The sequence below is a fragment of the Medicago sativa genome, chromosome 8, assembly GCF_051527215.1.
Source record: "Medicago sativa cultivar Bolivia chromosome 8, Bolivia_mono, whole genome shotgun sequence".
Taxonomy (NCBI): domain Eukaryota; kingdom Viridiplantae; phylum Streptophyta; class Magnoliopsida; order Fabales; family Fabaceae; genus Medicago; species Medicago sativa.
The window spans coordinates 69,679,274-69,751,362 of NC_140756.1; the positions used below are offsets into that span (position 1 = coordinate 69,679,274).

General features: G+C 33.4%; 3 protein-coding genes and 2 long non-coding RNA genes across 21 annotated transcripts; 3 read left to right on the forward strand and 2 right to left on the reverse strand.

Moving 5' to 3' along the window:
- The first annotated feature begins 1,548 nt into the window (after nt 1–1,548).
- Nucleotides 1,549–6,950, forward strand: LOC146900993 (uncharacterized). 2 transcript variants are annotated; one of them, XR_015021805.1, is made up of 8 exons: nt 1,549–2,202; nt 2,349–2,385; nt 2,527–2,578; nt 2,900–2,963; nt 3,824–3,956; nt 4,240–4,302; nt 5,971–6,066; nt 6,555–6,950. It is a non-coding gene; the product is annotated as an uncharacterized LOC146900993 (long non-coding RNA). The 2 variants fall into 2 exon arrangements; XR_015021804.1 differs by having other exon boundaries at nt 3,840–3,956.
- A 1,420-nt stretch (nt 6,951–8,370) lies between these two features.
- On the forward strand, nt 8,371–11,942 carry LOC146900994 (uncharacterized). Of its 12 annotated transcripts, XR_015021813.1 has the most exons (8): nt 8,384–8,780; nt 8,894–9,105; nt 9,191–9,260; nt 10,235–10,326; nt 10,685–10,716; nt 11,204–11,242; nt 11,400–11,481; nt 11,624–11,942. It is a non-coding gene; the product is annotated as an uncharacterized LOC146900994 (long non-coding RNA). The 12 variants fall into 12 exon arrangements; XR_015021817.1 differs by lacking the exon at nt 11,204–11,242 and having other exon boundaries at nt 8,381–8,780; nt 10,280–10,326; XR_015021811.1 differs by having other exon boundaries at nt 8,382–8,780; nt 10,685–11,242.
- Nucleotides 11,943–16,307: 4,365 nt separating this feature from the next.
- On the forward strand, nt 16,308–34,672 carry LOC146900995 (Transducin/WD40 repeat-like superfamily protein). The gene is made up of 24 exons (XM_085733375.1): nt 16,308–16,692; nt 18,274–18,383; nt 18,995–19,160; nt 19,262–19,362; nt 19,466–19,538; nt 19,643–19,778; nt 19,932–20,092; nt 21,020–21,144; nt 21,233–21,332; nt 22,358–22,454; nt 23,092–23,143; nt 24,077–24,178; nt 24,262–24,408; nt 24,542–24,704; nt 24,791–25,021; nt 25,141–25,301; nt 26,296–26,424; nt 26,533–26,650; nt 26,732–26,927; nt 29,767–29,878; nt 29,957–30,111; nt 31,268–32,687; nt 33,046–33,240; nt 33,784–34,672. Exons 1-24 carry the CDS (start codon nt 16,560–16,562, stop codon nt 34,252–34,254), a joined length of 4,854 nt encoding a protein of 1,617 aa, XP_085589501.1. The 5' UTR covers nt 16,308–16,559; the 3' UTR covers nt 34,255–34,672.
- A 1,121-nt stretch (nt 34,673–35,793) lies between these two features.
- Nucleotides 35,794–41,166, reverse strand: LOC146900996 (uncharacterized). Of its 5 annotated transcripts, none has more exons than XM_085733377.1 (11): nt 41,089–41,166; nt 40,583–40,668; nt 40,038–40,121; nt 39,834–39,950; nt 38,915–39,436; nt 38,398–38,765; nt 38,056–38,155; nt 37,636–37,695; nt 37,418–37,501; nt 37,200–37,316; nt 35,794–36,330 (listed from the first exon to the last, which is right to left on the reverse strand). In XM_085733377.1, the coding sequence occupies exons 2-11, from the start codon at nt 40,619–40,621 to the stop codon at nt 36,028–36,030; spliced, it is 1,794 nt and encodes a 597-aa protein (XP_085589503.1). In that variant the 5' UTR covers nt 40,622–40,668; nt 41,089–41,166; the 3' UTR covers nt 35,794–36,027. The 5 variants fall into 5 exon arrangements, with proteins under 5 accessions (XP_085589503.1, XP_085589507.1, XP_085589506.1 ...); XM_085733381.1 differs by having other exon boundaries at nt 40,915–41,108; XM_085733380.1 differs by having other exon boundaries at nt 40,868–41,108.
- A 21,191-nt stretch (nt 41,167–62,357) lies between these two features.
- LOC146900997 (uncharacterized) lies at nt 62,358–66,659 on the reverse strand. The gene is made up of 3 exons (XM_085737286.1): nt 66,535–66,659; nt 65,043–65,670; nt 62,358–64,361 (listed from the first exon to the last, which is right to left on the reverse strand). Exons 1-3 carry the CDS (start codon nt 66,612–66,614, stop codon nt 62,400–62,402), a joined length of 2,670 nt encoding a protein of 889 aa, XP_085593412.1. The 5' UTR covers nt 66,615–66,659; the 3' UTR covers nt 62,358–62,399.
- Between the last annotated feature and the right edge of the window lie 5,430 nt (nt 66,660–72,089).

Sequence of the window (72,089 nt, forward strand, 5' to 3'; positions counted from 1 at the left end):
TTCACCAAAAAAAGCAACTCAATTTAGAATACAATATTCTAAAATATGACGAATAGCTCTCTGGTATTTATGTGCTATTGATATTTATGATATGTATCAATCATGGCCGTATCTGAGGTTAGGGCGAAAGAGGGCAACCGTTCTAGGCCCGAAAAATAAGAACGAAATTTGGGATCCAAATTTTTTTTTAGGGGTAAAAAATTGCCTAATTTTGTGTATCAAGTTTGATGTTTATATATATATTTATTAGCTAAGACCCAATATGTAGGTTCGCCCTAGATCAAAAAATCTCAGAATCGGCCATGGTATCAATCCATCTACATATAAAAAGTAGCAAATAGTTCCTCAAAAAGAAGTAGCAAAAGGATGTGATTCCACACCTTTCCCAAAAAAATAAATGTGATTCCTAGCAAGAGTCTTCCTGAGTAACACTACAAAAATCTTCTTTAAGCATCATAACCTTTCAAGTTTTATAAGGTTAAAGGATCACCCCATTGACTTAAAAACTATAAGAGCTGCTAAAACAAGAGATATCTAGTCCCCACCCGAGATATCTAGAAAACCAATGGAAAAATAAGAAGTTGGACAATCTTCAAGCTGTCTCTGGTCAACCATTCAATACCAAAGCCACCAACTACAGAGGAGGCAGTAATTAATTAGGTTTTACTATGCATTTGTAGTTAAAAGTATAGTAGTTTTGCATTGAAAACGATTTTTAAACTTGTAAAAAGTTGAATTCATCATTTTTCAGCACAACATTTTTATATTTGTTTCTTTTCTTTAGCATTTTCTGTAATGTTTATAGACAAATGTTAATAAATTTAATTTTTATTTAACTTTTCGGATCGAACCCAAAATCTCCTTCATTGTCCTTTAACTTACTAACTAAACCTACCTACGCGAGACAATTTACATTTGTATATACTCTTTCTATGCTATGCTTTTATCCAATTATATAACAAAAAAAATGTAATGGTATCTCATGAAATGTCATTCTTTTGGTTGTCCTCCAATGTATCCCGATCAGAAACCAGAGACTAATCCTTTGACGTATGAAGATCTATTTAAGGAGTTGACATCTCCCAACATGTACTCTCATCCACACCAACCAAAGATCGAACATATGACCACATACCTAAAGGACTATGTTATCTTTGAATAGTGTCAAACCATATTCGTGAAACAGATGTTCTTTATCGATGTGTTTTTTACTTTTTGTTTTTGGTGATTTCTATAGTAATGTACTATGAATTGAATTGTGATATTTTTTTTTATGGGTACAATGTTAATTAGTGTCCACCTGTACATTATTCTAGATGTGTGTTGTTAACTTTACCATGTTTGATTTAGATAGTCACGAGGACTATAGTGTACTAGCCACTAGGTCTACTCAAAATTAGCATGCTTAAATTTGACACGGTGTTAGTTCATGATCATATAGAATCCCTTTTTTTTGACACAATCAATCATACAGAATCCATAATGTCTATATATGGGATATATATGAACTAGCCATAAAGCACTATTCAGAATCCAAGATGGTATGAATCTTAATCTTAATAATATACAAGCATGGAACAACAAATAGGAAAAAAATTTGCATCAATCCAATGTGTCACATCCTCAAGCCTCTTCATGTCACATCATCATTAAAAAATAATTTTATTATTGCCACTTTAAACATTCACACAATACAAATTATAAAATATCATTATCACACATTTTCCCTCTTCAATTCAAAATTCAAATTTCAAAATTTTTCAAATCATTCTTTCCCTCCTACTTTTTCTCTTATTCCAACAAACATCACTTTCTATATCCTTTCTTTCTCATTCACTCTAAACTTCTTTCCTTTTTTTCCCTCACTTTTTCTCTTCCTCCCACACCCACAAACTCATCACAACTCTCTCTCTCCTCCTCCCACTCTTTCACGTTTCGCTCACCCCCTCCATGAAAGCCTTTTTCCTACCTTCTTTCTTCATCCTCTCTTCATAATCCGTCTGCCAATACCCAAAAATAAAACCACCAAAATCTTCCTCTCTTCATTCTCTTCAAATCCCACTCATTCATTTACAGATCTATCAAGTTTACTTCTGAGATAATTTATAAACCATATTCTTCCATCATTCTCAACCCTCTCACAAAATCACCACACCATTCTACAGAAAAGGAAGATGAAATCAAGGAAGAAGAATAAGCAAGGTAAAATTTTAATATGGAAATCCTAACCCATTTTTTTCCTCAAATCCGAAAATAAACATGTTGGTGACCAGAATTTTAATAGATAGTTTTTCTTCTTTGTTTTTTGCATTTAATTTCTGATTTTGAGTTAATTCCTTTGTGTATAGGCTTTGTCAAGAAGAAATTGATGAAGAAATAAGCAAGGTGAAGTTTGAATTTTAAAACCCTAACCCGTTTTTGTATCAGATCCGAAAATACCCATCTTTGGGGTGAAATTTTCTTCCAGTTGTTTTTAATTATCATATCATTCATCTCTATGAGTATTGATATTGTTTGGTTTTGCAGTTTGAATTTTGGATATGTTGCTAAGTAATGGATGATATTGTTTCTGGTGGAGGTAATGATTCCTCCCTTTTTATTTTTAGATTTACCGATCCATTATGTTTTGAATTTTGTCAAAAAAAAAATTCAAGTAAAATTTTATTTATAGTTGAAGAAAACTACTCACATCATGTTTTAATTTCCATTGCAGTCAGAACATGTAACAGCTGCAGATTTTATTTTCCATTTGAACTGTAAAACTTTAATTAATTATTGTTTTGTTTTGTAAATTACAATGAGCATTTATCTAGCTATTTTAGCTTCAAATATCATAGGTTGTTAGCATCAGTAATTCAGTTTTGATATTGATATAGAACCATTTTCGTTTTGATTTTAGGTGTAGTAAAAGGTGGACAAATTATGAAGATCTCGGGATTTGGAGCAATTGCAATTTGCAACAGGTTGTTAATATTAATCTCTATTGTCTTCTTCATTGTTTGCTTGCTAGGATAGATTATAGCTTCTTCATTGTTGGCTCACATGTGAAACATGTAATAAAGCATATCATATAATGGACAGTGATTATCACTCTTCCACTTTTACCAATTAGACTTATTTTTTCAATATTTAATCCAGAAATTTCCACTTTTTCAGTTATATGCCTATCAAACTTGCAAAGTTCCAACTATGTCACTTTCAAATTAAAAGTATTAGCAATGATTCAGGATTAGCATTGATTCCATTTCTTTAATTAGTTCTTTAGGGGAAAGTAAACTAATAGCTCTGTTTGGATAATACAAATTATGACCCTCATTAGATTATTTGGAAAAGAAAATGTCCTCCAATTCATGTTTTGGTTATGAATTATCATTTTTGTTTTGGTAATGGTATTGTCAAATGGAAATTTAATATCAATATACGACATGCTTCTTCATGCTCTTGAAAGACTTTTTAACTACCAATAACATGTAAGTACTAGCCTCATTTTCAAAGTTTTGGTTGCTGCAAGTCTGTATTTTTAAATGAATATGAATGATGGCTTTAATCATGTTGTATTGTATACTGTAGAAGAAAAAAAATCTGTGATGATTCATATTTCTTATGAAGCATGAAGTAGTATTACTTTGTTACATGTGTTACTTTGAATTTGCTATTTTTTGTGCCCAATGATTTGCTTCTTTATGATATTTGGGATTTTGGATTTTAATCATGTTTAACTTTCATTAGAAGCAACTCAGACTAATTTGAATTCTTAATAGTGACTTTTAAGTTGAAGCGTCATACTTTCACATCCTTAATTACATTAACTTTAATTTTTTAGTATTATTTCATGGCAGATTGCAAATTAAAAATGTTGGAGTTATGTGATATAAATTATAATAATTCACTATAGGAGTTTCTTGGGAGAACAAGCAACTCAAATGATAGTTGGAGGACTTTGATGCATCTGATTGGTATGACTCAATTCTTTCTATGCGTATTGACCTTTATAACTGAATTAGAAAGGATCCTATTTAGGATGCATTAATATGTAAGTTTTTGTTTGGAATAAATGATAAGGGAATTCTATTTTAGTGCCACCTATGTATTTCCCATTTTTGAGTGACCTCAATATGAATTAAGTTATGTTCAACGTCAGGAGAGAACAAAGTGTTTGAGAAAATGTCTAAATAAAAAAAAATGATGATTTTTTTAGTTTTGATATTAATATATGAATCATTTTCGTTTTGATTTTAGGTTAGTTAAAGGTGGACAAATTAGGAAGATCTCAAGATTTGGAGCAATTGCAATTTGCAACAGGTTGTTAATATTAAACTCCTTTGTCTTAATATTAATTTTGTCTTAAATAAAAGTTTCATGAAGTCTTAAGTATGATAATGACAAGAGATTGTTAGTGAGTAACTATTTGTTAACATGAGCTGCATTCAATTGCTATTATCTGTAGATGTTTGAATTTTCAACATCATTCACCATTAGCATATGTGTGAATCTCTATTCCTTCTTCTTTCACTTTTACTAATTAAAGTTTGTCTTTTTTGATTGGTTCTTTTGGAAGAACTTCATGGTAACTCTGTTTTTAGGCTAAAGTTTGATTGGCTCTTGATTTTTTTGAAAGTAGCATACCACACACACATTCAAATTAAAAATAAGAGTTAGTATTTTATTTCATCATCTTTTGATGCTAGAATTAGTACCTATTTTTTCAGTTTTGTTACTAGAGTTATTTAGAATACTAAAATTATATGAATACTTAAATTATATTTCATCAGGATACCACACACACATCTTTTGTTACTAGAGTTATTTAGAATACTAAAATTATATTTACTGGTTCAACGAATATGAGTGCCCTGTTTTCAACTCTTTAAATTTGGCAATGATTGAGATTATTTAACTTTTACTTTAGCGATTTTTTTGTACAAGTTGTACTATGTGTTGATGTTATAAATGAAAAGATTTTAAAGAATGCATCAATAAAATAGTAGAAGTAAAAGTTATCATCTTTACTAGGTTGTCAAAGTTGGCACAAGTTTTTTAATCTATGAGATTTCTTCAATAAAATTATTACATCATTGCATAAACACCACCTTTTTTTTCTTTTACATTTCATTTATTTTATAAAGTGAAGTTTACTTTAATTTGAGCCGATGCATAATGGATGAATGATTTGGAAAATCTAAAAAAGGTTAACGTGTATAATAGTTCAAATGTTTGCTAGCTTATTTCGGTTCTACTTTACTTGATCTCTCTTGATGAAATAAATTTGTGTCATGTTTTGTGTATATCAATAAGTCTCACTCTATGTCTTAGTCTTATGAACTAGAAATTTTCCTATGTTGAATAGTTGCCAGCTCTTTGTTCTTTTTTTGTTTATCCTACTTTGATTTCCTAGCCATGTTATAAAAACCTTAATTCATGTCAGTTTTTTCAAATTGTATCTATAAAATTGAACAACTTTGGGGACTCTTCAGAGGAAGCATGTTCCTTCACATGATTCTTCATGGTCTTCATCTTTTATGGGTTGATTTTGACTAGGATGGATATCTACCGCAATCACCACATCGTCAATAGAGTATATCAAACACCTCACCACCAGTTTCAACTCATGTGATTTTTTGAGTTATATTTTGATGCCCAATTTTGTTTATAGTGATGTAATAGTTGTGATGTAACTATATGCTGTGTATTTTAATGATTTCTCTTTAAACTTATTTGCAGAATCGAGTGAAATGAGTATGTTTACGATTCACTCGGGTTAATTATATATTTGCAGAATCGAGCTTACTTATTTAATTATATACTCTTTTCTTAATGATTTCATCTTTGATGTGTTTAAAATGAGTATGTCTGCGATTCACTTGGGTGTCTACTAATTAATAGTGATGAACAAGACATGTCAATTGACAATCATGTGTAATTGAGTATATTCACATGTTGAATAATTTTTTTTGTCTCTCTTTACTGTAGGGTATAACAAGACATTGTGTGGCAAACTTGCGATGAAATGAGATTTTACTATTTTTCATTCGGGCTCTTCTTTTCTGTAAGAGATGGCTTCATTTGGTAAGCTTCTTTTCCAATTCAACATGAAAGACATCCGTTTTGTATTGTTGATTGTTGATTCATTTTGAGAGATAAAGACAATGAGGTAACTTTATTTCCTATTCGAGATAAAGACCATGGCGTAAAAATACTGGAGATAATTTGTGGGAATAAGATTAGGACAATACTTACCTACCGTGCCTTAGGCACAATTCATCAGGTCCCTCACATAATTTTCAAAAACACAGTCGTTTATTTTATTTTCTTGGATGCAGCGGTTGAATTTTTTTGTATGGTTTTCTTATATTCAAGTTAAAAACAGGATGAACAGTACCTATCGAACATCACATAAGTATTTTCGGATTAGATTAAGGGGTTTTATGACCCATAACACTCTCTCAATCTTTTTGGACATTTAAATTTAATTGTTATATAGAATTTCCTATTTGAATTGTGTCCTATCATTATAGATTCAAAGTTTGTAACTACATCAAATTTCATGGCTTTAGGTTTGGAGACTTTGGATTGAAAGCATGCCACAGGAACTACTAGATACACATTTATTTGAGACGTGCATTTCTTCTGAAGCCATACGATGCATACATGAGTTATTATGCGTACAACAAAAACCTGAAGACAGGCCTATATGTACTCTGTAATTCTTATGTTCAAAGTTGAGATGTTATTGCCTCAGGCGAAGGCTCCTGGATTTATTCTGGAAAAGGATTCAATTGAAACTACCTCTTTATCCTCAAATCAAATGTGTATCTTAATATAGCTTCCAGATTTAATGTTTTTAAGTAATTTAAAAGAAAGTAAACCTGTGAATATCTTTGTAGCTTCTACGTGAACCCCTATATTTATCCGGTTTATATTTTGTGGCAATGTCAACTACATTTTCTCTATCATTGTTTTAATGATTTCTTTCCAAACGGTATCAAAATAGCTGAATTTTGTGTTCAAAAACTCACTGTCATTTCAGTAAGTTGTAAAATCAAACAGTTAGTGCAATGTCACTTGCAATGTTATCATCTATCATTCATTAGAACTCCGATCCATTTAAGTTTGAAATGCAATATCTCACAGTTTAATTTAAGTCCGAAATTTTATTTTCCTCAAATGCAGAGGTTATAGTTATTGATTTAATTCATTAGAACTCCGATCCATTTAAGTTTGAAATGCAATATCTCACAGTTTAATTTAAGTCCGAAATTTTATTTTCCTCAAATGCAGAGGTTATAGTTATTGATTTAAGTCCAAAGTTTTATATTCTATAAACACGGGGGGCTATAAGTATTTAATTTATGTTCCATTATATTGGATATCCTCAAACATGGGGGGTTTTAGGTATTCAATATATATGTTTCAATATATTGGATATATTTAAATAATATATACAATAAATTTCATTTATCGAAAGAGATGTTGAATATATTGTTGAGAAATAATTTTTTGTAGTGATATTTGAAGTCATCAGGAGATGTTGAATTTGTTGTTGAGAAAGATTTTTTTTTTTATGTTTATCTTTTTTTGGTCACTTTTACTCATGTGTTTAAACTATAGTAATAATATTGAGATATCTTTCGTTTATTTTGGAGTTATAAAAGCAAATGCATTGAAAGACATTTTTTGATTGTTTTTTTTTTTTGCTATTTATGTACTTGGTATTTGTTTGTCATTAATGTGGTCATTTGATGACTAAAAGACATTATTGTGGAACCTAACTAAAATAGTATGATGGTTGTCATTCATTTGCTTTATGGTTGTAACAAGTTCATCATATTCATATAAATATATATATGAATGACAATATATATTAAGTATTTTGTTATTTAGCGTCAACATTCTAATGCACTACACTAATCCATTTTTTTCCCGTGCGTTGCACGGGTCGAATACTAGTAATATACAAATGGGGAACAACAAATAGCAAAAAATTTTGCACCAATCCAATGTGTCAAAATTCTAAGCCACTTCATGTCACATCATCATTAAAAAATAATTTTATTTTTGCCACTTTAAGCATTCACACAATGCAAATAATAAAATATCATTATCACACATTTTCCCTCTTCAATTCAAAATTCAAATCTCAAAATTTTTCAAATCCTTCTTTCCCTCCTACTTTTTCTCTTATCCCAACAAACATCACTTTCAAATTTGAACTCACCTTTCTCTCTAATTCATCTCAAATTTCTTTACTTTTTTTCCTCACTAACACACACCAACATTAAAATGTTATTTCCTCTCATTTTCCCTCTTCAATTCAAAATTCAAAATTCAAATTCATTTAAACCCTTTTTTTCCTCATACATTTTCTCCCTTATCCTATCCAACATTAATTTCCCTCATTCCATTTTTTTACTCTCTCTCATCCTGTTTTTCATCACTTTCTCTTTCATTCCCAAACATTCCACCACTCCCGCTCTTCTCTTACGTTACAACACAAACCTTTTTCTTCATCTTCTTCTTCAAAAAAATCACACCCGAACTCTTTCTCATCTTATTTCAAACGTTATTTCGAATCAATCCTTTTCTATGCATCCTTCACGAAAAGATTATGGGTTTCATGATTCTCAATCTTCTACTTTTGCTTTCTCTCAGTCGCTCATATCTTCGACCCTTTTCGAAAATCAGTTTATGGGTATCAGGATTTGAGTTTCACTGCTGAAAGTTTGTGGGTATGAAGAAGTATTCACTCAACATGTGAAAAAGGGATCAATTTTGAGTGTGAGGTAAATTTTTTTCTGTCTTTGTTAATCTCCTATCAATTTTAGTTAATCTCTTATCAATCTTCTTCCCTTTTCACATTTAGTCTCATGTTTTGAGTTATTTCGTTTTCGTACAGGTTCTTTCGGAGAAAACGAAGAAGAAATTAGGGAAGAATAATAATCAAGGTGAAATATGAATTTCGAAACCCTAATCCATTATTTTCCCATATCAGAAAATAGTCTATTAATTTATCTTTGGTTTTGAATGATTCTGTTTTGTGCATGTTGGAGAAATCTTCACTGATCCATCAAAATCACTTTTGAGAATGACTAATCGGATGGGAACAGGGTATTATTGCTAAAAACTCATTTGAGATTAATTTCTTTTAAATTGAATTTTGTATAATGTTTACAAAAATTCTCTTTTAATTCAGGTGAAGATTCTAGACAAGAAGGACTTTCTTGATTTAACTACATATGCGTGGGTATAATCACTACTTGAAGGTATATACAATTACTTTTATCTATTTTCTGTTGGATGTGTAATTTGATGATTTTTTTAGATTGGTCTTTTGTTGAATATGAGATTTGGTTTTTTTTTAGATTAGTCTTTTGATGAATGTGTACTTTTGAAAATCTATTTTCTGATGAACATGTACTTTGAAATGTGAATTGATTGAGATTAAGTTTATGCTATGTGAAATGTTACTATGATTTTTAGCTTTAATTATGTTACTCTCAACGCTTTTGAAGTAATACTAATAATGTTGCATAGAAACCTTTGTATAAGTTATGTGATTTGGCAATTTAGCTGTTGAACTTTACTAGATCATAGTTACAATACCAAGCAAGTGGGGGTTGGTCTTAGTATCAATTTAATGTTAGGAAATGACATAGCCCTTCAATTGAACTATTGTGCAACAGAAAATCAAGTCATATGCCATCCAAAATGGGTATTTGTATATAATGTTGTACATCTTGAGTTTGAGCACGTCGGTGCTTTAGTTTATAGTGATTTAGAACTATAAGTGATTGAATGAGTAACCTTTGCACGTCATTGAGTGGCCATTTTCTGCTGTTTTTTAGGCTTCTCTACTATAGGTGCAATATTTGTTTGTTCATAATGCATAATAATTTTCAAAACTATATGGATGCATCCTTCAAAATTTGAGATATTTTTGGTTCTATACATTGATATTTTGTTCTTTTGGGATTCTGATTTTTTGGTTGTTTGTAGAGTTTACATATCCTAAACTACTGTGTATCTTTTATAAGCTAATAAATTAATTTGGTATCAACATTGCTAATGCAAAATTATTTATTATGCAGAATTATTTTCTAGGATTATGAGTAGTTTTTTAAGAGAACAACATAGACATGTTCAAGTGAATTTTATATGATCATTTGAAATTTTCTCCAGTAATATAAGGCTATTGATTTTCGTATTTTGGTATTGATTTTATGCATTTTTTTTGCAGCAAATCCTGAAGTACACTGATTTTGTTAGTTACGTGAATGTGTAGATTTATTCAAAGGAATGGAAATGAAGGGTTTATTAGATATGACTCAGGTACGTGCAAATTTTTAGTACGTACATCTTGATCTCTGGTAATTTTGTTCCATAAGGTATGTTATTTTCATGAAAATGAAATTTGTTTTGTTCTCAATCATGTGATTTTATTTTAATTATTTCTTTATTTCGGAATTGTGCTTCTTCGATTATGGTGTTTGATGTAAAAAATGAATGGTTTGCATTTCATTTACATTTTGGATTTAATTTTTTCATTGTTATAGTGAGCGCTCACTAAATGTTTAAGGAAATGTCTCAATATGTATTAAGTAGGATTCGTCTTGCTTCAATTATATTCCTATTTGTATTTCATTAATTGAGATTCTAAATTACGTTTTTCTCTAATATTACTTGGCAGGCTCAGAGTTGTTGATGAAGGTTAGGAATGAGGTAAGTCTTTTGATCAGTTGCCTACAAAATGTCCGTCTATGTATAGTTCTAAGAGAATTCAGAACTAGGTTTTGCTTATTTGTTGCTTGATTGTATGTAAATTTGAAGGTTAAATTTGAAGTCTCTCTTTTTGAAAACTTAGATTATAATACTTAATTATGATCGAAGATTCACATGGTATAACATTAATAATGCCAAACATTTCAAACTGCTCATACAAGATTCTTCTTTCTAATGTCATGAGCTTAAGCTTTTGTAAAATTCTATTATTACATTTTTATAATGTGTTATATTATTAGCTCTTAATGGCAATCTCATATGACTTTTGATATTCCTTAAAGACTTATGCATCAAATTTTTAACCTGTTTACCATTAATATTTCAAGGCTTTTGGGTATAATAGCATTATTAGGTTATAGTCTTATAACTCTCTTCAAGGTTTTCATTAGACAAAGAGAGGTTATCATTAGTCTTATGTATGCAACAGAGAGATTGACATTATGAGCATAAAGTAGAATACATGCAAGTAAGTTTGGCCTCTAACTTGGTTTCTTTTTTAATTTGGTTCAACTATGAGCATATTGTTTTTGAATCCACTTTAAATTCCAAAGCATCTTTTTATCTCAAATTTCTTTTTATTTATTTATTGAAACGACTCATTTTCCACTTACCATGGGATATAGAAAAGCTATGAAAGACAAATATATAGTACAAGAGAACTAAAGTTTTTTGTTTTGCTCAAGGCCATCTGAAAGAGTAAGATAGGTATTGTAACCATCCATAGTTTTCCCTTTTGTTTAAAAAAAAAATGTTGTATGTTTTAGAATAACGTAGTACAAAGGTTACATACACTTAGTAGATTGTGGAGATATTAAGAAAAGTTCACAATTGAATTCCTATTTTGTAGTCTTTTTCTGAGATAAAGTTGGAGCTGAAGAACAAGCAGAGCGACCAAGAGATAAAGTTCAAGGGCAATGCCAAACAAAGACTTTTCTTGATTAATTCTATTGTAGGAGATAAAAAAAAAAACTTTTAGAGTTGATTCATATCATATTCATTTTATTTATTATTATTTTGACAAGAGGTTTGAATTAGACATTCAAGTTAACATTATTCAATTATTTATAGACTTTAGATAAAGTGATTGTGAGTATTTTGCTCATCTTTGTAAATAATTTTATGATTCATATTCATAATGGCATGGGATCTCATGTGGGAATAGATAACTTGATAGGTCAGAATTCATGCCGCCACACTCATAGGTCAGAATTGAGAATACCAATTTTGCAAAAGAAGGTTTTTAATGAACATAATATTTTGATTTTGAGTAATCAAGTAATATGTGTAAATATCTAAAGTGGATTGGCAGGGTCTCTATTATTAGTTACTAATTCTGCAGAAACCAACATTGAACCACTCATTTTAATTTAACACACATTTTGATCATTAGTTGAAATTAGTAATTACGTTTCTCTTCTATTCATTCTATACTCTATAAAAAATGTTGTTTATTATCACAAATTTTAAAATAGTGTCGTGATTTTTTTCCCGTTGCTATCGATAATTTTGATGGTCCTAACTAGAGAACATTGATTTGGAACACAAATGCTTTAGAGTTATATGTCAATGTCTGAATTTATGCTAGACATAAGTGAATGTATAAAAAAACATATATGCTTTAGTGTTTGAACATCTATTTTCTACTTTTATAAGTGGATTATTTTTGCTTATTGTCTCTTATTATAATGACAGATAATGAAAATAAGATCAAATGAATTTGTCTATCAATACCACCCAAGTTTCTCAAACAAGATACAAGCTCAAACCAAAACATTAACTAGACTGATTTTATTATTGAAACTGGTGGGACAAGGGAAATTTGACTACAATCACACTTATGACTTATGAGTATGACCAATTTATTTTTCTTTTGTTTAAGAGATTATGTTTGAGGATTAAAATAATAGGCATGCTAATTGTATTAGTATTGGATTACGACCATTTTTAGCTTCATTTCAAATGCTCTATCAAAATATACTGTAACATTCTATGAACTGATTCAAATTAATTCACATTTATTAAATTTAGAGTGGAAAGTGTCTATATAGGCATGTGTCTATATGTAAGTTCTTGACTAAATATAGATTCCATGTAAGTTCTTATATATATAAGAAAAAAGGTAATTTTTAAATGCCAAATTCATATGTCCTATATAGATTCCATGTACAACACTAACTGTTGTATTTGCTCTTCAAAGTGTCAACTACTTTTTTGTGTCAGTTATAACATATGTAGTCATTAATTATCATTGATCAGAGATATGTAATTGCTTTAGATTAAATTGAACTATATGTCAAACGATGACATCTTTAATATGATGATGACAACATAATCCGATTTGTCTAACAAATACATTGTATGTTTTTATTTTGGTGATACGTTCAGAGTAATAATTTGTTAACGCCACAAAAAATCTTTGTTCGCCCGTGCGTTGCACGGGTGGAAATACTAGTAGGTAAAAGACACGTCCCATTCATTATGCTTTTGTCCCCAAAAATATTCTTTAGTAGAATCAATGGTCATTCTCTCAACATCATTGCATTATTGTAAAGTGAGACTTTCAGATGATGAGTGTACACTGGAAGATATATGCAAATCTCAACTCAATCAAACTCACTAAAATGATTGTGTTCATATTGTTGGATACATAGTCTTTGTATGCAATTGAAGAATAGTAAAAATGACACATAAGAAATTAATAATCACTACAAATTCAACCTTCTAGTTTAACCAAAAATAAGAAGATTGAATTGGGAAATCATTAGTAAGTTTGTATAATTAAGAAATTCAAATATACCACTATCAATAAATAAGGTGCTTAATTTATACAATCTATTTTGCTAGTGAAATTCAAGCCACTTTAATCTTGTTAAATTGTATAAAACAAATTCATCGAACATTCAATAGTAGGAGTAAAGGTCATTCATTCTCTCTTTTTATGAGTTGTATTTAAACCCATTTGACTCTCTCCTTAGGTAATAACCTTGTGTTTGTCTTTGATGGATTTTGTTTGGATTTAGGTTAAGACAAGCCTTATGTACTCGCTGGAAACTAAAGTATTTGAAATGCTCTTGGCTCTTGTTAACACATACATCAGGTGGAACCTGTTAACAACACATGAATACAAAATAAAGAAAGAGAAAATAGGAAAAACAAAGACAGATAGGGTTTCATAGAATTCATGAATGGTCATATTGACTCTAACTTACTAATATAAAGATCCAATAACTTAAGCCTAATATTTTATTATCTAACAGAACTTTGGTAAAAAAAATTGTTAATAATTTGTTGTATATGGGAAGAGCACTCTGGTAATTCGAAGTTTGGTCGGGAGGTAAGTAAAATATAACCAAAATTTGTTTTATTCATGAATCGAAGTTAAGTTCTCCAGTCATTTGTAGAGAAAACTTGATAATTTTATCTACACATTGGTATCAAATTGAACTTTTTAATTTGTTACTGTTTGTTGATCATACTTTCGACCAATATCCTAAATCATGCCTTTGATGGTTATTGATGCATTGGTAGAATACCTATAATTTTTTTTCATACCAAATAAAATAAAAATAGTATTAAATCAACGTATCAGGACTATCTTTTCAACCAAAAACCATTGCCATGACGGATTTTGAATCTTGCCCACCACCTCAGAAACCGTTTGGGTTCTTGGAAGAAAAAATTAAATCATTTCTCCGCCATTCAAATGGACCATGAAGTTGTTTGGCAAACCAACATCATACCTTCTGAGAGTGCATAACAAGCACGACGGTTCTTGGTCGATATGCTCCTCCGACTCCCTCACCCCTATACATAACAAGCACGACAGTTCTTCAACACCAATAAAAACTCATCTTCTAGTTAAATTCCTCCTCGTAAATAATCGACCAATAAACATTTACAGTGCAAACTCAACACTTATCTATATGGACTTGAACAAACCCCTAGGGTTTGGTCATGATTTTCACTTCTAAAGAATATCATCCACCGTCATTGAAATTTTTGATGATTTTGAAGCATTTGTTTACCGAGACCACTAATGAATGTGGCCCATAACTCACCCTCTAATGTATTGCAATTGATAATATAAAATGTCTACAAAGTTTCAAAACACACTTTGTTGATTTTGATATTTCCTTATTGATAAAGTGTTTACTCAATATGGACTCATGGAAGGTTCACAGCTCCTGGAATGCATGTCACATGATAATTGAAATTGAAAATTAATATTACAATAATTTGTAAGTCATCCTCATGCTTGTTCACCTAGAGTTCTTCTATAAGGTAAAGTTTAGTTTAGACCACCAAATGCATTGCTCCAACTTACACAACTTCAATATAAACTATGGATTTTCCTCAAAAAAAATAATATAAACTATTGATATATTTTAAATTTATTCTAACGGGTTAGATCTCTTGATGACTACCTTTGATACATTGTGCGGCATGATGAAAGAATCATTGGTTTGGTTGGTGAAAGCAAAATCTTAAAACTCATTAATGTTTTTTTAACCTACTTCTTAATAAATAATTATTGTTTTTTAATAAAAACTTGATACTTTTAGTTGCTTTAACATGTGCAATGTTGCACATGTTAGACAAACCTTATAATAAATATTTATATTGCTTCACGTTTGACATGGTTTGATTAGAAATAGTTCAATTATAATTATGACTCTTTCTAAATTTGACACCATATTTGTTACGGAGGTAAAAAAATTGAGGAACACAATCTATGCATATTTGTTATGGAGTAAAAAAATTGAGGAACCCAATCTCTTGATGATTGAGGTCAAGCAATTTTATGTTTCAAAAGGGGACCCCATGATTAGCCACAAGAAAAATGAAAACAAAATCTCTCCAATTGTCCAACAAGTGGCTTCATCTTCTAAAGACTCGCCGTGCTTTCCACAAGATGATGGATTTGAGAAATATTTTACAAAATTAGAGACTAAATTCCAATGTTCATATTATCGAAGACCACAATTGGATCCCTTACAAAGTCAAAGACCATTTAATAAACTGCCTGCAACATACTCAACAAGCACATCATCACCATCCACAACGTTTAGGAACGAACATTCACAAAAACATAAATTTGTTAAACATTTTTTAAAGTCATGGACTAAATTAGAACAGTCATATTCTCACAAACAAAATCAATATTACACTACAAAGTCGCATACCATTTTTGTTTACAAATAATACACTAAACGAACACACATTTTTTTTTAAGAAGTCAATCCCCATACACGACTTTTAGTAACAAACATTCATTAAATGATTAATTTGAGAAACATTTTTTTTACGGAATAATTCAAGAAACGTTATACACAATGAAAAATTAAATTAAAATATTCATATTTTCACGGATCAAATTGAGAGTACGATATAAAGTCAGAGACAAATTAAAAAATAAATAATCATAATTTAAGCAAAATTGTCATTGATCAAACTAAATATCATTGGGCTTATTACAAACTAAGTCCAATATAGAAATTTCTTACAAACAAAAATTACAGTCTTCATTTCTCATTCTATTCAACTCAACAGAAAATCAAATTCATCGCACTTTCTTCTCTGTTACTCTCTTAGTTCTTCATTGCACTTCGCGATCTCACAATTCTCTTCTCTTTCAATTCCATAACCGAATTCATTCTTCTTCGCATCGTCAAAACTGCGTGCAAGATCTGAATTCTGCATTTCCGCTTCATCATTTTGCGATTTTCGTGATTCGATGAAGTTGTAGATTGAGAATTTAGGTTGAAATTGATTAACGTGATTCGATGGAGTGGAGTACGTTGCAGCATCTAGATCTACGCCATATAGGGCGTGGTGTTAGGCCGTTGCAGCCTCACGCTGCTTCGTTTCATCCTCATCAAGCTCTTGTTGCTGTTGCCATTGGAACTTACATCGTTGGTGAGTGAATAACTTCACTCTCTTTCTTTTTCAATCTATTGTGTTTTCGTTTCAGCGAGTTAAGTTCACTGTGTTATGCTAATTATGCTAATTTGAAATTTGATCATGGTAATTGATTCTTCTGGGTTGTGCTATTTGTTGCGGTTTTGAAATGTTTCTTAAGTTATTGTTTCAGACATAATTTATGAAGCATGTTTAGAAAATAAAATAAATTTTCTTTGTTGATTTGATCTGTGACATTGGAACTGGTTGTAATTAACTTAATTTATGTTGCTATATATATATATATATATATATATATATATATATATATATATATATATATATATATTCACTAATTATAACACAAGCGGATATCATGATAAGCACTTATGGATAAGCTATTTCTACAGCAAAAGATAAAATACAGTTAAACTGTTTTGTATGCGTTATAAGCTGTTTTCGTAAATTATCTTGGATAACTTATGAAAATAAATAAGCTGAAAATGGATTGTGAAACAATGCCATAAGCTGTTTTCATAAGTTCTACAATCCAAAACAAGATGGATGGAATGGAGGAACGTTTGTGGTGTAATATGTGGATATGTGATATAAGAGTACTGCTCACACCTAAAGAAGCATTTTACTACACACAACACCACTTTACGACTTACCTTTATGGGACTAAATACCATGCGTTGAAAAGCTACCAAGAAAGTAAGTTTAGTATTATAGTCAAAGAAATGAGAATATTTGATAGATGAGTAGTAGTTGGAGAAGACAAGATCGGAGTGAAAATAAACATTAAAGAGAAAGTTAGGTTAATACCTATTGTAGAAAATATGGTAAAGCCTGTCCGTAAGGCCTAGCTCAACTGACAGTGCCAATATTGTTAGGTTAGACGTCTTCACCCGGGACCTCACAGCTGTGTGTGAGTTTCAGATGGTGGACCACTTCATCTACAAAAAAAATAAATAAAAAATGAAACGGTTCTTAAAAATCGCGGTTGTGAGGTCAGGATTGCCCCCACTTATAAACACATTGTCAGGCCATATCTTATCCGATGTGGCACTCTTTAACAACCGTAAAGTCTCGTTAAAGTGATTTGGGCATGCGCTAAGAAGACCTGTAAAAGCACTGGTTAGGAGCTTAGATTAGACAATGGATAATCCAATAGCTAGAGTTGGAGAAAGACCATGGAAAGTTGTAAGCCAAACCATTAAGAGAGATTTCGATTATAATAGCCAGTCATTGGACATGATCACATGATTCATGATAGGACATGATGGCGTTGTTTGATTCATGTAGCCAACTTCATCTATTGAGAGATAGCTTTTGGTTGTTGTTGTAACAGTAGCGAGCTTGTCAACTACTGATAGCATATATTGGTTTAGTAATCTATGTTATTTTTTGTGTGAATTTGGTAAGGCTTCTTATATGGAACTATAGCAGTATTTTATAAATAAAATAGTTTCACACATTTTCAAATCACGTGAGTTGCTATGTCAGGTGGACTTATCATTGTTGCATGGTGCATTTTGTTGCTTGCTGACTTGATTTGGCACAATTATTTTACTTATTGGTTTGTTTCCATGCATGCAGAATTTGATGCATTAACTGGAAGCAAGATTTCCGCTCTTGACATTGGTGCGCCTGCTGTTCGAATGTCTTACAGTCCAACAAGTGGACACACTGTGATTGCAATCCTCCAGGTTGGCCCTGCTTGAACTTTTCATCATGTAATCTTTTACTATATGTTAAATCCTAAATGCAAGGTTTAAATGAAAAAGTAATAACTATAGAAGGACCCGGTGCTGCAAAAGATTGTGATTCAATCAGAAATATAATTAAAGGGTTTGTACTTTGTAGTTTAGTTGTTCTCATGATGCCCATAAATGATATCCAGAAATGTAATATGTACTTTTTGGCTAGAGTTAATAATATGCAAACAAAACACCGATGGATGTATTATTTGAGATGGTGGGGACAAACATTGTGATTTGCTGAAGTGTATTTTTAATGAAGTACAGAAAAAGAAAACCATGTAACATTAGGAAGTTATATATTCACAAAATGCATACAACTTTTCTTTTATTCTTAGATGACTGGCACAGATATTGTTGTTCTGTTGAAATTTTGTGTTGCTTATTTATTTATTTTTGGTTACCCGTTTAGTTTAGGTTGCTCTGTGAATTTCATTGTTAACATTTATTCACTCTGGTACTTGTATTAACACCCCTTAATATGTTGTTAGTTTGTAACTTTGTATATTTTGATTAGAGCTCTTTTAAAATAACTGCACCTGTTGTTCTTACACTTGTAGGACTGTACAATACGTTCTTGTGATTTTGACTTGGAGCAAACTTGTGTTTTGCATTCACCTGAGAAAAAGTCCGAGCAAATTTCTTCTGATACAGAAGTTCATATGGCTTTAACCCCACTCCAACCTGTTGTGTTTTTTGGGTTCCATAAGAGAATGAGTGTTACAGGTCGGTTATGGTTTCTCATTTCTTTAGATTAATGCATTTGTCACGGTATGATTACTGATGGGCGTGATTTCTGTTCAATATCTGTTTTTCTGTAAATGAAGTTGTTGGAACTGTTGAAGGCGGTCGAACGCCTACCAAAATCAAACCAGACCTGAAGAAGGCTATCGTAAATCTTGCTTGTCATCCTCGACTCCCTGTACTGGTAATGTGTGCAGTAATACATGTCTAGTGTCGAGTCTCCTACGATGTTATGATAATGATACACTAATACTCTAACCGTTGACTTCATTGTTTTCCCATCACAGTATGTTGCTTATGCAGAAGGTTTGATTCGGGCATATAACATTCATACCTATGCTGTTCATTACACACTTCAACGTGAGATTTTCCCACATTATTTTCTTGTTGTTCATATGGTTTATATTTCTAATTTCATTGTCAATCCTATCTGCAGTATTATTTATATTACGTTTTCTATTCAGTTGACAATACCATTAAGCTTATTGGGGCTGGTGCATTTGCATTTCATCCAACTCTGGAGTGGATTTTTGTTGGGGATCGGCAGGGTACACTTCTGGCATGGGATGTATCAACAGAGAGACCAAGTATGATTGGAATGTGAGTGTAGTTACTTATTATCTAGTTTTCCTTATTCCCAACAGAGACCTGGTAGTTTTGTAATTTTTTATTTTGCGGTCATCTTTAAAATTTAGGGTTCAGAATGTTATTTTACTTTTAGCAAGATCTGACATTTTCTTATTCAAATTTCAGAAAACAAGTTGGCTCACAACCAATAAAATCAGTTGCGTTTCTCCCCACATTGCGTTTACTTGTGACTCTATCCAAGGATGGAAATCTACAAGTTTGGGAAACACGTGTTACAGTTAATCCTAATAGACCTTCTACACAGGCTAGTTTTTTTGAGCCTGCAGGTTAGATATATTGACCCTTTCTGCCTTTACGTCGAATACCTGATTACTACCAGTCATAGTAGTCAATAGCGGTCAATAGCGCCGCTATAGCGGCCGCGCGGTGCGGTGCGGTGCCGGAGCGCTACGCAACAAGCCATAGCGTTGCGGTGTGAGATAGCGCTGCTATAGCGGCGCAACGCTGCGTAGCGGTTTTGCGGGCGGGTTGCGGTTTAAAACCGCTATTAAATTTTAAGAGAAAATCACGAAATTGTCTTTGTTTTAAAAAAAAAGAGGGTATTTTTGACATTTTCTTCAAAACCTAAAAAGTTCAGCTTCTCTCTTCTTTTATTCTTGCGCAAAACGGCGTTTAACTGCAAAACACAAAACGCAAAAGGCCTTTTGTTATCCTCTTAGTTTTTTGTTTAACAATCTCAAACTTTGTTGTCCTGTTACTTTTTTGTTCTAGTTTTCTTTGTTATTATTGATTCCAAACTTCATTCTGCCCTCTCTGTTTCTGTTTGTACAAACAATCCTCTGTTTTGTTCATATAAAACTCTTTTCTGCTCTCTATGTTTCCATATTTTTGTTGTTTTTGTGGACAACATAGCCATGGCAGCATCAGGTTCTGGTGTACAAAAAGTTATGAAATAGCGGTCATAGCGCTATGCGCTATCCCGCTATAGCATTTTTGGGGTCGGCCGCTACGCGCCGCTATCCGCTATTAACTACTATGCTACCAGTTGGTATTTTTAGCTTGGTTATGTTAAGTAATAAGTATATTGTGGTCTGTGGATGATTTCTACTGCTGCATTTCCCCCCTCCCCACACTTCTAGAATCTTTTTGTATATACATATGATACACACACCCCAACCGTTGTCTTACTTCATTCTTTTACTATTATTTTGAGACTAAAAGTATTTGGCTAATATGTATACATTCTGATGCAGCAATTGAATCAATTGATATCCCTCGCATCCTTTCTCAACAGGGTGGAGAAGCAGTTTATCCATTGCCACGAATTAAAGCAATAGAATTTCATCCAAAATCGAATTTAGCTGCCCTAGTGTTTGCAGTTACGTGCTACCTTGCATTTTTATGCCTTACTTTTTAGTGGATAATATAATATGGAATATAAATAAACTTGGTGTTTATTTCGACAGAATGTGACAAGTGCTGAAACTTCAAAAAATAAGGCCTCATACAGTAGAGAAGGGAGAAAGCAACTTTTTGCTGTTTTACAAAGTGCAAGGGGATCTTCAGGTGACTGTTTTCATTTATCTAGAAACAAAGTTCAAAGAGTCCTTATAACATGTTTGCTAACAATTTATCTTGGAGAAAGAATCACTCTTCCTCAAAACCTCTTTGGTAACTGCCAAAACACTTCTTGGGGTTCCAAAATAAGATAATCCAAACATGCACATGATGTTTTCTATCTGAATAAGTGCCTTTTGGTTTGAGAAAATACCATGTTTTGAATTTTAATTTTCAATCACTTCTAACTGTAACAATGCCACTTGTTTTAGTTTGTTTTTTATTTCAAAGATTTGCATAGGAAATTGTGAATACAACTTTTTTTGTTATTACTACTTCCTATACAAATCTTTCAAACATGAGGTAAAATAAGATGATATATTTTGTAATTAAAAGTGAAATCAATAAAAATAGGAAACATTTTCTCAAACTAAAGAACCTCTAAACTAACTACTGATTGCGTCTGTTTTTACTTTGGCTGCCATACTTCCATCTATCAACATAGAACATTGTGTTGTATGAAACTTCTTCTGAGCTTCAATGCTTGTTTTCATGGGGTAACTGATTTACCTCTTCGCTCATTGTAGAAAGTTGAAGATAATAGATATACTTTCCCTCCCCCCTATTTTTTGTAATGTTTCATGTCATTCATTGAAAAATATAGGATAAGGATACAATACGTATATAACAAAAGAATAAAATTATTATTGTAATTTAAGAAAATTAAAATAAAAACATTTCTCTTAAACATTAATAAATATAAAATTGAATTTGCAAATCATTGGCTACCAAAAACCAAACTCAGTACACAATTTGTTACACATTACAAAATATTAAATAAAAGTTTCATATCTTTGTCTTCAAAAAAAAGAAGTGACTGGTCTGGATATCTCAGTCTTTGTCTCGGTCATTGTAGTTATATGTCATAGATGGTTAATTATTAGTTGAGTCATATTTGTATACTTTTGTATACTTCTCTTCTGTTTCCACCCATCTCTTTAATCAGATAAGCTGATGGTAAGAGTACTATGCAGCATCTGTTATAAAGGAAAAACTTTCAGCCTTGGGATCATCTGGGGTGTTAGCAGACCATCAGCTTCAAGCTCAACTCCAAGAGCATCATCTAAAAGGGTGAGTTAGAATCTGCAGTTAGATAGAGGAAGAGATATCAGTTATTATTCTATTATTGTGTTAGCATCCATCTAGTTAATTATATAATGTTGTTTAGACTCTAAACCCCTGCTATTCTTGTTCTGAGTGTTTTTTTTTGGTCTTGATTCTGTAGCACTGCCTATTATCTGAAATTGAACATGATACCTATATCTGTGTATATGGGGTTTATTTGCAGCATGTTGCAAGTTAATTATATGATGCTCTTTAGATTCTAAATCCACTGCTATTCTTGTTTTGAGATTTCGTTCTTGATTGTGTAGCACAGCTTATTATCTGAATTTGAACGTGATACCTATATCTGTATATGGGGTTTATTTGCAACACAATATTGTTAAAAGTTTCTGGGGCTGCATCTAATCCTGGGTACTAGGATCATTAGTAACACGGTGTTGGGGTGCTTGGTTCCCAAGGGGTCTGCATTTCATTTTGACGAAACATCTTTAAGTCACTAGTTTGAGATGTGAAACTAAACAGATTCCTCTGTAACTTGTGCTCAATTACTTTCTCCCGCACTTTACTATTTTCAGTACATATGATTTGTGGCATAAAGTGGTTTAAGTTTTTTAATTGTTGATATCTGATCTCTATCTTGCAGCCATAGTAATCTTACAATATCAGACATTGCAAGGAAGGCATTTCTTTACAGTGTACGTCTCTTGTTATTATAGAGAAGCTTATTCTCACATGAAAATCATCCTGTGCTAGTATAAACCGGAATGTCAGATAAAAGAAGCAATGGAACTCAAACCTTACTGCACTTCATTCAATTTCCTAGAAAAGCTTTTGAGAAGTTGCTAGTTATTTCCTTGAGCTAGTTTAGCATTCTAGAGTGCGTTTCCTTTTAAAAAAATCTGAATAGAGAAAATAATTTTGTGACGGAAGAAAAGAAAAACCTAGAAAATTCGCCAGAAAAGGGCCTATTTACTTTGAGAAGATGTTCTCTATTTCAATTTCTGTTTTACTTTTAGCCACAAAAATGTCACTTTGTTTTTTATTTTTAAATTTTTTACAGGAAAATATCATACTTTTTATTGTATTCACTGTTTCTCATATACACTTTGAAAAGGTGACATTTTGACAATAAAAGCAGATACCAAGAAAAACATTTTCTCAAACTAAATAGCTTCTGAGAGATTGAATCTCTCTGCATCTCTAACAAAGAAACACCTCCAAATAGTCATATTGAGCCATTCACAGCAGACAATCTGAGAAAATAACACTGTCCCACATGTAGTATAGAGATGGCAAAGTACCCTTGAAAATCCAAGCTTTCCTTTCCAGAATCAGACACCAGAGATCAGCAAAGACAGCTGTGCATAGAATTTTAGCTTCTTTACAAAAGCCAAAACCTCTAATTTTTTCAAGGAGAAACCAATTCAAGTCCTTTGGGCAGACAAAATTCTCTTCCCTTACAATTTATTCCAGAGAAGTTGCAGTAGAACAAAGCTGAAAAAAATGATTTTCATTTTCTATAGTATATCAGCACAAAACATATAAATATGGTAGAAAACAGAGCAGTGGAGTGAGAGGTCTTTGTTTTTCAATTGTTTCTGAATGGTATATTTGCATGAATCTTGTAGCATTTTATGGAAGGCCATATGAAAATCTCTCCAATATCACGCTTGCCCCTCATCACTGTTTTAGATACCAAGCATCATCTGAAGGACTTTCCAGTTTGTGAGGTATGATCGTGGTGACTTTGATTTAAGACATTTGTTTAGATTTTTTTTTTTTCAATCACCTGACACTGCATATCCTATGCCAGCCATATCATTTGGAGCTAAATTTTTTTAATAAAGCAAACCGAGTTCTTCATTATCCATCCAGGGCGTTCTATATGGATGGATTGAACCTTATGGCACATAGCCTTTCGTCTGGGTCAGATATTATCTACAGGAAGCTCTATAATTTGGTAATGTAGAGAGAATAGTATTTTTGACAAGTTCATGTATTTGTATTTCCATCAAATTTTCATTTTACATAACATAAATATGTTTATCAGTAGCCAACTCAACTGTGTATTATTGTTCATTAATTTTCTATAGATACCTGGAAATGTGGAGTACCGAGCTAAATATTTGATTCACAGTAAAAAGCAGCGCTTATTTCTTGTAGTTTATGAATTTAGTGGTTCTACAAATGAAGTTGTGCTTTACTGGGAAAATACTGATGTACAGACAGGAAACAGTAAAAGCAGTACAGTAAAAGGTATTTCTTCCCGTAATGCATTTATCTGTTTCTACTCAATTTAGTTCTTGCATAATGTTTAAATAATTCAAGTAACTATCTTGTAGGTCGAGATGCAGCATTTATTGGTTCCAATGAAAATCAGTTTGCTATACTTGATGAGGACAGGACAGGGTTAGCTCTATATACTCTGCCAGGAGGGACCTCCCAAGAAGTCAAGGACAATGATAAAGTTCTTGAAGAAAATCAACCTACAGAGACTAATGTTGGTTCAATTCGTGGCCCGACACCATTTATGTTTGAAACTGAAGTTGATCGTATCTTTTCTACGCCATTAGGTGCTTAAATATGTATACACATAATTTAAACTTAGCTAACATACCTATCTACTATCTATCTATTTTCACATTAGTTTATCAACAAAATAAAGTATTGAAAATGCTTTCTCTGGTTGTAGATTCTACTTTGATGTTTGCTTCTCATGGGAACCAAATTGGACTAGTAAAGCTCATTGAAGGGTACCGCTTATCAACTTCAACTGCCAATGGCCATTATATTTCCACCAAAAGTGATGGAAAAAAGTCAATTAAGTTAAAAAGAAACGAGATTGTACTTCAGGTATGACTGTTGAAGTTATGGGTCGTCAGACTTTGAATATCATAATGGTGTAATGTTATTGGTAATGATTTGATACTAGATTCAAAAGACTAAACACTAGTTCTTAAATGATTATTTCTAACCTAAATAAAAGGGAATTCAGGAAATAAATCATGACAATAACTAAGTAATATGGAAACTGATCATAGGAGATAATTTAAGATAATTTAAGGTACTCTGAGATTAGAAACTGATTCTACGAGATTAATTAAGATACTCTTAACATATTATCAAATATATTATTAAAATATTAATTTACAAAATATGAATTTATATGTAATTAAAAAAGATTAATTTTCTTTGAAAATAATTTAAAATTTATATCTCCAAAAAATTTACATCCAATGAAGTTGTAGCTCACCTTGAACTGGCTTGATGCCTAAGTCTCTAAGATGTGTAATCATGTTGCCAAAGATAGTATCCTCCAACCTTTTTCACTTTCGTTGGCTTTCTTTTTGTCATGAATCAACTATAGTGATAAGACTGTCTTGAATTTGATATCCGACTAGAATTTGTTTGTGCTTGTCTTTTATTATAAAAATAAACATACCAACAACTCAATCTCAAGTCATTCAGAACCAATTTCAGATCTCTTTGAACCAATCTCAAATAAAGTAGACCAAACTAAATAATTTTTCTCTTAGAGCTTTCCGAGGTGATTGTTAAGGTTCTGGGAATAGGAGATAGAAGGGCAATCATTAATTGTTTTAAATATTTTACAAGGAAATTTAATTAAAGTGCAACTTCTGTAGCACATGATGGTTATAATTATTGTACATGATCCTAAGACTTTAATCAGGGTGTTTCCAATAGGGACAACAGGGATAAAATATGTTAAGATCTTATTTCCTTCATCCTTTATTTCCTTGGCCAAAAAGACAATGATTATAAGATTCCTTGTTTGTGGAAGTATAGTAAATAACTTCATTCACTAACGCTTCTTCAAATTTGACAGGTGCACTGGCAAGAGACACTACGGGGAAATGTTGCTGGAATTTTAACGACACACAGAGTCCTTATTGTTTCGGCGGCACTCGATGTGCTAGCAGGAACTTCTACAAATTTTGACAAGGGACTTCCTTTAATATCCTTTGAATTTTTCTTTTCTTTTTGAAGCCAAGGAACCATTTATTCGCATTAAATTTCTTGCATCACATATATTATCTTTTTTGAAATCTTAACTTGAGCTCACTTTAGATCTCTTTTGTGGGTTGGGCCGGCCCTTCTTTTCTCTACTACTACTGCCGTCAGTATACTTGGTTGGGATGGAAAAGTGAGGCCTGTCCTATCAATCAGTATGCCATATGCAGGTAATTTTCTTTGCTGCATACTGATACGTTACTATCTTACCCATCCATTGTCCAGCTGATCTATATGATTTTGTTTTGTAGTCTTGGTTGGGGCTTTGAATGACAGATTGTTGCTCGCTAGCCCTACAGAAATAAATCCCAGACAGAAGAAGGGGGTAGAGATCAAAAGTTGCCTTGTTGGTCTTCTTGAGCCAATTCTTATTGGATTTGCCACAATGCAGCTAAGCTTTGAGCAGAAGCTTGATCTGTCAGAAATACTGTACCAAATAACGTCAAGGTTCCCTTTTTATATACTTTTGAAATTTGACCTCTTTTCTGAAAAATACAATTTTATTTCTGTATAGCTGAAGTTTTTATGCTCATTTTACCCAACAGATGCAATTTGATGTGAATATTACTAGTTTGGTGAAAGTTTAAAAAATTCCCATTATGGTGTACATGAACTGTGTTCAGTGCAGGTCTCATGACTGTATGACACAACTTATGTTAGTATCTTTTCCAAAAATATTTTATCGAATGGCTAAAGGCTTATGACTTAGGTTTGGATCACTATTTTTTGCTCACATAATTTCCTACTAATGCTGTGGCTCTAAGCAATAATTAAGGTAGATTTTCCCCCTAATTGAAGTCATGGCTCAAAGCAATGAAGAGTATGGTTTCTCTGTTTATAATACTTTTTTTAGTTGAAGCTTTCAATCGTTAGAAGAGTTAAGGTGTCATCTACCTATGCCATAAATGAGTAGAGTCAGCTCCAGGGTCCCAACTCTTTTCAGATTGAAAGTGAAATGGCGTGTGTTGCGCTTCCTCTGTTGGTTTGACATGATCCTTGTATTTTTCTGTTCTGACCTTCCCTCAAACTTTGACCCAAGGATAAATCATGTTCTGACCTTGCGAGACATGGCTCACTTTCATTACTCAGACCCATGTATTTTTCTGTTGGTATTATCCATTTTGATATTATCACATGGTCCTTTTTGATTGGGGTTTTTTTATGTTGTTATGTTGTTTTGTAATTGTGTCCTATGGCCGCAAGTCCTTTTTGCCCATATACTATGATAATCTTGTCTGTCTAATCACGTGCGTAGTTTTAAATTGGAAATATACGCTCTCATAAATCACAAATATATTGTCGCCCCTACCACTCCCTGTCACCCCATGCTGTCAACCTGCCAATCCACTTGTAAGTTTCTTGTTAATGTTTTGAAGGTCGTTGATTTAATTGGATCTCCTAGGATGCATTGTCGATATATACTAATTTGATTCTATGGAACTGATCTAACCTTGGTGAACTTCAATGCATTCACATGTTAGGCGAAGATAAGGTGTTTTGCCCAATGAACATCCTGAATGATTTTCCCTGTAGTTCCTGCTTCATCCATATGGCACTTGCATCACACCTAACAATATATATTGTCACTTAGTGAGGAGCATGGTTTGATGGTGCTTTAAGAAACATTGCTTCATCTACTTAAATAATGTTAAATGTTTTGTTATGTGAACCTTCCTATCATTATATTATATTGTGCACACGTTCAAGGACTACTTTGTCTCTCCTAACCACACACTAATTACTTCATACAAAGCATTGATTTTCCTTATTTGTATATGTTGTGCGGGGGGGATAAGCTTCACCTAGCAATATTCTTGTCAGTAAATAGGAAACTGCTCATACTTTGTATTTTGTTGTAAACAAATAGCTTGGAAGATGAAGTTGACATGTAGAATTACTTTCAAGGATAGATAATGACAAACACATAGGCATATTGAAGTTCGAAATAGAATATAAGTACATCATCGGGTGACTATCCACGATCATTTCAGTTTGTTCCCTCTACATCTTAATATGTGGGAACACAGTCATCATTTTATTGCCCAATATAACACCCCACTTCAACTTTTGTAGACGGACCATTGATTTCAGATTGTTGTCCTACCATACCTTCACAAGATAAGTAGGGAAGTGACTATAATATAGCATACTAATGATGAACAAGGATGATGACGACGAACATACACCACCAAGACAAATAGTGAGAATTAGAGCTGATGCAATTTGAACAGGAGCAGTGGCATGTTAGAACAAGGGGAGGAGGAGGAGCCATAACTTTTAGTAAAATAGTATTAAGAAACGAGCTCCAAACCTATGTCATGCCATTTGGCCTCCACTTAAATAAAAAACTACTAAACTAGATTTAATTTGTTATTTGTATTTTTAAGCTGTGGACCTGGAACTAAGTTTTGTTATGCAGCCACAGTTTACATCAAACTAGATTCAATTTACGCCATATTTAGATGGAGAAATGGTATATGAACAACCATTTTGGTACAACTTTTAAACAACTTTCTCTCTCATAGTCACATTGTATTCTTATTCTCTCTCTTCCTTTTTCTCTTTCTATTGTTTTGACCAATGAGAAGAGAGAACAAGGTTGTCCCAAAAGTTGTCTCAAAAGGGTTGTACAAATATCATTACTCATTTAGAAATAATATGCAACTTGCACCATACTTGTTGGAAATTCCGCCTTTATTGCGATCCGCCCTTAGTCGCCTAATTGCGACATTTGAGTTGCCTTGTGTTGGCTTTGAGGGGGTGGATTTAGTCCCACATCGGTTAGATAGGACTCTTGATAAGAGTTTATAAAGAGGAGGCACTCCTCACCTTACAAGCCGGTTTTGTAAGGATGTGTTAGGTCCTGAATTCTACATGGTATCAGAGCCTATCCAAGATCTACCGTTGGGATTCCGCATTGCCATGCTTCAGGCCCATTGAGCCCCCAAGTGTGAGGGGGTGTGTTGGAAATTCCGCCTTTATTGCGATCCCCCCTAGTCGCCTAATTGCGACATTTGAGTTGCCTGTGTTGGCTTTGAGGGGGTGGATTTAGTCCCACATTGGTTAGATAGGACTCTTGATAAGAGTTTATAAAGAGGAGGCACTCCTCACCTTACAAGCCGGTTTTGTAAGGATGAATTAGGCCCCAAATTTCTACAATACTCATCAAATTGTATCTTTTGGGCAAAAAAGCCAATTTTAGGCTTGGAGAGCACATTTTTTTTTTTAAATTAAATGTATATTGAGACTGATAAGATTGACACATCAAATTTGCATCTGATTGAAGGTTTGACAGTTTGCGCATAACACCAAGGTCTCTAGACATCCTTGCAAAAGGATCTCCGGTTTGTGGAGATTTAGCTGTCTCTTTATCACAATCAGGTCCGCAGTTCACGCAGGTAAGCATTTAAATTCTGTCTTATCAATTTATCATTGGTCTCTCTGAACTACTGAACATGATGAAAATCTGATCACAGGTGATGCGAGGTGTCTATGCTGTTAAAGCTCTTCGTTTTTCCACTGCTTTATCTGTTTTGAAAGATGAATTTCTACGTTCCAGAGATTATCCAAGATGTCCTCCCACATCTCATTTGTTTCATCGGTTCAGGCAGTTGGCTTATGCGTGTATCAGGTAGACAAACTTGGAAATTTCAGTATCCATATGATGCTGCTGTTGTACTTGTCAGGATTATTGAACTATGTGTTCCATTTACTACATATCTGCTTAAATAATTTCTTGTTCCAACTTCCAAGGCCTTAAATGTCTATATTAATTAATATGCTTTACTTTTATTTTCTAAGACCAACCATTAGCTAATCTATAAATGTGTTGATATTATAATAGGCAAGAAAATAGTAGTTTTTATTTATTAGTTTTTAAATGACTGTGCATCACAATAGATTCATAACTATAATTCGATGGTTGTGACCTATTCTTGGGTGAAGTGAGAATGCAACGATATGAGTGAGTGTGCAACCATAGTAAGCTTTCTGCCTACTTCGTTCCACTCTTGTTTCCCCTACCTATACCACAAACTTGGCCTCAATGGTTTGCAGAATGGGGGAGTAAGTAGAGGGAAGTTGCTTTTTATCTCCATTTCTTAGTATTTTTAGCTTTTGAGCTGGAAAGAAATCTCTCCTGAGGAGCATTGCTCTGATTATCTGCATTTTTCCTAATTTTTTTCTAATGAAAATACATTCAACTTCATATTTCTACTACAAAATCGTAATCTCTATTTGATATTATAAATTTCTGTTCATTTCTCATTTATAGCTTTATTTGTATTTCCATTATGTGAATGATTCTCGGCATGTGCAATGGTTCAAGTTAGCTTTGACAGACTATTTTCTTGTTGGGTTTGTCTAACATGTGCAATGTTGTACATGATAAGACAACTAAAAGTATTAATTTTTCATTGAAAAACACTAATTCTTTATTAAAAAAGTTATATATTTAATATAAAATACACAAGTTTCAAGACAAACTTACCATTTTAAATTTCTTAACATGTGCAAATTTGCACATGATAGAAAAACCCTTTCTTGTTTCTATGTGGATAATCTTATGAAGGCAAAGATCAGTGATAATAATACTATTTTCCCGGCATTGGTTTATTGCTCCTCATGTATCAACTGTATTCTATGACATTCATGTATCACCTATAGGGTTGGAACTTGGAGCTCATAGAATTGGTGATTTGTTGTGCGGTTTGTAGTGGTACTTTAGTTATTAGATGCATATTCAAGTTTGTAGTTACTTTTATAATTTAATGTGCTGTAACTTGCAGGTTTGGTCAATTTGATAGTGCAAAAGAAACATTTGAAACCATAGCAGACTATGAAGGCATGCTTGATCTGTTTATATGCCACCTTAATCCCAGCGCCATGCGGCGTCTTGCACAGAAATTGGAAGACGAAGGCCTTGATTCAGAATTGAGGCGGTATTGTGAAAGGATATTACGAGTTCGATCTACTGGATGGACACAAGGTATATTTGCCAACTTTGCTGCCGAGAGTATGGTTCCAAAAGGACCTGAATGGGGTGGTGGAAACTGGGAAATTAAAACCCCAACCACTGTGAAGGACATACCTCAGTGGGAACTTGCTGCAGAGGTGACGCCATACATGAAGACTGATGATGGTACGGTTCCATCCATTATTGTAGATCATATTGGTGTGTATTTAGGCTCAATTAAAGGAAGAGGTAATATTGTTGAGGTGAGGGAAGATAGTTTGGTCAAGGCCTTCATGCCAGCAGGCAATGACAATAAAGTAAATGGTCTTGAATTATCTTCAGTTAAATCCATATCTAATCAACCGAATGTGGTTGGTAATCCCAAAGGTGATTCATCGATGGGTCTGGAAAGCCTTAACAAACAGCTTGCCAATTCATCTGCTGATGAGCAGGCTAAAGCAGAAGAAGAATTTAAGAAATCTATGTACGGAGCTGCTGATGGTAGCAGTAGCGATGAAGAAGGAGCATCCAAAATTAAAAGAATACACATTAAAATACGAGACAAGCCAATTTCCTCTTCTACTGTGGATGTGAATAAGATTAAAGAAGCCACTAAACAGTTTAAACTTGGTGAAGGATTACCTCCACCAATGAGGACCAGGTCAAATAGCGGAAGCCAGGATCTTGGCCAGATTTTGTCCCTGCCACCAGCAACTACAGGAATTCCTACTGCTACTGTTTCAACTCCTGTTGACCTTTTTGGTACAGATGCCTCAACTCAACCAGAAATGATTTCACAGCCAACTACTGGGGCTGTGGGTGGGGGAGTTGCAACAGGGCCTATTCCAGAGGATTTCTTTCAGAATACAATTTCTTCTGTTCACGTTGCTGCATCACTGCCTCCTGCTGGAACTTTTCTCTCAAAATTCACTCCAGGGATTCAAACTAGCAATACTACAACTCCAAATCAAGCTAGTGCGACTGAAGCTGGTTTTGGTCTTCAAGGTGGTGTTTCCAATCAAGCCATTCAACAACCTGTTGTTCCGGTCGAGTCCATAGGACTTCCTGATGGTGGTGTCCCACCGCAGTCCATGCCTCAGGCTGCAGTCACGCCCCAACCTCAGTTGCAGCCTGCTCAGCCCCAAATTTCTAACCAGCCTCTTGATCTTAGCGTACTTGGAGTACCAAATTCAGCTGATTCAGGGAAGCTTCCACAAAGTGGTTCTGCACCAGTTTCCGTGCATCCTGGACAGGTATAAATACATACATGTATAGGATTTGCATACAAGTCAAATGGAGTACACTTCACTATTTCTTGGTTTGAGGTTTTATAGTTCTAAAACAGTTTTGCGGATTATTTTGTGTGTTGGGAAGAATATGGGGATAAATGCAGGAATTAGATTTTATGCATTGAGTTGGCATCTACAAGAAACAGAAATACACATTCTTTTCCTGTTTTTCCTATCCATATTCTGTGGTTTCTAGAGAAGTTAGGAAAGTTTGCTGAGAAAAATGTTTCGATTTAGCTATTGCACGTATGAGTAATACATGATACAGTTTTTTCAATGATAATGACACGTCTGCTGAATATAATGGATTTTCTAATGACAGGTTCCCCGTGGTGCTCCGGCTTCTGTATGTTTCAAGACTGGTCTTGCTCACTTGGAACTAAACCATCTTTCAGATGCGTTGTCTTGCTTTGATGAATCTTTTCTTGCATTGGCCAAGGATCAATCTCGTGGAAGTGATATAAAAGCTCAAGCGACAATTTGTGCTCAATATAAAATAGCAGTCACTCTTCTTCGGGTACTAATACAATTCTGTAATTTTAAAGAACATAGATAGAATTGAAATCTTGGCCAATAATAATAATCATAAATAGTAATGAATATAAATTAGACACATGAGCTGTTGTTTCTCTAGGCCATAAGCATATAGTATCACAGAAACTGTATCAAGATGTCCTATGTGATGTCAACCTCTGTTGCATGTTGTAAGGGATGTCGACTAATTCCTAAAATAGCCAGAACAACTCAACTACTTTTTAGTCCATCTGAATATATATGAAGAAAATACTTCACATTTCCTTGTTAATATGGAACACCCAGCCTCTTATTTTTTTTTCATTTCATTTGAGAAGTTATCATCCATGAACACTGGATTCTAGTTTGGGTCTAAGCTTGAAAATTGGAAACAGCCATTAATCACACTATAGATTGAGCTGAAACTATTGTTTATGCATGCCGGTCAGACATGGAAAGTTTCTCTGTTAGACATGAACCTCCATAATTGTTTTCACTTGTGAGTTTAGTAATACATTGGATTACTGAAAATATCTTGTTATTGCAGGAAATAGGACGTCTGCAGAGAGTCCATGGCCCAAGTGCAATCAGTGCAAAAGATGAGATGGCAAGACTTTCGCGTCATCTCGGTTCATTACCTCTTCTTGCCAAGCACAGAATAAATTGCATTCGAACTGCCATCAAAAGAAATATGGAGGTTCAAAATTATGCATATTCAAAGCAAATGCTGGAACTACTACTGTCCAAAGCACCTTCAAACAAGCAGGAGGAATTTAGGAGCCTGGTTGACCTATGTGTTCAGAGGGGTTTGACTAACAAGTCCATTGATCCCTTGGAAGATCCCTCGCAGTTCTGTTCTGCCACTTTAAGCAGACTGTCTACCATTGGATATGATGTATGTGATCTCTGTGGGGCCAAGTTTTCTGCCGTGACCGCTCCTGGATGCATCGTCTGTGGAATGGGAAGCATCAAAAGATCTGATGCTATTGCAGCATCAGTTCCTTCACCATTTGGTTGAGCCTCCAAGATGTATAACAATACTTGCTGTAACGTGTGTCACCTAGTGAAGTTGTTGTAAAGAACTACATTCTAGAGAAATATACAAGGGAGTGGGAAACAGAATTCTTGCACCAAATCTTGATTATAGTTTCTCCGCTATGTGCTCGGTGAGATTTTGATGTTTCCTCGGCTTTTTCCCTCCACTCCTGACGATGAATTTTGTGATTACATAATATGTTGTTTTCTTTTGATTGTAATTATGTTGTACATCTGCGAAGATGGAAATATGAATATGAAGTTATTGTGCGAGATTGTATATCTGTTGGGGTTTATTTTGAAGACTTGTGTGCATGCTTTATATTTGAGTTTTCTTCGGTATGAATATACTACCAAGTGTCTGTGTTCCCTTTATGTATCTTTATCATCTGATTTAACAAGCTCTTTTGTATTTTATTTTCTGCAAAATTGATCATATTAAGTGCAAGATCGTTAAGCCGGAATGTTGTGTATGCTCTGAAATACAATATGAAATTCTTTTACGTATTTTGTAAGATCTTCAACCTAATTAAACTCAAGAACATATTGGACATAAGCAATAACTCACATAGCCTCTGAAATGCAATAGAGAATTGTGGTGAAAACCTCAATTGAAAAATAGGTCAAATATCGCCCAAGATCCTTTATGCTAAATCTTTATAAAAAGTTGGTCCTTTAGGTTTTTTATTTTTTTATTTTTATTTTTTTTATAGAGTAGAGTGTTATAACACATTATTGTTTTGTTTGATACATTTATATTTGTATATAAATGAATGAGATACCAAGTTTTGATGCAACATGTTTCAAAAAATTTATAGAGTAGAGTTATAACACATTATTGTTTTTCCTTCAAAAAAAAAAAAACACATTATTGTTTTGTTTGATACATTTATATTTGTATATAAATGAGATACCTAGTTTTGATGCAACATGTTTAAAAAAAAAAGTTTTGATGCAACATTTTTTCTTTTAACTATCATTCATTTAAACTATATTATTTTTATTCTAAGAAATTTAACGTATATTATTTACAATCTCGTTGTTCTTTACTATTTTGATATACCAAAAGTTTCACATCGCTTATAATCAAGGTGGGTAGTTATCCAAGTTATACATATCCTTTATAGGTTGGTGATGATCAGTTAGTTATCTTTGGACACCAAAATCATTATTATCGATCATGCTGATACAATAAAACACTAAACTTTCAATTTCATATGCAACATATACAGAAAAAATAAAGTTGCAGATGAACTTCAGTACATGTTAATTAATTTGACCGTGTGCTCAGTTCCATGCTGAATTTGATTACTCTAAGTTTTTGACAACTAATTTCTTTATCTGTTTAAGGTTTTTTTGATAGACTTCGAATTTACTTAGATTACATCTGATGAAGGATTGAAAATGAAGGTCTCAGTCTGTAGGGTGTGACATCATAGGCTTTTTAGGGAACAATGTGCCAAACCCCAGTTAACTCATCTTAGTTTACCACTTGAACATCAATAGAGACCGACACCAATCATTGGAGAAAATGAATTTCATTCATGAATTTTATGTCGTCTAAAATTACACTTCTAAACAAATTATATCGTCCATATTCGAAGTACACTTCCAAAAATACATGTGATTTTTCAGAAATGTGTCATAGGGTTAAGTTGCTTCCAAACATTATTTAATGTTTTTTTGGCTTATATACTTTCTATGTAAACTATCCATTGTACAAAAAAAATATCCACCACACTAATAAATCACTTATTCATTGGTGTAAAAGCAACCTGAAACTAAAATCATAAGGCTTCATTTGTACCAACTTTGAAAGAGACTCACTTTCCCTTCCTTCAAGGCATTTAACTGCTTGGTTTCTTATTTCATCAGGTAATTGGAGACAAATCCAGTCCAATAAAGAATCAAGGTCCTTTGCAAAATCTAGTAAATACCAATCCAACAACTTGGGAATTAGTATCTTGTTTGTTTTTGTAATTCCAATTGAAGCTTGTAAATAATCTCTCTTTGCTGCTTCTAACTCCTTATCAACTTGTGATGCTGTATACACCCTCACCTTAATTAAACCAAAACAAAAAATTGCTCCTTCAGTGCAATATAATTTAATGAAATATATATATGTAGAATTAGTTTATATATCCACATGCAGAAAATAAATATGGATTTGTGTTAGGTATAGAAAGAAACCATTCATTAACCTAACTTCCTAAACTTTTGGCAGAGTTTGGTGATTGACAATGACAATATATTTACAGCTAAAACTGAAATTTGTCTTTGATCCTAAAACTAAAAGTAAAAAATGAAAAACTGTAAAGTTTACGAATTAAATTTTGAGTGAAATAGGCAATTTCGTCGCTGAAATTGTAACCGCTAGTCAAATCAAATCCATCCTTGAATTTTACGAATTAGCAATTTCGTAGTTGAAATTGTCACGCATCAATCAAAATGGATTCTGCGTTAAGTTTAGCTATTAGAAAACATGGCGTGCCACATTAAATGAAGATGTAGCAATCCGTGCAGACTCCACATCGCTACCACATCTCTAGTGACAAAATTGTGTGTGATAATTTTGTTGGGTAGGAGTTATTTTGACTTTACTTCGGAAATAAAAAGTAACTCCTAGGTTTTTTTACCAAACATAATTATACCAAAAGTTAATTTCGTCCATTGAGACGTGGCAGTGATGTGGAGTTCACGTGGACTATCACATTTTTATTTAACATGTCACATAACATTGTCTAACAGAAGGACTATTTTGATTGACCTATTACAATTTCAGGGACAAAGTTGTCTAAAAACTCTAAAATTTAATACTCGAGTGCTGTGCTAATTGTACCAAAAAAAAAAAAGAGTACTGTGCTAATTTAAACCATTGATTTAAGTAAAAGAAAATGCTTTATGCTGTTATAAAGTTGAGAAACATACTGCAGGTGAAGACCAACTTCCACAGGAAAGTGCAAATGTTACCAAGGGCTCAGACCATTCCAGTCCAAATATGCTTCTTGCTTTCACTTCATCATTTTTTGCAGCTTTTGGACATGTCTGTTGAAAGAAATAAAGATAGAAATTAAGGGACTAGTTAATTGCAACATGCTTTTAGGACAATATAGATAAAACACATCAAGATAAAATTGTGGACTTACAAACTTAAGGTGATAGGGGAGTCTCAAGATAAAATGCTCTATTGTGATTGCATTCAGCAACTGTCCTCCTACTACTATTGTTGCCTGAAACATGCATTGTCAGAAGAGAACAAATACATATTCAGATGAAAAAATCAGCAATGTTTCTACTGCTTTGAGTATTATAATTTTTAGAAAACAAATATATATTGCTGAGAATATTGCTCAGATTATCATACCTTTTGCATTAATGCTACAACCATTTCCGGACTTTCAGGTATGCCATGTTCTAAGTATGCCTACCATATGGAAACCAAAATCATTTAGTGTTGACTCGTGACTCCAAGAGTATTAGACAACTAAGATTTTATCCGGTGTTTAAAAAAACCGAACCAAATGGTTCAACCGATTGAACTTTGAACCTGCCTTTATTACCATTCAGTTAATTTGGCGGTTCAATAGTAGTTTCGTCCCAGATCGAGAAGTTTAAAACGGTTGAACTATGATCCAAAGGACTTACAGTTCAATGTCTGGTTCAGTTTTTAAAATTTAAAACATTATTTTCATCAAATTCAAATCTAGAACTTATAGACCAAACTCTTTAGTCCGGCATTGTAATTATAGGTGTGGTAAATCATTGTGACAGAAAGGTGTCTTACATTCAGAATAGAAGAATTGTAAGTATTTATCCAGAATGCAAGTTTTTCTTGATGGTTAAGTCCCTTCAAGTTCAAAGAAGCAAGTTTCCCAAGTAGGTACCTGAATTTTACACAAAAGATTATGTAAATATATCTATATTAGTATCATCAACCAACAGTTAGTAACTAACACGACACTTTAGATTGAAGGTGTGTCTGGTGTCCAACACCGACACGTCTGGTTATATTCAATTATTTCATTTTCTCAAATTATTACCGATGTCTGCGTGTCAGTGTCAGTATAATTACAATATTGGTCTCTTTGCTAGTGTTTCACAGGTTTAATATACATCGATGACTTACTTCAATCTGTGGATAAGAAACATTGCATTTGTTGTTCTGTTGAGATCAACATTGGAGCCTTTAATTTCACATAAATTCTTATATGGACCAACTTCTCTTGTTTTGGATTCTGAACAGATATCATAAGGATCACAAAACTGATCTTTTTCCTTGCTACATTGGCTGAAATAAGACCCAGAAGTTGAAGGTGTTTTTGATTCCACAAATTTTTCCTTGGATGTACCAATTCTCACAAATATGTTAGACAAACACTTGACAAGATCTTCTGAAACTCTATTTGGTGTGCTATGAACTTCTGACACTTTATTATCTGCTGGTGAATTTGAGGAACTATGTGCCCTTTCATGTTCTGATAATCTCCATTCCAGCTAAGGCAACCAAAACAAAAAGATTAAACAAAAAATTGTTGAGAAGATAGCATAATCAATCATATCATAGACTATTTTAAACTATGAAGCACGGACACTCCTTAGATTAGGCGTGTCCAGTGTCGACCCCGACACATAAGTGTAATTACCTGCAACTTTAATTGATCCATGGACTTCTGAGCTGATTCATGTTTGAGTGGAGATTTCTTTAAAGGAGTGATGAGTTTAGATATTTTCTGCACTGGAGACTGTTTATCTTTCAAAAAGTTACTAAACAGTAGATTCTCTTTTCCCCTTCCTTCTTCTTGTATAGATGAGAATGAATCTTGTTTTCTATGCAATTGTTTCCCATTATTCCCACTGTAATTATTGACAGTGTCAGGAGAGAATAATAGCTTTCTGCTAGAAGCACTTCTGGCAAGAGAATTCTGTGGTGGAAGCCTTGTTGTCATTGAATTAAATTCACTTTGTGAGTAAGATTTTGATCTTTGATGCTTTGAATTACTTCTCATGTGGTTTTGGTCAATAGGGTCATTCAAATTTTCGGCATTTCTCTTTGATGAAATATAAACAGCTTCTTGATATAAACCTTGTCTGAAATTCACAACTTGTTCTTCAAGCCTAACCACTTCTTCTTCCAACACTGCCACCTCAGCTAGAAGTTCCAATGTCTAAAACAATAACACACATTACATTCAATGAATCCAAAAATCAACTTCAAAAACAAAATTCACTAGCAATATAATTCAAATACAATACAATGAAATGAACTCATTGTCAGATGCATATTTGGATTCGCGACGAATTTGGCAAAACCACATAGATAAAAGCTACATTTTTTAGCTTCAATAAAATCACGGTGCCACTTTGGTTTTGTCAAACTCAACAAACTCATTGTCAGCGTGCATGTTTGAATTGACGGTATATTTGACAGAATTACAGTGTGTCACTGTGATTTTGACAAAAGAGTCAACGTCAACACAGTTACAGTGTCATCCTGATTTCGTCAAACTCACTGTGATTCCAAATATATACTAAATTCTTCGATTAGAAGAGAGTGAGACTAACATATGGAGGAAGATAAGGCGGAAGACGAGGCAAAGATCCCAAAGGTCTTGTAAATGCTCTTTCTAAAGCTCTGTGAACATTCTCTTCATGTCTTAGCTTCCTCTTCAACTTATCTACCTGAAACCAAACTTTGAAAACATCACTATTTTGTATGAAGAAAATAACTCAAAAATTCTTATTCATTAGAGTGAAGATTCAAAGTACATCTTGTAACAATGCAATCTTCTTTTCTCGATTAGATCGACGACCATTTTTCATTCCTTTGCTCCCTCCTCCTTCCATCTTCTCCTGCTTTCCACATTCAACAATAAACAAAACTTTGATTTTGTTTACAAAGAATAAAAAAAGCTAAAAGTAGAAGAATATAAAGAAAATAATATAAAATTATTCTTTTCTTGAGAGAAGTTAAAGAACAAGATTTTAGATTTGGATCAAAAGTGCATGACGCACCCTTTTGTCAGTTAACCATGAGGCTTCATAATTACTATACATAATTTCAAAATTTGAAGAAAAATTCCATGCTTGTACCTATTAAAGTAGCTCTTTTCTTTATTCTTTGAAATCAAGCTTTTTCTTTTTCAATTATTCATAAACATCGTTTTTCAAAATTTTAAATATGTAATTCAATTTAATTTCAATAAGATCTTCTATTCCACTTTCCAACAACATAGAAATATTAAAAAAAAAAATCATTTTTAAAATAAAAATGAAAAACTAGTCTAGAAGAAGAAGAAGAAAGAGAAAGTTACTTTGATTGAATGAAGGGTTGAGCGTGCTCTAGCATTCATTTTTTCTTCCACTTTTTCTCAGAAAACAATGCAATGTAGTAATAGCACTGATTCAGAATAAACAAAATGTGACAAGTTAGCATAAAACATTGATAAAGCAAATGCAATGATACGAAAAACAGAGTACTCTGTTTTGTGCTCTGTTTTGAGACAGAGTTACACATAAAAAGAGAAAAATGAAGAATTTCTTCATACACAAATGAAATGATTATTGTAGCGGGAAAACTGAATGTAAAACGGGAATACCCAGAAAAGAAAAATGCTAGGTTCTGCAAAAAGAAGAAAGTTTTTACATATTTATTAATATTATTAAGGGTGATGTTGGTTGCTACAATTCTTGAACAGAGTGAGAGACAGAGATTGAGTAAACAACAAAAGACTGAGAGAGTAGAAGAAGGAGGAAAAAGACGAGGTTGTTGGTTTCTCCAAGAAAAGAAAAGTGTTTCAGTTGTTTTTTGAGTACCTACCAGTACCACAAAACAGAGTTGAGTTGATGTTGTTTTGTTCAACCTAATTTAACCATTATAATAAAATAAGAATGACACAACACAACAAAATTTCATGCTGTTATTATATATTTTCCTGTCTCTATGCATTAGTACATGTATAGTTAGAAGGAATTGGATTCCCTACTCCTAGTTAGGGATGTTAGTTGTCCGATCTAGATTTGACGGTTGAGATTGTTTTACTGCGTGGAATTGATTGTGTGATGTCAACAACCTAGATGAATTGCTGCATGAAAATGTGTTGGACCATGACGAAGAGTCTCATTGGATTGAGTCATCACATTAGGTTAAGGGCAACCGCAAAAGTGAGTTGGACACCATATATTCATCCAAAACTTTTTGCTTGGTTTTCGACTTAGCGAGCTCTTCTTTTTTTGTTCTTTTTTGGATGAGGTAATTTGGAAATTTTAAAGAATTTAAAATTCTAGGCAATTTATCTCAAAGTATTTGAATTACCTCGTAACATTATATTTCCTCAACATTACATTACATTCCCTCATCCAAACAATGGAATTCACCTCAAAGTATTTGAATTACCTCATAACATTACATTCCCTCGAAACATTCCCCCATCCAAACATAAAACATTTGGTTTATGGGTCCTCATGTTGTTCAATTTCAATTCAATGTAAAATTTTAACTCACTTGACGTATCATGACATCTCTCCCACAAGTGTAAGATTGTCCACGCCGTCAGAAAAATCTCTCAAACTACCACAAAAATATTCAATACTTAATATACAATTTTTACAATGAGAAAATTGAAAATTCTCACACAATTATAAGTTTTACAATGACATAATGAGAAACTCTCTCAATTACAATATTTGCATCGAAAAATTGCAAAACCCTCTCAAGAGTCAAAACAAAACTACCCAAGTCCCAAACGCCAAAATTAGTAGAGTATGTGCGGTGAAGAAAACTCAATATAACCATCTACCTCTATTTTTTTGAACTAGTCAATGTGAGATTTGGATGAGTATCTAATTTGACACATAATACCTCTCCTTCATCCAAAGTCTCACATTTCTTTATTTTGAGTCAACTTCATCCCCACGTAGTAAAATATCATCTTCATACCTAACCACATTTATAAAAGGAGCACACTTCAACTTTTTTTGTCATCTCATTTATGCTCTGTAAATCCTCAATGAATTTTGGATGTTTAACTTGTATGTGACCAAACTCTTCACAGCAATTGCACTTGATAGTAATCATATCTCTTGGTTGAAATCTTCTACCATGTTGATCACCATAAGTCTTTCATTGCCCGCCTTTAGTTACTTGATTGTCTTCGAAGGATATATCAAGCACCCATTTTTTGTCGATCACTTGATTTTCATTTAGATTTTCAAGCCCCGGTTAGTGAACGATGAGATTGGTAAGTCGGTCCTCGGGCCAAATATAAGGATTTATTTTCAACACACTCTTTAACATACAATTTTCAATACGCTCTCTTTAATCAATTACAATTTTAGTACTTGGGTCGCACTAAATTCATAAAAGAGTCGAATGGTTTAGTAGGGCCTATATAAATTTTAACAAATAAAAATAAGTATGTTAAAAAGTGTATGTTAAAGAGTATTCTACTAACATTACTCTTATTTTGTATTTCTTTTTTATGTCAAATTAGAGAAAGTGCTATTTTCTTTTAACTATATTAAATCTAGTGATGGAAACTTGATGTATGCAATTATGCAATTAGTAAGTTATACACAAATTTCTTTATACATCAACACAAGTGTTGATGGTTCTCTAACGTTGCACAAGAGTATGTCTTCTCTAATCTATTTTTTATATTATAAAAAAAAAAAAATCAACTCCATTTGGTTGTCTTATGTGGCTTGTTAAGTGAAATTGTGTTAATTTTAGGAATCCATTTTGATTTCTTATCATTCTTTCATAATTTATTTGGTAATTTATCTTTTAAATGATTATTTTGTTCTTTGTCTCTAAAACCTATGGTGAATGCTTCAAAGAAACCCACTAACAATATTGGGAAACATCTTTCTTAATTATCCTCAGTAGGATATGCTATAGCTTTGTACCTATTGAATTCATTAAGGACTATTTTATGGGCTTAATTAGGAAATTTATTTAGTCCCCTAGCACGCTTTCAAAGTGGCATAGAATTAGATGCATTTGTGATGGTACATATACTCACTCATAGTCATAGAGAAGAGAATCATTGTATATATGTGCTTGACAGAGAGAGGGAGAGAAGGAGCTGGCATGGCAAATGGGGAGAGTGGAATGTGATTTTCTGTTGTTTATGAGTGTGCATGCACTTTTTGCCTTTGGCCTTGTGTGTGTGAAAGTGAGTGTGAGTGTGACAACCCTTTTTCATAATGAATAACGTGCGACCCACCTTGCTTTGCACCCTATCTCTCTCCTTGTCTTGCAACAATATCTCCCCCCTTTACTTGGTTTTTCATTGCATTCTTTCTACCTCACATTAAGTGGTAATGATAAGTTCTCAATATTAATAATTACATGCCCTCCAAACCCTTTCTCGGTGTACACCAGATATTTTCTGTGTGTGCAACTACAGAGACTAATTTTTCGATGCTTAAGATTGGATTCGAACTCATGATCTTGGTTAAATTAAAAGAGATTCGTGTCATCTCATCTAACGGTTCCTTATTTGACAGATTATAATATTTTTCTGACGGTTTAATTCTATGCGTAGAGTCATAAATAAAAGTTTAGTCATATCTTATCCATATAAAATATATTTCATATAATTTTCGCAAATAAAAACACAAAAGCCGCATCATTATGAAAACACGTTGAAGTGACCATTTGCCATAGGAATTCAATTTCACTAATCATTAATAATGTCAACATAATTAGAACTTAAACAAGTTTAATTTATTGATCTCCCTTAGAAAAAGTTTAATTAAGTGGCCACATTTTTTTGGCTCTTCGGGTTTTCAATTTTGGCCTTTTCTATTTTACACTTTTCTTACTGAAAGATGAAAATTCCCAACTTTTTACTTTAGCTTTGTTATTATAACAATAATTTAAAAGATAAAAAAGGGCCAACAAGTAAATGAATGAATTGAGCTTTGTCAGGGTCTGTTATAACAAACTAAATTTTTGTACCACCAGCCAAAAATCTAGAGGGACCCTCAAGATAAATTATTACTTATTGGATTAAATGTGCATATTAATTAATCATAAGCAGATCATTAAATTTTAATTTCCTTGTTTGCTAGCTTATTGAAAAGCATAAACTAAAATGGCTTTTGAAGCAAGCAAGCGAGTCAGCGTGCTACTCCCTCAGTCCCATTTCTGGCTGGATTTCCAACAAAAATTGTTTTTATAAGCATGAATCACACATTGAATCTGATTAGTTAATCACAAGATTAAGAAATCCTATAAGTAATTATCTTGGATTTTATACAACCTTTTTTTATAGTTTCTTGTTGTATCATTTACTATATGTTATATTTTCATATTTTTGAAAAAGAAAGAGGAAGCATATTGATCGAAAAATACATCATTAATAATAGTTAATGATATTTTTTTTTTGGTTACATAATAGTTAATGATATAATATAGAAAGCAAATAATGCTTCATTAATCCCCTCAAAAAAAGATTAATGTTTCATTAATATATAAAGACAATGAAAACGTGACAAAATATTTTACACATATAAAATAAACATGGAGTATTTGATAATGGAAAATCATAAGCCTTTGATTCTTGTAAGTTATTTTAAAACAAAAACTTGATTTGTTATACTCTTAAAAAGTCATGCTAACTTCTTTATGATATATTTTAACATTATTAACAATTCAAAAAAAATTGTTAAGAAACAAAAGAACATATTAAAATGTTGATCATTAATTACAAATTTTTTTTTTCAAAATGGGTACATGACTTTACCTTGACCAGCACCACCTATACAAGTATAGCCCCTCTTGAAGTCTAGCTTTGATCGGTTATGTGCCGTATCCATCTATTTTCATTTGGCTTAAATTGTTTTAGTCCCCATAGAAATATTTTTCATATAAAATATTTTTAATATTTCATTTTCTATCAAACAAATTGTGCAAGCCATAACTCTTGTGTGCACAACTTTTGAACCGGATAAGACTGCAATAGGTGGTAAATCTCTTCCTCAAAAGATTAACATTATTGCACTTCTGAATTTAATTTGAACTCATAACCTCTAGTTAAACTGAAAGATATCTCTTACTACCTCATTCAAGTGTTCTTGAGTATTTCATTCTCTATAATACCCCCTAGGAGTATACAATATTTTTCTTTGTTTTAGCCCATGTAATCAATATTTGCGCTCTCTCGCCGGTGACGGGTTCAGGTTTTGAGTACCAAAATCTAGGTTTTTCTTTTAAAATTTGGACCAATTATTTGTTTTTTGAAGACATCGTTGTCTCCTTCACGTCCATCTACGAAGGGCTTATCTTAGGTCCAGGTGCTTTTGCGATTTGGTTTGGTCTCAAAAAACCCTCAAGGGTATGATTCAAACTCTTTGGTAGTGGTTGTGCATCCTTGCTTTGATCTTTGTTCTTTCCAAGTCTGTTGAGATCTACAGTTTTTAACGTGTTTTGGCTACCGCCACTGCACCATTGGTATTGTCTGCTTCAAAACCTCGTTTCTCGTCGTATTTGCTTGGATATCACTCTAATGTGTCTCATATATGGTTTGTTGCAATTTTGGTTTGCTTGGCTCGGAAGGGATGTTTGCTTGCTGTGTTTTCCCAGAGGGCAGATAATAGGTGAATCTGTCAGTGTTGACGGTCGATTCATTCGTCATTCTTAGAATATGAGATTGATCTTTTCGGGATCATTTACGGTTCGATAAGATGCTTGTGGCCTTTTATACACCGCTTTCTTTTGCAATCTGATTTCGTGCACCGCATTGGGTTCGCTGGGTTGTTACTGTGTTTTTATCTGCTAAGCATTTGGGTTTTTTATATACCACTTTTATTACTTTTGGTTGTAATATCCTTTTAGGGATGATCATGTGGTTGACACGTTAGGTCTTCACCCCCTCAGCTTTTTGAATCTTTTTTATTTAATCTATTTTGCTTAAAAAAAATAAAGTAGTTAATATTTGATTGTTTTTCACGTATAATAGGACACAAATAATAAAAACTGGAAAAATAATAATATTACAATCCCATCAAAAAATAATAATAAAAAATACAATACATGGCCTAAAATATAGAGATTAAAAGAGAAAAATCGATATTTACAACGATTTAATTATATAAATGTCTTTCTAATTTCTTTCTCAAGATGAAGCTCCTTAGCTACTTGTAATTAGGGATGGCGAAAAAATCGAACCCGCGGATATCCGCCACGGACACGGAGCGGATACCTTAATGGATATCCATGGATAAAATGAACGGATATTTTAACTACCCGCTAATTAATGGATACGGATGCGGATTTAATGGTATCCACACCCGCGAATATCCATACCTGCTATTAAACCGAGTAAATTACATAAATAACCTTAATACCTTTCAACTTCCTAAGCAAAAATCCTGGGTACAATGAGTGTTATTAGTTATTACATGAATATCCAAATGTGTATTACGCTCCTTTAAAAGGAAGTGAAAGTGGTCGAAATTTTTGAAGTAAAAACCTTTGTTTTTGATGAATATGATGAGCTTTATTTATGCTTTTGTTAAATCAAAGAACTTTATATTTATTAAATGTAAGAAACTTTATTTATGTTTTTGTCGAGTCAACGATCTTTGTTGTTATTGTATATGTTTTGCTAAAAAGAAAAGAAAATGCATATGATGAACTTCTGTTTTTAATTTTCAGGTAAAAAACAGTTAACAATTTTTTTTTATAAATGTTATCCATAGATATCTGTATAAACCCGCGGATACCTCAAAATCCGTGGATTACCCGCTAAACGAATATCCGCGCGGCTATAGATAGGGTACAGATTTCATTTTTATTCAACGGAGTGGACACGGATATTACACTATCTACATCCATAGATATCCATTTACATCCCTACTTGCAATTTACCTTGTTAAAACAATAATTTCAAAGAAATAAAAAGAAGCAGCAAGTGGGTGAGAGAATTAAGTGGACTTTGTCTCTCATAAAAAATTAAGTGAAAACTTTGTCACTCGGGGCATATTGTTACAGCTAAACTTTGAAAGTTGTCCATCAGTGACCAAAATTCTAGAGGGACCATTGATTTGGAATGAATAATCTATTCAATTAAGTTTTTACATTAATGAAAGTGATACGTGCTTTTCCACTTTCTTATTGATGTCCAAGATCTGCTTGATTATTCAAAATGCATTAAACTAAAATGCCTTTTGTAGTAAGCCAGTCTTCGTACTTATTTAATAAGGGAACAAAAAATTGAGTACTCCTTCCAACCATAGTTTTTTTTATTAAAAATAAAGCAGTTAATGTTAGTACGTTGTTTGTTAATTTGTTGGTATTTGTTAGAATGTGGAAATTGAACTCAAATCTTGCTAGTATTTGTTAGATAACAATGGAAATTGTTAAAGTGGGAAAGTAATGGTCATCAATGAATTTTTTTGAGGAAATGGTCATCAATGGATTGTTGATTAAAATACGAGTTTGTTACTTTTGATACAATTTGATCAACTTACAATTACGGTATTAATGAATAAAACTGTCAACTAATTAACTACCACATAATTGGAACACTAACACTAAATTGATACAAAGCTCTCGTGTTTAACCCAATACATTGAATTGTATTCACAACACTCCCCTTCAATCCAATGTATATAACTGCACAATGATTAACATCATTCTTAATGTTAGGGATATCAGCGCAATGCGGAAGCACAGGATCGATGCAATTGGGAATTAAAGAGAAGTAAAATAACAAGAGAAATAACACACAAGATTTATATGGAAAACTCCTCAATATGAGAAGTAAAAAAACCACGGGCGATCACGAGCAAAGTTCCACTATGTAAAAGAAAAGAGTACAACAAGTCCTCTTATACTGATGAGGACAAAGGACAATATTTTCTCTCAATATCTCCTAAAATACTCTCTAAAATGGAACAAGAATTCTCACAAAAAAAAAAAAAGACACTCAAGTGTATGTTACAAAGTGTGTTAATTGTTATGTGATATCTCTATGTCTCAAGCCTTTTGTGTTGCTTACATATATATATATATATATATATATATATATATATATATATATATATATAGGCCTTAATCTCATACTTAAGAGTGAAGGAATCAAAGTTGGACCATCCACCTAAAGTAGGAGCTTGGAAGAAAATCATGATTTCTCTTGGTCAAAAATTGTAGGCACATGTTGGAAGGAAATTATGATTTCTCTTGGTCAAGATTGTAGGCACATGTTGGAAGCAAATTAGGATTTCTCTTGGTCAAGATTGTAGGCACATTAAATCCAAGAGTTACTTACCTCACAAGTAAGTCAAACATAATGGCTTGTAGAAGTCAAACATAATGGCTTGAAAAAATGGAGAATTAGAGCCACATAATCTAACAATCTCCACCTTGGTTCGAATTCGACAAGTGCTCATCGCCAAATAAAGCCCCGAAGGGCACTTAAGTGCTGTAGAGACCAACCAACTTCAGACAATGCTGAAACTTGGTATTTGGAAGTGGCTTGGTAAGCATATCTGCTGGATTCTCAGAAGTGTGAATCTTTTCAACTATAATTTCACCAGCAACAACAATATCTCGGATAAAGTGGTGTTTTACATCAATGTGTTTGGTCTTATCGTGATAACGATTATTCTTGGTCAAATGAATAGCACTCTGGTTGTCACAAAACACAGTAAGAACACCCTATGTAAGACCAAGTTCATTGACCAAACCTCGAAGCCAAATAGCCTCTTTTACACCCTCTGTTGCTGAAATATATTCTGCTTCAGTTGTAGATAATGCAGCAATAGATTGAAGTGTTGCTTTCCAGCTGATAGCACTATTACAGAGAGTAAAAATGTAACCAGAAAGAGATCTTCTTCGATCAAGATCACCACCATAGTCTGAGTCAACATAACCTATAACTTCATTGGTTGTAGCCATTTTTCTGTCAAATACCAAGCCAATATCAGAAGTACCTTTTAGATACCGAAAAATTCATTTTACAGCACTCCAGTGACTTTTGCTGGGATTATGCATATACCGGCTTACCACGCTAACATCATATGCTAGATCTGGTCTAGTACATACCATGGCATACATAAGACTGCCAACTGCGTTAGCATAAGGAACATGTGACATATGCTCCATCTCTTCCTTTGTGTCTGGGCAAAGTTCTGAAGATAACTTGAAATGTGCAGCAAGTGGAGTAGAAACAGGTTTGCAATTATTCATATTAAACCTATCAAGCACTCTCTCAATATAATTTTGTTGAGATAAGAACAATTTACCAGCTTGACGGTCCCTGCGAATCTCTATACCAAGAATTTTCTTTGCTGCACCTAACTCTTTCATATCAAACTCATTATTGAGTTGAGTTTTCAATTTCTGGATCAAGGACTTGTCACGTGATGCAATTAGCATATCATCAACATAAAGTAACAAGTATATGAAAGATCCATTTTGAAAATTTTGAAAATAAATGCAGTCATCATATTGACTTCTGCAATAACTTTGCCCAATCATGAAAGAGTCAAACCTTTTGTACCACTGCCTTAGAGCTTGCTTGAGGCCATATAAGGATTTCTTCAAACGACAAACAAGATGCTCCTTTCTTCTTATAGATCCATTTACACTTTAATGGTCGTTTGCCTTTAGGAAGCTCTGTCAAAACCCAAGTACCGTTTTTATGAAGGCTCTCAATTTCTTCATTCATAGCCACTAGCCACTGAGAAGATTCAACACAAGAAACAGCTTCAGTATAGCTGGCAGGTTCAACACCATCATTTACCTCATGTGCAACAGATAGTGCATAAGCAACTAAATTGTCACTATCAGTGTATCTGGCTGACTTTCTAATTTGTCTTCTAACTCTGTCTCGGGCAATAGAGTAATCATCTCCTTGTTGCTGAATAGGAGAAGTGGTACTATCTTCATGGTCATCATCAACAACATGATCATCAATGTTAGATTCATTTGTAGATGAAGATGGGACATCAACATTAGGAGTTGCAGACTTTAATACAAACTCCACCTTCTCGCTAGTACTCTGCAGATTACCTGTACTAGGAAAAGAAGACACAAAAGACTGTTTTCCAGGACATAATAATGCATCCTCATTAAAAGTCACATCTCTACTAAGAATTAATTTTTGAGATTTTGGATCAGAGCACAACAAACGATACCCCTTAGACTCAGATGCATAACCAAGAAATATGCACTCAACTGCTCTTGGAGCTAATTTGCCATCATTGACATGTGCATATGTAGGACATCCAAAAATTCTTAAATTAGAATAATCAACAGGATTACCTGACCAAATCTCTTCTGGAACTTTGAAGTCAAGTGCCGAATGTGGAGAACGGTTGACCAAGTAACATGCAGTAGATGTTGCCTCGGCCCAAAGGTCACGTCGATGCCATAACCCAGCATTTAAGAGCATACACCGTGCTCTTTCAAGTAGAGTCTTGTTCATACGTTCTGCAACACCGTTTTGCTGGGGATTCCTTGGAATGGTTTGTGTCTAGCAATACCATGATTTGTGCAGAACTCATTAAAGTCACCACTGCAGAACTCTAATCCATTATCTGTTCTGAGCTTCTTCACATTTTCCCTGTTTGGGTTTCAACAAGAATTTTCCACTTCTTGAATGTGGGAAAAGTCTCATTTTTATGCCGCAGAAAATAAACCCAAACCTTACGAGAAAAATCATCAATGATAGTCATCATATAGCGGAGTCCTCCATAGGAAGGAACTTTGGAAGGCTCCCAAAGGTCAGAATGAATATAATCAAGAATACCTTTGGTACGGTGAGTTGCAGTAGAGAAACTAACCTTTTTTTATTTCCCAAAAACACAATGTTTACAAAACTCCAACTTACTGATGCCTTGTTTACCAAGACGACCTTGTTTGCTCAGAAGATGCATGCCTTTTTCGCTCATATGGCCCAGGCGCATGTGCCATAATTTGGTGACATCATTTTCAGGCATAGAAGATGATACAGCTGCTGAACTTGTCACAACAGTCCCTTGCAGGATATATAAGCTACCAATTCGGTTAGCTTTCAATAAAACAAGAGAACCTTTTTATACCTTTAGAACTCCACCTTCAGCTGAGTACCTGCACCCGAGAGACTCGAGAGTGCCAAGAGAAATTAAATTCCACTTCAAATCAGGTATATAGCGGACGTTAGCCAAAGTCCTGACAACACCATCATTAGTCTTGATCTGAACTGTACCTATTCCTGCAACCTTGCATTGGGCATCATTACCCATCAAGACAACACCACAATCAACATGTTCAAAAGTGGTAAATAAATCCTTATAAGGACACATATGAAAAGTACATCCAGTATCAAGAATCCATTCTGTTTTACTCCTCTTATATTAGAGGTGACAACAGATAAAGTAATGTCATCGCCAGAATCAGCTTCAATATTGGCAGCTTCAGGAGATTGTGGAGATTTTCCTTTTTCTTGTTTTTCTTCAAGATAAAAGAATCAGAAATCTTGTGGCCAGATTTCTTGCAATAGCGACAGGTTTTGTTGGATTTGCGTCCTCTGGATTTGGATCTGGATTTTTTGTTACTGGTACTCCCTTTTTCTTGAGTTCTACCTCTAACACTTAAGCCCTCACCCTTGTCCACAGAATGAACTTCAAGATCAAATTTTTCTTTGGACAATAAATTAGATTTAACATCTTCAAAGGATAAGGTATCATTATTTCCATACAACATGATTTCTTTGAAGTGTTTATAGGTAGAAGGTAAAGAGACAACCAACAAAACAACTTTATCTTCATCATCAATTTTAACATCAATATTTTCCAGATCCAAAATGATAGAGTTAAATTCATCAAGATGAGATTGAATAGGAGTACCTTCAACCATTCTAATGGTATAAATACGTTCTTTGAGACAAAGCTTGTTTGCAAGGTTCTTGGTCATGTAGAGAGTTTCTAACTTCAGCCATAATCCCGCAACAGTTGTTTCATTGACTACTTCACGGAGAACCTCTTTAGACAAGCAAAGTTGGATTGATGAAAGCGCCTTTTCATCCAACTCGTCCCACTGATCGTCGGTCATGGAAGCCGGTTTCTTTGACTTTCCATCTAAAGTTTTCTTTAAACCGTTCTGAGTAAGAACGGCCCTCATCTGGACTCACCAAATAGAAAAGCTAATCTTGCCATCAAACTTCTCAATGTCAAATTTGGGAGACATTTTGAAATTCCCAACTTAGTGCTCTGATACCACTTGTTAGGGATATCAGCTCAATGCGGAAGCACATGATCGATGCAATTGGGAATTAAAGAGAAGTAAGTAAAATAACAAGAGAAATAACACACAAGATTTACGTGGAAAACTCCTCAATATGAGAAGTAAAAAAACCACGGGTGATCACAAGCAAAGTTCCACTATGTAAAAGAAAAGAGTACAACAAGTCCTCTTATACTGATGAGGACAAAGGACAATATTTTCTCTCAATATCTCCTAAAATACTCTCTAAAATGGAACAAGAATTCTCACAAAAAAAAGACACTCAAGTGTAAGTTACAAAGTGTGTTAATTGTTATGTGATATCTCTATGTCTCAAGCCTTTTGTGTTGCTTACATATATATAGGCCTTAATCTCATACTTAAGAGTGAAGGAATCAAAGTTGGACCATCCACCTAAAGTAGGAGCTTGGAAGAAAATCATGATTTCTCTTGGTCAAAAATTGTAGGCACATGTTGGAAGGAAATTATGATTTCTCTTGTTCAAGATTGTAGGCACATGTTGGAAGCAAATTAGGATTTCTCTTGGTCAAGATTGTAGGCACATTAAATCCAAGAGTTACTTACCTCACAAGTAAGTCAAACATAATGGCTTATAGAAGTCAAACATAATGGCTTGAAAAAATGGAGAATTAGAGCCACATAATCTAACACTTAATACTTTGAATGGATCAATTCTTAACGTCTTGGTAAAAATGTGAGCAATCTGTATATCCGTCTATAACATACATATAAATTCTTCCTTTTGTTATTTGGTCCCTAAGAAAAATAAATTTTTTCTTTACGTGCTTACTTCGTCCATGTGCAATAGGGTTCTTAGCCATAATTATGGATGACTTGTTGTCGACATTCAGTTACATCATTTTCTACATCAATCTTGAGCTTTTCAAGAAGTGATTCTAGCCAAATTGCTTGACAATTTCTTGTGGAGCAACCACATATTCTGCTTCACAACTTGAAAAAGTCATTATGCATCGTTTCGTTAAGGGTCATGAGATCGGTGAGCGTATGAACTTGAACAATAGTTTGATGTGCTTCTTCTGTTAGTTTTGTCTTCACACCAATCCGAGTCATATTCTAACTTCACTAGATCTCCATTATTGCAATTAGATGAGAGATCTTTTGATTGATCATGAGCCTATTCACTACCCCTACTGCATAATTAATGTCGGGATTTGTGTTGCATATGAATCTCAAACATCATACAATTTTCTTAATGAAATGCAATTTCAATTGGTTAGACCAGTCGATCCTGATTTTGGCACGTAAATCCTAAACTGCTAAGCCCAAACCTGATTTGTCCTCAGTTACTCATTATTTTAATTTTTTACCCTAATATATAAGTTCATAGTGTCGTTCCTCACTTGTTTATCTGTATTTTTTACCAACAAAATCTAGATTAATTCTATACTCTTCTCAAACCTGATCATCATCACACCACTCCATCATATTTGTTCACTTTCCTCTTTGTACGATTATCATCTCCATCACTCTTCAAACCTAATTCTAATATTTTTTTCTAAATCTCTACCCGCGACCAAGAGACTTAATGATTTAGTATTCTTCAAGTTGGATCCAATGATGATTCTCTCAACCCTAAAGTTCTTACCAAGAGAAAGTCTAAGAATTCTCTCTTAACCCTAATTTTAGTGTTGACTGCAAAACCCCTAGTCTCCCTCTCTGTTTTTGAAAAAAACAAACAGAAAAAATCAGATTTTATAGACCAGTCTGGTCTGCATCGCCTAGGCGCAAATTGCCCTGGCATGGGTGCAGACAAATTGAACTGAACACAGTTTTGGGCGCCAGTCTCCCCCACCTAGACGCACCAGACAAAATTGAACCTAACTTTGGTCATCTGGGCGCAACAGTCAAAACTGAACAAAAAAAAAAATCCTAATTTTCTAGTCAATCTTCATATTCCAAAATGGTAAAATTAGGATTTAGGGCTTGATTTTCTAGTTCAATGTTTCTGTAAAACGAATCTTATTATCTATTTATCTTTTCTTAGCATTTTTTTTCTTTTTCTTTTCCTTCAATCATACTTTATGTTTCTTCTTTAATTTTTTGATACACGTTAGGTAGTAGGATTGGGAGGAAGAAAAAGGAACTTTTTCCATTGTTTTTTTTTTGTTATAAATTGAGGGTTCAATTTTTTTCTATTTCTTTCTGACCTATTTAGTGTAGCAAATAGTCGGCCCAACCCATGCTTTTGGCTTACTCGAGACCCTCCTAAATTGAGTCCAGTTACGTTCGAAATCGGGCCTCCCAAACGAGCCTGATGTTCTGCCCTAGAAAAATCACTAGTAAAAGCCACAAAACACTTGAAACCACCCATAGAGGGCTCTCTCGTAGGCCCCACACATCAAAATGCACCTTTATAGACACCGTGTCATTGCTGCATCATCTCGAATTACATTTTACAATTTTAGGAATCTACATATTTGTTGATTTGTAAAAATGAGAGACAATTTTGACCATTATTTTACGATTTTGAAGACCAATTTATGTATACACTCGTTTTTTAGATAAACAAAATTATAAAATGTTAGTGTTAGTTTATTAGGGATGGAGAGAATTTGTTAAAGGTCAAACCCTGAACTTCTTTTTTAGTACTACTTCAACGTCTCAAACCATACCCTAATCAGACTACACTACACTCATTGGCATGGACATGCATGCAAAGTTTTGGAATTTGAAACATTAGCTTGGATTTGTTATGGGGTTTTGCTAAACCTGCCTACGTGAAATGAACGTGGCATGTTCTTCTTTTCAACTATATTGGAACACATGCATGCAGAAGAACCAGCTTTCTTCCGGCACCGGTGGTCACGGCTCTGCCCAATATATATCTTTATCTAAAGTCATATTTCCACTTTTATGTGTGTACACTGGATTATTAGTCCTAATCAACCAACAATCTTAATTAACAAAAAGTGAATAAAAGAGCCAAAATACCAAGATTGCCTTATAAAATAGCTTTATTAATGTTTCCTAGCTAAGAGAAAAATATAAAATCGTACAAAAAGAGAAGGAAAAAAAAACAAATCATAAACCCTGCACATATACTACAAATCCAAGAATTGTATGTGTTTATATATATATTAAGTCTATATTTAGTATCACTGTGGATACGTCAGAAACACGATGACCTATGATGATTTTCCAAAAGTTATATTTTATAGCTTCTGCACAATCACATTAAGTTAGTGATTCTGACATACCCACTGTGATAATAAACATATACAGTTAAAACTCTATAAATTAATAATGTCAGGACCGGAGAAATTTATTAATTTAGAGTTATTAATTTATCGATAAATTAATAATTATTAATTTAAAGAGTTTTTAAGTAATTATACTGTACATACCAAACAAAAAGGCAAATTAGTCTATGCCTCTTAGAATTACGTTGCAGCGAACCTTGGGACTCAACGTAAATTAGTAACTACTGTGTTCATATGCATTGGAAATCAATAATGACTTTTGAAGTACAGTAAATGTAAACAAAAGGAACAAATGTGTTCAATGTATTCTTAATATATTTTTTTCAGTTTCTATGAATTATTAATTTATGATTTTCTTGGGACCGAAAATTATAAAGGGATCTCCCGAAAAATTATTATCTTATTATTTTATCGAGTTTTTCAATTTTTTACATTGGCCCAAGTTGGGACCGGACAAATTTATTATTTTAAAGAGTTTATTAATTTACCGAATATTAATTCAAAGAGTTTCTACTGTACACTAAGAATTACATGTGTTTTATATGGCTTGTGAATACATACATATATGTGTGTGGATCATTAATAATTTGTAAGCACGTAGTGATAGCATAAGTCCTAGTCATTGCATGCTATGAAAAATGGTCCTAATAACATAAAAAAATGGGCCATCACCTAAATAAATCCAATTGGTAGCATGGACCAATTGAAATAGACTGAGTGAGTGGTAGCTTTCCACTTGTATGGACAACGAATACTTTAACCGTTTAACGAAAAATAAGAATATACATACACACTCAGCTACACATATAGATACTGCTTCTGAAATAGAAGTTACTAGTATCTATCTATATTCTTAACTTATTTGTATACAATAGTACAATGATAATTTGGATTTGGCTGTTTTGCTATTGTCAAAGGTCAACGTCTAACGATATTGTTGTATATATGGCCAATGCTTATCTTGAAAAATCAGTTTTTGTGCCAATTGTGAATGGAAATTAATGGTCCCAATTAAAATTTTGTGAGCTTAATTAATTGCAACATGTATTATAGTATGTGGCTTTCATATCATATTATATGGTATGGTATCCATCGATGGACATGCAAGCTTTGAAAGAGTCTTATCTTCAAACGTACTTTGTTTGATGAGATTGAGTTATTGCATGTAAATTTCTAACTGCCAGAGTGTAGCCAATTTATTGGCAAAAGTTACACTATAATTAATATTTAATCTATTCACAGTCATGCGTATAGAAAAAATAAGGGGTGGACTCGGGTGCAAGGGTTTAAACTCTTGAGTTTTTGAGCTTTTTTGTACCTAGTGGTGAAAAAAAAGAGTACAAAATGCACGATATGTTTTTGACGAGAAAATTTAATACAATTCATTTAAAATAAGATTAAAGATACATGATGGAATTCGAATAAAAATATGGAAATTAGCTCGACAATGAGCTATCCTAGCTAAGATATGGGTAAATTCATTGACTTGTCTCCAAATGAATCTCATATTAGAGGTTGCACAATTGAAAGAAAGTAAGTGTCGACAATCGTTAATATTTGACCCAAAATCTAAGACGACAATTCTACCACCGTAGATACTATCTACCACGAACTTTGACTCCATCTCAAATCCATATTGAACAACTAAAGATCACATACCCCAAGTCCGACTTTGCTCAACACCTGCAAAAAAAGAGACACCCACATTATATTTATAACGACCGACACTTGGTTTGCGCCAGGTAACCTCACCTATGTGGTTCGTCTTACTAGTGACTGGGTTCCTTATAACTTGTGCGTTGACCTAACTATTTAGAAGTGTACTCTCCCATTCACAAATCATCGAACTGATTCAATTGTATTGTTCCAAACATTGTTATTCTGATGCTTCCAGATGCTCCACAAGGTCACCCTAAAAATATGCTTCTCTTGTCCATCTAGAGTTGTAAAGATACACAGTTGAAGCAAAACTGAGTAGGATCAACGATAGAAAGGAGGGAGGGCCAAATACTAGTGTGCTTCCAGCAAGCAACACTTTTAATGCACTCTAAGAACATATGGGAGATATCCTCGTCATAGGTTGTACATACCACACAAAGGTTGGACATGCAACACCTCATCTTCGCAACTGTAGTCTCGTTTGAAGTCAATTATAATAGGTACACCAAAGAAAATTCTTTACCTTAGGAGGTATCTTGAGGTTCCATATGAGATTCTAATTTCCTACCACCAGATGTTGCATGAAGTCATTATTAGTATTCATTATCTAAAGGTAAGTGCTACCCACGGTATATTCACCGTCCTTCTCAAATCTCCAAGTAGGAGCTTCATGCCTGACATATTCGAACTATGGTGTTTTGAGAATTTTGCTAGTGGTAGCATAAAAAAAAGGTGTTGATTAACCCCATATTCCATTGCTTTGCATGTGGTGCCAAGAACTATGAGACTGTAATGTTTGGCCATGCTAACTGTTGATGTGATATCGAAGAGATATTGTCCGCATCAGACAACCATGGCTAATGCCACACGAAATGTGCTTGCCTGTTCCAATCCTCCATTTAAAACCTTGTCGAATCACATCTTTTGCAATCCATATTCCACACCAAACATAGCTTGGGTTGTGACCAAGTCCTGCACTAAAATAATCATCTTGAGAGAAATATTTAGCTTTGAGTAGTCAAGTGATTAGATAATTTGAATTTGTGATCAACTTCCAAGCCTTTTTGCCAACCATGGTCATGTTAAAAGCTTTTAGACTTTTAAACCCTATTCCACCAAACACTTTGGGGGTGGCTAATCATTCCCAGGAGAGCCAATGTAAACCTCTAGAATTTTTAGTACTATGAACCCACCAAAAAGAATTGAGAGTTTTCTTGATTTCATTTATAAGTGTTCCCGACAGAAGGAACACACTCATTACATATGAGGGAATGGACTGCAAGACGAATTTGATTAGTACCTCTCTGTCTGCTTGTGACAAACACTGACTGCTCCATGAATTTATTTTATCCTGAATCTGAACCTTCACATATTTGAAAGTAGCTTTCTTACTCCTACCTATCATAGATGGGAGACCAAGATACTTACATGTACCTAACACTTACCTGACACCAAGAATTTGAGCCATAGTCGCCTGGAGTTCGTTTGACGTGTTCCTACTACAAAAAATTTCATACTTCTGCAAATTAATTGCTTGCCTAGAAGCCTCCTCACACGTTCGCTCTCCCGAGCTAGGAAGAATAGAAAACAATCATTTGCAAACAGTAAACGGGATATATTTGGTGTGTTTGTACAAATAATAGCGCCACGAATAACATCACACCTCTCTGCTTCGTAGATCAAGGTCGAGAGGCCTTCAACATACATAATGAAAAGGTAAGGCGAAAGAAGGTTGCCTTGTTGGTTTTAAGTTTAGCGCATTCAATTGAACCCACTAAAAAGGGATAGCTCTACTCCCATGAGAAAATACCAATGTCTATTGAAGTCTAGAATTTTGAAATTGATAGATTATATGTAAGTTTCATAATTGGATTCCCTGCGGTTAGAAGTGACTGCATCAGTGATCTTAGCTCTTGAAAAAAATTAAAAGGTGCAAATCTTCAAAATTTGTTTTAAATATTAACCATTTAATATTTTTTACAATGACTCAAATTTGTTTGACTGTGAATTTAGGATTATCTAACAGGGAATATGAGTTCATAAATTTGTTGTAAATTCTCAATAAGATTGATGGTTATCTCTCAAGGAACAACGAAGTTCAAATTTTCTTGGAGACCATTAGTATCACTTTTTTATGGATGATTAGTAATATCACTTTTAACTAATAATTTTCCTTCTCCAATTCCTTTTTACAAAATTGGATTAGTTTTGCCTTGTACCCACATTTTTTTATGGCTACAAAAGAATCTATTTATAAATATAACATATTGTATTTATTAACAATTAGAGTCAACCTTAGTCAATATTGCCCCAAAAAAAACTTGAACATTTTCCTTTGTTCATAAGATAGCAAGAAAACAAAGTCCAAAAGGCCCATCAAAGGAATGAGCCACACATGCCTTACCCTCTGTGCCTCAAGTAAAACAGAAGAAGAGACACCAACAGTCCCACACTCCCAATCAAATTATCAGATACATATAGTGTGAGGAATATATTTACAAAATTATGAGATTATATTAAAAAGGTGTGGAGATATATTTACCATATCACTTCACAATTTAGGTTTATTCCAATCCAAACATTGAGAATCCATGAACATTGCATACATTTTGATAAATGCAATAACAAAAAACAAAAGAATCATTGAAATGGTTAGTCTTTTGTATGCTAAATAACACTCCTATGTGAACACATAAAAACATTAACAGGTTGCTACAATTGTGTCAAATTTAATTTTTTGGGACAATTCTGTACCAATAATTTCCCATCTGCTGGGAAATGGTGGGACCATTGAGACAATAGTCCAATTAAAATGGAAAATGGACCTATCAGGTTTCTCTTTGCACTCTTCAATTCAAAAGTATGTTATATTATTAACACCTAAATTCATTTTGATGAAACCTAACTATTTTATTTTTGGACAAATGCACCTAACTTCTTAAGTAGCCTGATTTCTCGAGTTATTACACTGACATACAGACAAATATTCCCAACATGTACTAAATATCAAATCTAATCCTTGTTCAAAACAAACAAAACCACCTAGTTGGTCTTGTCGCTTCATTTTAATATTTCCTTTTAATATGGAGTTCAAAGTAAAGGATTTTGTGCTAATGAGTTTAGTTGAATTATATTTTACATAATTACATGTAACCATGCATGGTTTCAGGTCTGTCATCTCATTGTTATATCAGAACTACATAATATGAGTAGCAAAAAAAAAAAAAATAAGAAACCTGAATTCTATGAAATATATGGCATGTATTATGTATACATATAATAATAAAGTTGCAGTCATCAATTCAATTTATAAGTTAGTTGCATTTTTTATATGATTCCTTTTGCAAACTTAAAAGACCGACTTTGTTGTGTTGAATGGTCCTCATGGTGATGAAGTCAGTTGCACTGTGTTGAAATGGAATGCAGGAAAAAAAACAAAACCATAAATATATATTTACCTATATGGATGGTTTTTTGAATGGCATAAACAAATTTGTTGCTATCAGGGGCAAATGGTAGTATAAGGGAGGGGTAGCCCTTGCTACCCCCAAAAAAAATATTTTTCTGAGCGAGTAGGTATATTTTTATATTTAGCTACCTCTAATAATATATATTTAGCTACCCCAAGTTTAATTTTAAGTGAAATAATTTTTTCTATCTTTATTTAGCTTCCGGCCGAACTTCAAATTATTTGATAATGTCGTATAGGAACCAAAAAATTAACACCCTAAAGAGATAAATAATAAATAATAACAATATTTGGTTTATTTTTCTGTCGAAAAAACAATATTTGGTTTATTTAACAAATAAAGTAATACAATTGAAGGCCCACACACTCTCAGCCACCAGCACCACACAATTAATAAAACAAGGATGGCTTTTTAACTTTTCACTTTTCACAATCACATTACAATTACACAGTAAGATGGAATAGAAGAGAAGAGCCACAAACGACATGGTGACCTAAACAGCAACAACTAACATCAAGCAACATAATTAGCAACTAACATCAATTTTCATAAATAGCTACTATTAGTTTTTATTTCTTTTGTTGTAGTTTTTTTTGGTATAATCCGCTATTCTACTGTGGCTTTTTTGGTACAAAATAGTTTATTGCCGCATTTTTTGGTATAATCCGTTCTTGTTGAATCAAGTGTATATTTTATGAAGAACATTTTATATAAGTAATAGTTATTGTGAATTTTTGTTGTCTACTTGGTTAGTTTAGTTTAAAAAAAAATCTTTATATGTGGCCACCTCATAGAATTATTGCTAGCTTCGTCGCTGGTTGCTATGTTAAAGATGTTTTGAACATTAAGTTTTTGAATAATAATTCATCAAACTTGATCAAATTCACAAAAATGTAGTGAAGGTTATGGGCTATGATGCATCAGTCAAAATTGTATGTGTGGTCTGCTCAAGTTGTTTAACAATCTCCAATTTGATTTCTGTACTTGATCTTTGTATCTTGAACCTTGTTTGATATTTATGGTACAATTTGAAGTTCTTTAACTATTTATTACAAGTATATATGGTGTGCCAATTCGGATGAGGCATATGATTTTCCTTTTGTTATAGTCAATGATATCTTTAATTTTGGTTCAGACTAAATAATTATCGCAATGTCACGTCACATATCTTTTACTAGGGAAAATACTTCAGTGCCATAGCAATGGTGCCATTAGTGCCATAGAACCAATCCTGACCGTTGATGTGTGTGGATGTGTGTGGGGATGTGTGTGTGTGTGGTGGAGATGCAATGGTATGGTGCCATTGGTGCCATTAATGGCACCAAAGTGGAGTCCCTTTTACTAGTTTGACAAGATATTAATTGATTATTATCTATTAATTTTATTTAAAAATTCAATTAATTAAACTAATATGCATAGTGAAGGGCCTAAATCTACTTTTTTTTAATTGCTTTATTTCCTATCAAGTTAGCGCAGGTTATTATTAGTGCAAGTAAAAATAAAAAAACACATGAATTATGTTATCAGCTTAAATAGCCACTTTTTATTTTATAGTCTGTGGCTCCGCAACAAAGAAGCTGTTGAAGTTCTTTTGAGCAGGACTAGATTTCATACAAGTAACATCTTTGGGAACTAATAAATGAATCCCTGAAAGATGGCCACCCCAGATATCATATGTATACTCTTCTGCATGCCCTGCCTTTGGTGCTACAACAGTCTTTTGCTTGTCAAGCTTCGATCCCGGAGCTCGGCAACTTAAGCTAACACTAGATGTTGACACCAAGGAGGAAGGAGGAGGTATACCAAGCATGGAAGAAGCAGCACAAAACATCTTCAAGGGAGTAGTAGCATCACTTGTTGAAGGTGAATGTGAAACTTTTAGAGAAGAAACATTGTTACTGCAGGACTTTACTGGGACCCTTTGCTTCAATGTATTCGCCTTTGCAGCAGATGTAGAAGCTTGGATTTTTTTAGGATTTTGGGAACCTATAAGAGGGGGTTGCTTGACATCAGGAGACAATGGCCTGCTAGATTTGGTTGATGCCGGCGCAACTGGGGACAATGGTGATGAAGGTGCAGAATTCCCACTTCGACTGCTTGAAACTTCAGACACCGCAGTTGATTTCGCACCAATACTCTTATTCTTCTTTCTTCTACTTTTTTCTTTTCTTGTTTTTATTTTTAGTTCACCCTGTTGAGATGGTTTTGCAACATCAGAGCTCTGAACTGCAGTGGTTGGCGACTTTCCTTCTTTTGGAGTATCCAAAATATGACTAATCTGTTTATGGTTTTCTGAATCCTGCGCCAAATGTTGAGATATTTCCTGATCAGAGGTTGCACTTAGATCATACGAATATCTGACAGAGGTCGCCCGCATTGTCGAGGCGGTGTCTTTCCCAACTGAGCAAAACATATTATTCGTTTTATCAGACATAGATAAGCTATCCTTTCCCTGATTACACGGCAGTACAGGGGTTTCCTCAGCATGTTTCAAGGTGATGTGCATGGAGTTATTGTGATTATTGCAAAAGCAATCACAGAAAATCATAAAAAATAAGAATACAACAAGGAAGAATCCAAGCAACCACTTTTTTACTCGCGTCCAAAACACGAACTTCTTACAGTTACTTAGCACATCATAAGGGACACTTGCCTTCAAGGGTATTAGAAAAATGCCAGAAGCTAAAGCAAGTTCAAGATCTCGATGAACCCTAGCAGCAGAAAAATCAGTTTGGTATGATATCATCAACTTTATTGACTCCCCTGGATCAAGAGCAAAACATTTACAATCATGAATCTTAAAACCATCCAACCCGCATTCTCTCCCAGAAACTCTCATTGTTTTCACCTCCAATGGCATGTCCCCTGTGTTCTTGGCATATATCTCTTTCACTAAAGGCTGTGAGCAGGAAGAAATCATGTCTTTCATTTGAAGTACGTGATACTTAAGGGAGAAACTGAGGAGATTGTGTACTTCAAGAACAAAATTTATACTCTGAACATGCTCAAACCTCTCAAGTAAAGCTAGGGAACACAGCCCTCCAGTACCCCTTAAAGGTATCCACTCAACACCGGTAAGATTGTTTCTGATCAACACTGAACCATTCCATCTACATCGCTTGGATGGATAAAAAATTATCGGCCCTAAAGTTGCATAATCAAATGGTTTCACATAAGCATCTCTTACTGCACTCTTCGGCACTGAGAATCCATGCTTTGCTTCAGAAATAACTTCATCTATAACTAAATTACCAGCTGAAAAGTTGTGTAATATATCATCTGGACCCCTGCATTCATCAATTATTTCTTCTGTATTCAAGATAAGCTGCATCTTAACTGGATGATGGCTAGGATTCTTTACAGTGATCCACCTTGAGACATAACTTCCAACTTGAACCGTTGAGAATAGCACCTCATCGTCTTCAAGCACAGAAATGGCATTAGTGGTTCCTTGAGACACCCACTTTCCAAAAACTAATTCATATACATCTGTTGTATCTGTTTCCTGCGTATACAAGAAGCAACATTAGTAAATTTACATATTTGCATATGAAAGGACTTCTGCTGCTGTTTCTAGAAAGACAAATAGGATATGATGGAAAGGTGATCATTATAAAATTTACGATGTTTTAAAACATTGCAAAATAAGGATTACTCCCCCTAGTCCTCTAATAAGGAGAGGAAGAGCTATGTCTCATGTTTAAAGCATCCAGTAGTCCTCAATAAAACTGTTACCATATGACCTGTTCGTCCACCACGGTTGCTGGATCGCAAAACTAGTGCAGACCAGCAAATAGGTGCAAGTGGAGGAAAACTTTGAGGTTAGAGATAACTAAATACAACCAAGAGTAAAGAGTAATTGCCAATGTTGAATTGAAAAATGATATTCATTTCTATTTTCTTCAGACATGACACACGATTCAGGGTCAAAGATAACTAAATACAATCAAGAGTATATAGTAATAAATTGCCAAGTTTAATATTATAAGCAAGAACACATGATGGAACCATCATATATTTCATGCATAATGTGAAATACATAATACTGAACCATTCACAAAATATGCTACTAGATTCAGTTGAAATTGAAACTTAAAACAGAACATTATATAAATTTTTATTAACAAAAATTAAAACAATTCATCAACAAATAGTTACAGACAAAAGGAGCTAGATATATCCATACCTTCACATTTGGTGGCAAATCCTTGTTTCTGACCACATACTCAGCCCTCATACTGCCAGATCTGTCAAGTTCGGTTTTATCTTTGATCCCTACAAATGAAAGCCTTTGATGCTCCAAACAAATATGCATTGTGTTTTCACATGGAATCTCAACCTCGGGACTAGTTGTGTCATTGTTAAGAATAATCAATTTGCAATTCTCTTGCAAGTTGGATAGTCCGGGTGGCATGTTATATAAATCAGTGCGCAGATTACCACAATAAATAATGCTAACATGAATACCAACATCAGGGAATAGCAATAAGCCTTTCATGTTACTTGTCACCTCGCTATCTCGAGCTAACCCTGAACAAAACGAACCATTGCACTGATTACCAGAACCTCCAAAAGAAGCCCCTTTAGGACTTCTCTTTTCATTGTTCGAAGGAACACATAATGAATGTGTGTTTGGACACACATTTTGAAAACTACTGCCATCAGCAACAGTGTCTGTAAAACCGGAATTGCATATTTTCCCTGACACATCATATTCCGGTGAATTCAGTCTCACATTTGCCGAACACAACCCATATGCAGATACAAAAAACAAGGTACACAACAGAACCACAAAATAATTGAATGTCTTCGTCCTGCACAACAAAAAAACACATAAAAATTGGTTCATTAGCAACACATAAAGCAGTCAAAAACATTATAGCCATCAATCATACATTTGCTTACATTTCACTATGTCAGCACAACATATAATATAAATTTCAATGTGTTACATCCAAAATTAAAATAAACATTAGAAATCAAACAAATCATATCATACTACAAATAAATAGTCAATAATATAATAATTTAATCACTAAATAGAATAAAAGCTTATAAGAGCAATATTTGACTAAAAGAAGTAACAGCTACACTACAACAATGAGTAATGATTACAGAATAGGAAAATTTCACAGTCCACATGAATTTCATGTGTTAAAATCAAGACTAAAAAAACAGAAAACGTATGAAATAATGATTTTAATACAAGAAAAGCAAGAGAAATTAATCCTAATAGTACCGTTATAGTCAAGTTAAAATAATTACCAGAAATGCTACATTACCATTATAACATTATTACCATTATACCTTAAATACTTAGTACATACTACAAAAAGTTTAGTATAAAATTAATTTGAAAACCCATTTTCTGTGAAAAAGTGAATTTTTTTCTAATTAAGTAGAATCATAAACCAACTTGGTCAGGCTATACTTATCTCACGGCCGAACTCTGTTACCGGAACGTTTCACCGGAAACCGGAGGGTTAACATAAAAAAAACCATAAACCCAAAAACAAAATATACAAAGCACTAGAGAAACAAAAAGAATCAAACAGCAAGTGAAAAATGAAAACCCAGAAAAAAAAATGAAGAAAAAAATGGAACAGTTGAAAAGTGATGGAAGAGAGAGAGAGAGAGAGAGAGAGAGAGAGAGAGAGAGAGAGAGAGAGAGAGAGTACCGGTGGTGGAAGAGAGGGAAGGAGAGCATGGAGGCGAGTGGGTTGGATAGAGGGAAGAAGGTTAGGATTCGGAGCTCCATAGGGAAAGAGAATGACCCATGAAATGTTGAAGCATATATGAATATGAATGAATGGATGAAAAGGAAACTATATAATAGTATAATATTACCAATACACCAATCTTCTCACCTTGGCTAAAATCATATCATAACATGTCATATATATATTGATGATAATGATAATAATTTATTGTTTTTGTTTGACTAATAATTTAATTAATAACTTAATCAACAAGTTTAGCGTTTGTCGTTGGCGCACAGAGCGTGACACCTGTAAATCATGGAGTGTCAGGTACGTTTCTTTACTCATGAAAAGGTAATCTCGAAACTTCTCACATGAATTTACATTTCCGATGTGAAGCCGCGTGACTTGCATTGGAATTTGGGTTGTGCTTTGTCGTTATGTCATTTGGTTTGGAGTTACGGTTATGGTGTGAAGCCACGTGGTTTGGATAAGAACCAGGGTTATGCCTTTGTAGTCATGTCACGTGGTTTGGATTACGATTATAGTGTGAAGTCATGTCACTTGGATTGGAGTTACGGCTCTTCTTTGAAGTCATGTCACTTTCGCTGAGATGACAGTTTTATCCCAAAGTCGCGTCACTTTGATTGAAATTACACAATTATGCCCTGAAACCACGTCACTTTGATTAGAATGGCTCTCCTTTGAAGCCATGTGACTTTCGTTGAAATGACAGTTCTATCCTAAAGTCGCGTCACTTTGATTGAAATTACATTTATGCCCTGAAACCACGTCACTTTGATTAGAATTATAGTTCTTCTTTAAACCACCCACGTCACTTTGATTGAAATTATGTTTCTACTCTGAAGCCTCATCGCTTGGTTGGAATTAGATTATGATCAAAATCCACATCACTTGAATTGAAATTATAATTTTGCTATGAAGTCGTGTCACTTGGTTTAATTACAGTTTTGCTCTGAAACCACATCAATTGGATACTTGAATAGAAATTTCAATATGCTCTAAAGTCGAATCACTTAAATCAGAATTATGATCTTGCTTTAAAACCACATCACTTTGATTTGAGTTATGGTTCTGCTCTGAAGTCACATCACCATCTTCTTATGCATCTTGATTACATGGATTTCAATTCTAAATATATTGATTTCAACATCTTTTTAATTATTCTCGTTCTTCTTTTTTTATTGAAAAAATCTAACCACAAGAGTAATTAAATAGAATTTTGAAATCATGTCGAATCATTATCTTATTAGTTTCTATAAAAAAAAAATGAAAACACAATATTGTGTTTAAAACTGATTAATTTGAGGAGTTCAATCTTACCGTGCATTTGTTGAAGCCACATTAAAAGCTAAAGCGTTTTGCATAGACTAATTCATCGAAATTGATATCGACGACATCGAATATGAAACTTTGAGATGAACACGTTCTAAGTTTCAAATCAATGTGATCATTCCAACCTAAATAGGTTTATTATTTTCTATAAAACTAATTGACATTCTTTTATACTACTATTGTCTAGAGTCTCTCGATAATACTGCTAGGAATTTGAGTTTTCAATAAGTGCAAAAAATTAAAATTATTTTGCCATGCAAAGCATGATCACATTTCACATATATGCAAGTGTTGGTTTTTGTTTTGTATGTGATCTTGCAAAGCAAACAGCTGGTTTAAATTTGCATTGTCCGCCGCGCCGCAAAAGTGTATGGGTATGGGGAAACAAAATTCTCCCTCCCTCGAATACGCCGTTTGCGTTCCATTAACGCTTTCCTTTCTCCCACTTTTTCCTTTATTTTATTCTATTCTTTTTCTATATAAAACTTGGATAATTTTGTTATTTTCAATAATTCTTTTTTTGTGAAGGATGATTTCCAATACTTTTGTTTACATTTATAATTAAGTTGTTACTTACAAATCGAATTAAGTTGTTATTTGTTACCCGAGAAAGGAAAGCAATTGAACATAGTAAATACTAATATCGAGGCCAAAAAGATACATTCAAAGGATTTGTTAAAGAGCAATGCTATATCTTTAAAAAAAAAACCTCAAGAATTCTTCAAGAATAAAAAGCAACCAATCACAATTCACTATTTGCCACAATTCAAGGAGGTGTGGCTGAAAAATAGGAAGTGAACAAATAAATCATGCAATTAAAACTTGCCACATGTGTCTTGAAAAATTCTTGATGCTATTTTTCTAGATAAATAGCATTTTCCTTTGTCAAATACTCGTTTAAAAATATAAGGGAATAGTTGATCTTGTTGCAAAATGCGCATGCTTACTAAGGAGGCAAGAAAGCCCGTGGATTTATTTAAGGCTAAAATACATTTTTTTTGTCCTTTTAAGTAATTTTTAGATCTTGCTTTGGACTTTTAAGTTTGTTTTGTTTTACTATTTTGATCAAAAACATGTAGCGTCGTAAAGAAAAAATAGTGTTAATTATGTTGCCATCTTATAGTGGAAACCTGTTTAAACCTGTTTTTATTTTTTGAGAGGAACATGCTTATAATATTTCATTAGATATCAAATCAGTAATACATGATGGTGCGTCAATGAAGATATGGGAGCTAGCTAGAGATGTGGCTACCTGGACTAAAGAGTATCAAATCAGTAATACATGGCGGTGCGTCAATGAATATCTCATGAGCTTGCCTCCGAATAAACTTGACTTGAGAATTTTCAAAAAATAAATTACAAGAGTGGGTACAAGCCCCCCATAATGGCCTCAAATTCTCTGCTACCTCTATAAAAGTAGTCAACAACTTTCTTCGAATCAACCTCGAAATCAACATTTTCTAATTGTAGTTCATGGATCCATATAACAACATGATATAGTTGTGGTGCCTCCCTTATATCCATTGAGCAAGCCATAAAGTTTTTGCAAGCATGTAAGTAAAAACGTCATCACAGATACATATCAATCCCCATTCCATTACGAGATGCCAGAAAGACGCGTCAACATTGCATTTCTACCTCCTAGTTGTCGGACGCTTACACCTTTGCATCATGGGTGCCATATTATGTTACTACCCTTGGTTATTTGCGCCTGAACTGTTAATGTCGGCAGGGCTAGCACCACGACCTTCTTGCTTCTTATTCACCAATCTCTTGTCATTGAGCATATGCTTTGCTCGCTCCAAGATTTGGCTACTAGACTTGTTTGTGAGGATTTCTCTAACTTATAAACATATGTTCGATCAGGTCATCTTTCATCTAAAGTGGGACTCTTAACAACGTCGTTGACTCAAACTAACATACTAATGGCCAAATATATTAAATAAAATTTAGGTAAAAAGAAAAAAAATCATGGGAGGTAAGAAAGAAAACCATAATGGTCAGCAACAATAAATTTATTTTGTCGTAAAAATAAATTGTTCTGAATCATTCGTAATATCTTATATTAACTTAATAATTAGTTATTCGTGATACCATCAATTAACTTAAGAAGAATGTTGATGAACACCCTTAAAATACTAAAAAAAGAAAGTTTGCATAAAAAAAATAGATGTAAGAATCGATCTACTTATTAAATTGAAAAAAGTAACAATTTGTATTTTTAAAATAAATTTTTCAATTAAAAAATCCTTAACCATTGTCCTACGACACTTGTTAGCAAGGCCCTTAACTTGATAATTATTTGGAGATACATTTTAAAGTATTTCATGAATCAAAATGATAGGTAATAGGTCAAATTTATATATTAATATATATTACAATACGAATACAAATTGGTACTCATTTAATTCACGCATTTTATTAGCATTGAATATGCTACGTCATCGACTAAGTCACAATTATATTTATGAAGATAAGAAAATATATTTTCCTAACAATAACTCTCATATAGAAAGAAAAAAACATCAAGGCTCCATTGTCACAACCAGAAAAATTGTGACTACTGACGTATGTAGAAGACCAAGATAAAGAAAAAAAATGTTAAAAAGACAACTGGTTGATGTGATTGATGTTTCAAGTCAATGCCAGGGTTAGTTGACATCGCAAGAAAGTTAATTCTAATGGAGAACATCCATAACCACATGACTCGTAATCAGTGGCGGAGTCAGGAAATTTCTGGAGCCCGGGCAAAAAATTTATCGCAAATTCATATGTGACATAATATATAAACAGTCATAAATCGAAATAAAAGAGGTTCCTCATTTTGTCAACAAAAATACAATTTAAAATAGGGTTATTAATAGAAATTGACCGTGTAATATACGTGAAGTCTGAAAAATTGACCATGTAATTAAATAACATGTATTCTGAATATGTTATTCGAGATTTTTATTATTTATAACCCTGTAATATACGCGAAGTCCAAAAAAGCAACCAAGAGATTGAATTTTTTCATGATTTCTTAGAGGCGAGTTAAGAACGTTAAAATATGGCTTTACACAGAAAAAATTATAAATTTTCGACAAACGACAAATTAATTATGAATTTCTAAAGTGTCAAAAACTCAAAAAAACAAAACAACGGAAATCTCGACCAATAAATCGAATTTTGAGCTCATCATTTGCAGAGACATCTATAAAAATACATAAAAAGGATCTGTAAAGTTTCATAGCATTTCGAAGTCGTTTAAATTTATTTTGATTTTTCAACCAAAACGTGCAAAACTGAAATTTTGTTCCGCGTAAGCGTATACTCACAAGTCAAATTTAGTTCCCTAATTTTGTAGGCATGATTAGAACATGATAAGAACCTTCACAATGAAATTTTGTAGTTTTTAAACGAAATACAATTTAATTATAAATTGTTTAAGAAATTCATAATTACGAGGGAATAAAAATTCATAATTAATTTATCCCTAGTCAAAAAATTTAATTTTTTGTGTAAAGTTATATTTTAACGTGCTAAACATGTATGAAAAAAATAGTGAAAAAATTCAATCTGTAGGTCACATTTTTAGACGCATGTATTATAGGGTGATAAAAAATAAGAAGAAATTCAAGTTACAATGCTAGAATATATGTTTTGTATTTTCAGGGTCATTTTTCAGACATAATGTATATTATAGGGTCAATTTGAACAATTAACCCGTTAAAATGAGAGAGATGAACCCGTCAATAGTGTGCTAAATAAAATTACGAGGTAAATGTCTTTTCCGAGCCTATTTTTGTGTGTGAGAATTTTCAGTTTTTGCACAAATTTTTCTTTTTATAAGTGTGTTAATGGACTTTTGGGTTGGGTCTAATGTGCAAAAATTATCGATTGAGCCTGGGCGACCGCCCGGGGTCGCCGGGCGGTGAAACCGCCCCTGCTCGTAATAGTAGGAACCAGTCCAAAGTCGCTCAAAATTTGATGAGAAAAATCTGCTTACACTACGTGCATGTTTGAGTTTTCCACAAAATTTAAAGTCAGTGCGGGGATGTGGATGAGGGTATTGATATATGCCCCTGAATCCACTTGCTAGTAAAAGCAATATTACTTTTAATTTGTTGTGAAATTAACCAAAACTACATCAAGATATAGTAAAATATAGAAGAATGGAGACATGAGAGAAATAGAGA

What these genes read in the sequence shown, in the direction of transcription:
- LOC146900996 (XM_085733377.1), bottom strand. Translation starts at nt 40,621, where the DNA reads ATGAATGCTAGAGCACGCTCAACCCTTCATTCAATCAAA. An exon ending in TGGATCAATTAAAGTTGCAG is followed by an intron (nt 38,766 to 38,914) that starts GTAATTACACTT and finishes TGGTTGCCTTAG; the next exon opens with CTGGAATGGAGATTATCAGA. An exon ending in TCCCCTATCACCTTAAGTTT is followed by an intron (nt 37,317 to 37,417) that starts GTAAGTCCACAA and finishes TTCTTTCAACAG; the next exon opens with ACATGTCCAAAAGCTGCAAA.
- LOC146900995 (XM_085733375.1), top strand. Translation starts at nt 16,560, where the DNA reads ATGGAGTGGAGTACGTTGCAGCATCTAGATCTACGCCATATAGGGCGT. An exon ending in TATCTTTTCTACGCCATTAG is followed by an intron (nt 25,022 to 25,140) that starts GTGCTTAAATAT and finishes CTCTGGTTGTAG; the next exon opens with ATTCTACTTTGATGTTTGCT. An exon ending in TTTCCGTGCATCCTGGACAG is followed by an intron (nt 32,688 to 33,045) that starts GTATAAATACAT and finishes TTCTAATGACAG; the next exon opens with GTTCCCCGTGGTGCTCCGGC.
- LOC146900997 (XM_085737286.1), bottom strand. Translation starts at nt 66,614, where the DNA reads ATGGAGCTCCGAATCCTAACCTTCTTCCCTCTATCCAACCCACTCGCC. An exon ending in TTCCCTCTCTTCCACCACCG is followed by an intron (nt 65,671 to 66,534) that starts GTACTCTCTCTC and finishes TTTGTTGTGCAG; the next exon opens with GACGAAGACATTCAATTATT. An exon ending in ATTTGCCACCAAATGTGAAG is followed by an intron (nt 64,362 to 65,042) that starts GTATGGATATAT and finishes TTGTATACGCAG; the next exon opens with GAAACAGATACAACAGATGT.